This window comes from Thamnophis sirtalis, unplaced genomic scaffold (assembly GCF_051295495.1).
Source record: "Thamnophis sirtalis isolate CommonGarterSnake01/CBP01778 unplaced genomic scaffold, rThaSir2_p1.2 scaffold_15, whole genome shotgun sequence".
Lineage (NCBI taxonomy): Eukaryota > Metazoa > Chordata > Lepidosauria > Squamata > Natricidae > Thamnophis > Thamnophis sirtalis.
The window spans coordinates 23,023,975-23,096,063 of NW_028261395.1; the positions used below are offsets into that span (position 1 = coordinate 23,023,975).

The 72,089-nt window shown below is 42.5% G+C and overlaps 1 protein-coding gene across 1 annotated transcript; it reads left to right on the plus strand.

Annotated features, from left to right (window-relative positions):
* Window positions 1-35,748: 35,748 nt before the first annotated feature.
* PLAU (plasminogen activator, urokinase) lies at window positions 35,749-56,197 on the plus strand. Its single transcript, XM_014064060.2, has 11 exons — window positions 35,749-35,842; window positions 43,403-43,522; window positions 44,802-44,841; window positions 45,811-45,915; window positions 46,165-46,339; window positions 47,110-47,201; window positions 48,698-48,881; window positions 49,499-49,641; window positions 51,232-51,372; window positions 52,308-52,453; window positions 53,821-56,197. Exons 2-11 carry the CDS (start codon window positions 43,460-43,462, stop codon window positions 54,007-54,009), a joined length of 1,278 nt encoding a protein of 425 aa, XP_013919535.2. The 5' UTR covers window positions 35,749-35,842; window positions 43,403-43,459; the 3' UTR covers window positions 54,010-56,197.
* Window positions 56,198-72,089: the final 15,892 nt, after the last annotated feature.

The window sequence follows — 72,089 nt, forward strand, 5'->3', positions numbered from 1 at the left end:
AGGTCACGTGCTTTTGTTGCTTTTGCATAATCAAGAGCATCCTGTTACTTGGTCAAACTGCTTAGATCATGAATGTCATCATTTCTTATTTTAGAGATCTTTATTTGGTAAACGTTCAGTAGGTTCAGAATCCAAAAATGTTGAGATTGACTCTTCCTTGTTTGCATGAGTTCATAGTGAGCTAAATCTTGGTGTGATTCAAGAACTAACTGAAAGAGGATTAATAATGGTTAATTACCGAGAATATTGCCCTTAGCGGATTGAGGTCTTTGAAAGATTGCAATTTCCAGCAAGCATAGTAAGAACTTCCTGAGAGGAGAATGAGTAAATCACATTTGAACTGAACCAGCCATGGAATTGAAGTTCACACATCTTCAAGTGGCCAAGAAACACTAGTCTAATAGTTAAGGCATTGGGCTAGAAACCAGGAGACTGTGAGTTCTAGTCCCACTTTAGGCATGAAAGCCAACTGGGTGAATTTGGGCCAGTCATTCTCACTCAATCCACAATGTCAGGCTCCGGCAGTCGGTCAATTAGTCAATTCCTGTTGCAAGTAATGGATTAACACTTGGTTGAAAAAGGGGAAAAAACGGACCTTACAATGGTGGGGAAATGCTTGGAAGGAAGAAAGATCAGTTGGTTTGAATGAACTTCAAGGATTGGAAGATTATCCGGTTGAAGGATGCAAAGAATCTGTTCTCACTAAGAATCTGTTCTACTTTTATGATTATAAATGAGCAACATGTGCACTTTAACTGAAAGTCTTCAATCTTCCTTCTCTTCATCAAAAGAATTAGTTTCTTGCTGTTTGAGTTAAAGTGAAGGAGGAGGTGATGTTTGCTTCACTCATGTCAAAATAAATTTTCTGTTTTGTTTTTCATATTTTTGAGGTTCCTGTTGCATATTAATCAGCTGACCTGTAACACTTTCCTTCTCTTTCCTGTTCATAGCATTGCTTGAAGTCTTCCTTCCCATTTCTGGGATCACAAAACATTATTATAGTCATATTGAGATGCTCCAAGGAGTGGATACCCAGAAACGGAATACTTGTATGCAACGTAATTTCATTTTAATGTATGCCAATTAGTGTGTGTTCAGTGTGTACAGTTCTGTTCTGCTCTACTCTATTCTGTATTCTATTCTATTCTATTCTATTCTATTCTATTCTCTATTTCTATATTCTATGTTCTGTTCTGTTCCGCTCTGTTCCGTCCTGTCCTGTCCCGTTCCGTTCCATTCCATTCTGATCTAATTGTTCTAAGGTTAATTGACCAGCACTGACCTCTTTTTCCATTGTTTCTCTTCTACTTATGTCATAGGAAAAGTAATTCCTGTGCAACCTATGGTAAGCAGTATTGTTTTCAGAAAGAGACAAAAGAATCTGCAAAAGCTAGAAAACTTCTTTATAGTGCCTGTTCTTTTTTCTCCAGTTTATTGGAATGGTTTCCTTCTTTATCGCAATGAAAGTGATTTTTACATCTGAAGAGAGCAAAGACCTCGATGCTACTGACTAGCGCTCCAGAGGATTGTAGCCCTAGAAGAATCTGGCACCCCTTCCCCTCTGTCAATTGATACCCAAATCCAGAAAGCGTTCTGGAAAACTCAAGAGCTTGGCTAGAATACAACCAAATGAACACATGTGATTATGCAAGAAAGAAATGGCTTTTATTTGGCCTTCCATGGCCCTTACTGAAGACATCTCTCTCTCTCTCTCTCTCTCTCTCTCTCTCTCTCTCTCTCTCTCTCTCTCTCTCTCTCTCTCCCTCCCTCCCTCCCTCCCTCTCTCCCTCCCTCCCTCTTTCCCCCTCTCTATGTTTCTGTCTGTGTGTGTCTGTCTTTGTCTCTGATTGCAGGAAAATAAGCCTGATCAGTAATTGTCTGATTAAGCCAACAACCATGAGGTCAGCCTCTTGAGATAGGCTAAGCACTTCTGGAGAACTGGTTACAAGAGACTGCTGGGATTTCTTCTCTTTCCAGTTCATAGTATTGCCGGAAATCTTCCTTCCCATTTCTTGGATCACAAAGCATTATTATAGCCATATTGAGATGCTCCAGGGAGTGGCTGCTAGGAAAGAGTTTTTGGGGGTTCCAATTTGCAGGCAGTTCTAAGGCTGCACATGGCATCCCAGCAATGGTGGATTTGACAAGCACGTGGCCTTGATCAGGAGAAATAAGGGCACCCCAACCTCGGGAAATTTTGCAGGATTATCCTGCTGTTTCTCTCTGGCATTCCCCCCCCCTTTAAAAAAAATTAAAGCCTTCATATAAAGGAAGAAGTGGGGAAAGTATGAATGAAACTACCTGTCAGACCTGTAAGCCATCTTTTCTTTTTTTAGGTTTCAGGCCTGCCACACTTTCTTTTCTTTTTTAATTTTATTTTAATTGAACAAAAACACACAAAAAAGAATCATCCTTTATTACATCTTGTAGAAAGAATGTCGATTGGTTACAGATAACTTTCATTTCTTCCACAGTCATTACTTATAGTTCAGATTAGATTATACACTTTAAGTAAAAAAATCTTTGTATATCTTACTATCAATGTACCACAATTCTCATTTGACTACAATTATTTGAACATGCTTTTACCTCAAATCATTCATACTTAAAAACACAACCACACAGGCATTCATTAGCTATTTCAAAAAATCCTCCAATAACATTATACCTTTATAACATCTTTTAAGTAAAAGTCAATTAATAAAGTTTCTAAACCTCCCTCCCTTTTTCCAACTCACTAACATTTATTTCTAAGTTACTTTAGCCAATACCATAGCATGTATATATTGTTAAACAATAACCGTTAACATTTCCTTGTTGTTATTATAATTGGCTAAAAATCATTTACTATTTATGCCCAATTTCCTCTCAGCAGGCCCCCCACGCAAAAAAAAATCCTTACACCTTTATAACAAGATCTAAATGAAAATTTGTTAATAAAATTTATAGGTCTTTTTCCCAAGTTACAATTTATATCCAAATTTCTTTTACTAAATTGTCAATACATGTATATATCATTACGCTGTATCCATTATCATTTCATTATTATTATTTATGGTTAATTAATTGTTAGTGAGTAAATATTTAATAACAATCTAAAACAATCTAGGAGTTACAAAGTTCCTACTTATTAATCACCAATAATAAAAAAAACTAATTTTTTATTACCAACTTTCATTGTCAACCAGTAACAAAACAGTCTTATCACTCTTGCCAATTGTGGAGTCAGTCTTCTTTTTATCTCCTTTATAAGGTTTTTATAGGCGTCTCTCCACACATTGTTGCTTAAAGGGTCTCTCAGATAATCTCCTTGCCCACCAGTTGCTACTAAAGTTATCTTGCCTTTGTTTGTCAATCTTGCTTCTGAAAAAAAAAATCTTCTTTTTTTTAAAATATACTTTTTTATTTTCATTTTCATAACATACAATCACATGTATACTATTACATAGCTAGTAAAAAAATATCGTCTTATGTCTATCATCATTACTATATATATCTCTTCTGTGTCCTGGAATCTGGGGTAGAGCTCCAGTTTGTCAATTTCCCTTTTCCACATTCCCTTTCCATTTTCACCCACATTTGCTCCATTATTAAATTCATCCATTGTCTTATCTTTATCTTCTATATCTTCATTCTCCCCATTAATTTTGGGGGCTCCAACCCCATCATCTTTTGCTGTGAGGAAGACTAATCTTTCCAGCTTCTTCTCAATTCTCTCATATCCTTCCAATAGATTTTGAATTCCAGCCAAGATATTTTGGAATTTTAAGGTTTCCTCATTTAAGTATTGACCCATGTTTCCAAAACAGAAGAGAGAAAGAAAAAAAACCCAATAATGACTGCCAGGCTAGTCTTCCAGGCCTCTCTTAGCTTTTATTTTAAGTTGACTTAAACACAAGTTCTTTTATGCTCTTCAAAGAGGAAGGGTTCTGTTCCTCTTTCTTTCTTTCTTTCTTTCTTTCTTTCTTTCTTTCTTTCTTTCTTTCTTTCTTTCTTTCTCTTTTTCTTTTTTTCTTTCTTTCTCTGCCGAAATAGTTCTCAGAGGCACCTGTGATAACAGTTCGTGCCCTTGGTTTTTTATCAGTTTTTTGTAAACAAGTTGCAAACCCTTCAGCTGCAAATTTAGTGAAGTCAAATAAAGAAAGAGATACGTTGTTTCCAAAAAAACTCCGACTGCCAGTTAATTTTCACCTTCTGTAGGAAACAAAGTTCTTTAGATTGCTTTTAGTGTGATTTAATAACAAGTAGTAGGAAGAATTGTTAAAATAAAAAGGAAGGTTTTAATCCAGAAGTCAAAAAATAAAGCAACAAGCAGAAGAAAAAAAAATCAATCTGTTCACTTTAAGAGGAGAAATGAGAATGTGACAAGCATTTCAATCCATAAAAAATAGTTACAATGACAAAGGGAAAAAAACTTTCCACAGCGATCCCATTAGGATTATATTTGCCGCTCAGTTCTTTTTGTTTAAGGATCAATTTGGCTTCAAGGAAACATTTCTTTGGGCAGTTTTTAGAAAAATACAAAAAATACCTCACCAGATGGACTCACTTTCTCTTTTCACTTCCTTCCTTCATCAGCTGACTTCATTAGCCTAGGGGCTGCCTGTTCGCTGTGGGCTTGAAGCACTTCCCTTGGATCTATCAGGGATTTTGCAATATCCCTGAGAACAACAAGGCTTTGTTTTCCTATTCACCATCTCTACGGGACGGTTTAGGTCTCAATGGACCCCCCCCAACGGTAAAAGTGTCAACGGCAGAGTATCGAGACCACATGTTGTAACGTCGCAACGTGGCCTCTTCTTCCTGCCACACGGATTATACGGAGTTGAGTGATATGTAGCCATAATAACATCCTTCTTAGAAAGCCAAGGTCATCTTTGTCTCTGCACCTTGGCTGGAACTGGATGGGTGGATTCTGTTTTCGTGTCAGTGGAAGATTGGACCATGTGATGGACTTGTGGGTGTGGGGGGAAGATCTTGAACTTTCAATTGGGTGGGGAAAACCAGGAAGCTTTCAGATTCGGGTTTTCCCAGATGTGCCAGTATGGCTCTCTAAATAAATTGGAACTTTGAGGAATCCTTTGCCTCGGACTCTGATTTAATTTTGGATGCTATTTTGAATCCTGACAAGAAGAAGGGAGGAAAGTATAAATGAAACTACCGGTAAATAATCAAAATGATTCACAAAATGCACTGGCACACATTTTTAACTTGACTGCTGAATGATAGCAACAACTAAAAAGCTGCATTTCTTTCCAAATTTAAATTATGAAGAAAAAAGGTGTGCGGGGTGGGGCGGGAAACGGATCAGTGTGGAAACATTACAAACTTATTTCAGACCACAGATTAGTGACTAAAACAAATAATTGCTGAGACATCTCCATGTTTGCACCATTCTAACTTCCTATCCTCCAAGTGAAATGTCTTAAAACCTTTAGCTATGAAATAAAATAAGTGGGCCATGCTCCCTCAGCATCCTTCATATTGCATTTACATTTACTAACATTTACATATAACATTTCCCGTGTGTGGTTGTTGTTGTTTTAAAAATCCAATGGTCCCTATAAGAGGTAAGTGAAGAGTCATCCATCCAACTTTTTAGTTCAAGCAGTTCAGTTCATCCAACAGTTTCACTTCTTCAAGCCAAGAACGAAGAACAGAAGAAACAGCTGCCAAAAAACCCATTAGTGTTCAAGCATTAAAGAGAAATAACAAACTAATCTTAGATTTACTGTGTTTCCAAAGAGCCCCAGAAATCAACTCAACTTGGCAAAGGTCACTGATACTGTGAGGTTTAGAAATGCTTTCAGGTTGGAAGATAATTTTTATGTGAAAATGGCGAAGTGAATATAAAACTGTTTGAGATAAGGTCCTGGCTTTTATTCTTGCATCTCAGGGTTTTTATCAAAATATGGAACAGATTCTGCATTCCACAATCAGCCTTCCCCTTAAATAATGTTTCCTTATTAATACGGCATCATGGATGGTGGTTGCAAATGATGATATGGAGCAAAATCCTGCACTCTTTGTGTATGAATTTCAATGTAGCCCAAATGAACAAAAGGAATGGAGTTTGGGTTATAATCAGTGGTTTGGACTGGTTGGGGCGAACTGGTAGTTGCGACTTGCAGGGGGAGGGGCCGCCCACTGACCCAGGTGCAATCCTCTCCTATATTGCTGTGTATTTGATGCCCCATGCATGTGCAGAAGGCACGCACGAGCAAATTGCCATGTTTATTGACGCTGCACCAGTGGTGAAATTCATTTTTTTTTACTACCAGTTCTGGGCATAGCTTGGTGGGCATGGCAGGGGAAGGATACTACAAAATCTCCATTCCCTCCCCACTCTGGGGCCAGCCAATCAGAACCTGCTGGATTTCACCCCTGTGCTGCATGCATGTGTGGATGGCACACACTAGCGAATTGCTGGGTTTTTTGACGCTGTGAGCATTGATGAGCGTGCTCACATTTCCTGTGCTGGGTGAACCAGTTGTTACAGTATTTGATGCCCACCTCTGGTTTTGATGACACAAAACAAGTTTTATTGTCTTGATGAAATCTCAGTGTACTGCAAGTCTGCACGGGAAGGAAGGGAGGGAGGAAGGGAGGGAGGAAGGGGGAAGGAAGGGACGGGGGAATGGAGGGAGGGAGGAAGGGAGGAAGGGAAGAAGGAAGGAAGGAAGGGGGAAGGGAGGATGGGAGGAAGGAAGGGACGGAGGACTTTTTGACTTTACACCTTCACAAGCATGCTGCAACTCACAATTATTGAAAAAGATAAATTTTACCGCAGCTTTCAAATAAAGCAAGTGCCTACAAAAAGCATGCGTCTATTTTTAAAGTGTGTTTTTGTGCATGTTCATATTCAATTGCTGCCCCCACGCACACGGCACTCAGAGAGTGGCAAAATGTGTGACAGAAATAGCCTCTGATCTAAAACCTGCATGGACCTGGGGTACAAATCATCTTCTCCTTTAGGAAAACTGGAGTTCAATCATCATCCCTGACTTGACGAAGAGATGTCTGAGCGTATCAGCTATTACTTCCTCCGCTTCCTTTGAGTCACTGACCGAGCCCTTCCTCCAATTTCCTTCAGGCTGAGTTGCTTGTACTTCCCCCACCCTTCCTTTGTGAATCTCTGAGAGATTTTGAGCACCACAGCTGGCCAAAAGCATGAGGGAAAATATAACACCTCATGCGGAAGCTGCCCTTTAGTAGCCAGGCTTTCTGGGCCCAGAATAACTGATTTCTGTGTTGGCAAGGCTTTGACCATGTTGACAAATACAGATCATACTTTGTTCTCTCTTTAAATTACATGTAAAGGTAAAGTTTCCCCTGCACTCGCATGCTAGTCATTCCCAACTCTAAGGGCCAGTGCTCATCTCCATTTCAAAGCCGAACAGCCAGCGCTGTCTGAAGACGGCTCCGTGGTCATGTGGCTGGCATGACTAAATGCCAGAAGCGCACAGAACGCTGTTACCTTCCCACCAAAGATGGTCCCTATTTTTCTACTTGCATTTTTACGTGCTTTCGAACTGCTACACACACACACACACACACACACACACACACACACACACACACACACACAGAGATGCATGTTTGTGTGCATAAAGTAAAATGCAAGTAAAGATGGATATAAAATGTCATGGAGGTTACACTTTTTCAATATGTGTCCTTAATTACTTCTGAAGTTATTACATAAGTTCCTCATTAAAGCTTTAAACTGAAAAATGAGTTAATACAGAATGCCATCCCTTAGTAAGGGTTGAGTATTTGTCTTTTTTTTATAGTATATAGGTTTTGCAATATTTTATCTTTCCAATATTATAAATTATCCAGAGTTACCTTTGTGGTATGATGGGCGGTCAATAATTTTAATAAAATAAATGAATAAACCACTAAGAATGATCAGCTGTAAAAAAAAAAGCAGGTCAATGGGTTATAAACACTAACTAGATCACTGAAAGAGACAAACATATAAATTTAGGATGTGGTAGCAATGAGAGTCTAAGAAAAGTTCCTCGGGTTCTAACTTTATACCTACAAAGATCAGAAGTGCAAACTCTGGTATTCCCTATGACACTCTACAGAATCAAAAGTTGGGTTCTAAAGAAGCAGGCTAGAAAAACTGTTTTAGAATAGAATAGAATAGAATAGAATAGAATAGAATAGAATAGAATAGAATAGAATAGAATAGAATAGAATAGAATAGAATAGAATAGAATAGAATAGAATAGAATAGAATAGAATAACAGAGTTGGAAGGGACCTTGGAGATCTGCTAGTCTAACTCCCTGCTTGGTCAGGAAACCCTACACCACTTCAGACAAATGGTTATCCAACATCTTTAAAACTTCCAGTGTTGGAACATTTACAACTTCTGGAGGCAAATCATTTCATTGATTAATTGTTCTAACTGTTAGGAAGTTTCTCCTTAGTTCTAAGTTGCTTCTCTCCTTGATTAGTTTCACTCACTGCTTCTTTTCTACCCTCAGCTACTTTGGAGAATAGTTTGACTCCCTCTTCTTTGTTGCAGCCCCTGAGATATTGGAACACTGCTATCATGTCTCCCCTAGTCCTTCTTTTCATCACACTAGACATACCCAGTTCCTGCAACCGTTCTTCATATGTTTTAGCCTCCAGTCCCCTAATCATCTTTGTTGCTCTTCTCTGCACTCTTTCTAGAGTCTCCACATCTTTTTTACATTGTGGCGACCAAAACTGAATGCCTTATTCAAAGTGTGGCCTTAATAAGGCCTTATAAAGTGGCATTAATACTTCACATGATCTTGATTCTCTCCTTGATTACTTTGCTTCTTGTTCTGCCTTCAGGTTCTTTGGAGACTGGGTTGACTCCGTCTTCTTTGTGGCAATCCCCGAGATATAGGAACACTGCTATCATGTCTCTCCTAGTCCTTCTTTTCATTAAACTAGACATACCCAGTTCTACAACTGTTCTTTATATGTTTATTCTATTATATGTCTCATATTCTTCCAGTTGAGGGGAAATCTTTCATGAAATGGCTTCACAAACCGTGAGGTTTACGGCTAAGGTCAAAAATGTGGTGGTTAATCTTATATTCAAAAGAGCTAAAACTGTGTAAATATTGGATAAACAGATGTCGACACTGCCTCTGATGTATTTTCTCCCTCTTAATACTTTCACATAATGTACATTAGTTATCAATAATCTGCAAATGATAAGATATCCATAAAAGAGAAGGTTGTAAGAAGGCTTACCAAACTCCTCATTCTTCATAATTAAATAGGCATAAATCAGACAAGAAAGAAGGAGGAAGAAGAAGAGGAAGAATTATTCACAATATGGGAGGCACAGTTTTGGAGTAAGTTTCCCCATCCAACTTTAGACCTTATATGGAGAGAGAAAGCTTCAAGGATGATCTCATCTTCCTCTTTAACTGGTAAGATTTGCACTGATAACAAGGGAGAGCAATTAAAATGGCCAAAAACTAATTAAGGGAGACAAATCTACATAAAATGAGGTGTAACACCCTAAAGGAAGTTTTTTTTTCCTTAGCATTTGGAGAGAGAGAGATAAAGGGAGGGAGAGAGAGGGAGAGAGGGAGAGAGACAGGGGAATGGCAGGGGGCGGGGGAGAGAGGGAGAGAGAATAGTCTTAACTACATTTGAGGTTATTGTAATAGAAGAATATTCAATAATTGTGTCAATAATTTAATAATAAATTGTTCTTTATTATCAAATTATTTTAATCAAATTAATTATATTGTATTGCACTACATTGTATTGTACTGTTTATTATATTATATATTTTAAATGTGTATTATTATTATTATTATTATTGTTATTATTATTATTATTATTATTATTATTATTATTATTATTATTATTATTATTATTATTATTATTATTATTATTATACAATTGTATCACAGCGGCCAGTTGTTTCGCCGGATTTGGCATTGGTTACTAGTCGGGCCCCACCCAGGGGCCTAGGACGTCGTAACGTATTTTCGTAATATGCGTGCAGATCCAAGCAGTGCGGCTTTTTGCATTTGACTGATGGTGATTTTGTCAATTTTTAACTGTTTTAAATGTAATTCCAGTGCTTTTGGTATAGAACCCAGTGTGCCAATTACCACTGGAATTATCACTGCTGGTTTGTGCCATAGTCGTTGAATTTCGATTTTTAAATCCTGGTATCTTGCAATTTTTTCATGTTCCTTCTCGGCGACCCTGCTATCACCTGGTATTGCGATGTCTATGATTGTGACCTTATTTTTCTCAACCAGTGTGATGTCTGGTGTATTATGCACCAGTATTTTGTCGGTTTGTATACAGAAATCCCACAAGATCTTGACCATCTGATTTTCGGTGACTTTTTCAGGCTGATGTTCCCACCAGTTTTTTGCTGTTTTGATATTATAATTTTTGCACAAATTCCAATGGATCATTTGTGCTACTGAATTGTGCCACAATTTATAATCAGTCTGCGCAATTTTTTTACAGCAGCTGAGTATGTGATCAACAGTTTCATCAGCTTCTTTGCAAAGTCTGCATTTGGCATCATCAGAGGATTTTTCGATTTTGGCCTTAATGGCATTTGTGCGGATAGCTTGTTCTTGCGCAGCGAGGATTAGTGACTCTGTTTCTTTCTTTAATGTACCTGTTGTTAACCATAACCAAGTTTGTTCACTGTCCACTTTATCTTTTATTTTTTTCAGAAATTGGCCATGCAGTGCTTTGTTCTGCCAACTCTCCATTCTTGATTTTATCTCATCTTTTCTGTATTCTTGTTTCGTCTGTTGGGCCTTCAGTAGATTTTTGTTCTTTACTTCGATTAATAGATATTCTTTTAAATAATCAGCCAGTGCATGTTTTTCTTCTTCAACTGTTTGCTTCACTTGTAATAATCCTCTGCCACCTGATTTTCGGGGCAGGTATAATCTATCAGTATCACCACGTGGATGTAAACTGTAGTGCATTGTCATTAGTTTCCTGGTTTTTCGGTCCAAAATGTCCAAATCAGCTTGTGTCCAGTTAACTATACCAGCTGTGTATCTTATAACTGGTATTGCCCAGGTATTTATGGCCTTGATTGTATTTCCACCATTCAATTTAGATTTCAAAATTTTCCTAACTCTGTTGGTGTACTCTTGCCTGACAGCAAGGGGCAGCAAAATCACTGCATGTGAGGGAATTGAAATGCCCAATGGCCAACTAATTAAATGCAATGAAAATGAAGCCTACAAATACTTAGGCATTCTGCAGTTGGATAACATCAAGCATGGAGAAGTAAAAACTATTGTCAGGCAAGAGTACACCAACAGTTAGGAAAATTTTGAAATCTAAATTGAATGGTGGAAATACAATCAAGGCCATAAATACCTGGGCAATACCAGTTATAAGATACACAGCTGGTATAGTTAACTGGACACAAGCTGATTTGGACATTTTGGACCGAAAAACCAGGAAACTAATGACAATGCACTACAGTTTACATCCACGTGGTGATACTGATAGATTATACCTGCCCCGAAAATCAGGTGGCAGAGGATTATTACAAGTGAAGCAAACGGTTGAAGAAGAAAAACATGCACTGGCTGATTATTTAAAAGAAAGTCAAGAACATCTATTAATCGAAGTAAAGAACAAAAAACTACTGAAGGCCCAACAGACGAAACAAGAATACAGAAAAGATGTGATAAAATCAAGAATGGAGAGTTGGCAGAACAAAGCACTGCATGGCCAATTTCTGGAAAAAATAAAAGATAAAGTGGACAGTGAACAAACTTGGTTATGGTTAACAACAGGTACATTAAAGAAAGAAACAGTCACTAATCCTCGCTGCGCAAGAACAAGCTATCTGCACAAATGCCATTAAGGCCAAAATCGAAAAATCCTCTGATGATGCCAAATGCAGACTTTGCAAAGAAGCTGATGAAACTGTTGATCACATACTCAGCTGCTGTAAAAAAATCATGCAGACTGATTATAAATTGCGGCACAATTCAGTAGCACAAATGATCCATTGGAATTTGTGCAAAAAAAAGCCTGAAAAAGTCACCGAAAATCAGATGGTCAAGATCTTGTGGGATTTCAGTATATAAACAGACAAAATACTGGCGCATAATACACCAGACATCACACTGGTTGAGAAAAATAAGGTCACAATCATAGACATCGCAATACCAGGTGACAGCAGGGTCGCTGAGAAGGAACATGAAAAAATCACAGGACTTAAAAATCGAAATTCAACGACTATGGCACAAACCAGCAGTGGTAATTCCAGTGGTAATTGGCACACTGGATGCTATTCCAAAAGCACTGGAATTACATTTAAAACAGTTAAAAATTGTCAAAATCATCATCAGTCAAATGCAAAAAGCCGCACTGCTTGAATCTGCATGCATATTACGAAAATACGTTATGACGTCCTAGGCCCCTGGGTGGGGCCCGACTAGTAACCAATGCCAAATCCAGCGAAACAACTGGCCGCTGTGATACAATTGTATAATAACAATTAATAACAATTAATAATAATAATAATTTGAGCTACCAACCAGCCCCAAAGGCTGTGAATCTCACCAAAGATTAACTACATATAATGATGATGATGATGATGATGATGATGATGATGATGATGATGATGATAATGATGATGATGTACCTAATTAATGGCTCCAGTTTTTCAGTGGGGTCCAATTTGTAAAAAAAAAACTATAATAAAACAATTAAAAGATAACAAAAAAACAATGAAAACTCTTTGAAAATTTAAAAACCTTATATAATTTCTAAAAACTCTGAAACAAAACGGGATTTTGAGTTATTATTTGTACAATCTCACCATTTTAGTGTTATTTTACTCTATTTTATGGTATCCTATCTAGGTTATGACCTGTGTTACAACAATAAATTTATTACCTTACTAACTAAATTTGCCACCTGGTTTTGTGTTTGCAAAAACTTCAATACTCTGTGTTTTTGGAATATTCACTAGAGACACTTTATAGGACATTTAATATTTGCCTAATAAAGTTCAAATCTAAAAATCTGAAATATTGATCACTTGCAGAACAAACCACCTATCTCTTGTAGTGTTTCTTGGTGTAATTTATGCAAAAACAATACAGGAAAAGCTTCAATTGGAAGCCCTTAACAAATGAAGTTAGAAGTGAAAACTTACATAATGCATATATTATTTTCATAGATAAATCTGTATCACAGGATTTCTGGATATGTTACAAAAATCAACTATCTATTTATGAGATGTCCAAATGCAAAGAATTGGCACTTTCAGATTATGAAGGCAGGGATGTACACTTGCAGATAAAAAGGTTAAAGGAGACTGAAAGCACCTGATTAAAGATTAGAGCCAGTCTGGTGTAGCACTTAAGGTGCAGGCCTAGAAACCAGGAGACTATGAGTTCTAGTTCCACCTTGGACATCAAAGCCGGCTGAATGAATTTGCGCCAGTCTGTCTCTCTCAGCCTTGCTCACCTCACAGGGTTGTTGTTGCTATGAGGAAAATAGGAGGAGGGAAGAGTATTGTGTGTGTGCTGCTAAAGTTAGGGTACAAATCAAATCAAGTCAAATAAAAAAATATTCCAAAGTGCCACGGGAGCAAGACTATACAATTGCAGTGACTGTTTAGCTTGGCATTTGGGGAGGACACAGGGACCCAAACAGCCATAGGACTGCCTGGACCACTGAGAACCATCCTTCCCCCCACCATCTGTATTAACAACTCGGATTTGCCACATCTTGAATCGATCTCTCTCTTTCTTTCTCTCTCTCTCTCTCGCTCCCCCTCCCCTCCCCACTCCCTCCCTCCCTCCCTCCCTCCTTGCATCTCTCTCCCTCCCTCCGTCCTTCCCCCTCTCTCCCCCTCCATCTCCCTCCCTCCTTCCCTCCCTCTCTCCCCCTCCCTCTCCCTCTCCCTCCCTCCTTCTCTCCCTCCCTCCCTCTCTTTCCCCATCTTTCCCTCTCCCTCCCTCCTCACTCCCTCTCTCCCCCTCTTATCTGACACACAGACACACGCATAATGCCGTTGCTTAAAGAACTGAACACATTACACAGGTTTTCTGCTACAGGCCAATGCAAATACCTGAATAGAAACCAGCAGGTGAACAGGAGGAAATAGGGCAGGATGATGTCATCAACCCTTTGATGCTGGAAGCAGTTCGAAGTCCATAAATCATCAGGTAGTTTCCAGGGGACAGGTCCACACTTTTACTCAACGTTTTTATTCTGCTTCAAAAGTGAATCACCGGGTAAATTCCTGATTAATCGCGAGTGCTGCCTTCTTTTAGTCAGCCATTGTGGAGATTCTTGGGCCAATGGGCTACTTTCCAAATCCAATATCTTGACTCCAGCCATTTGGGATTACGATTCCAGATTAAATATATAACTTTCTTTCTAAAACATCAAACCAATTAATTAAAGAAACCTTTGTGAACAAGATAGGAAAATTGTGAAATGGCTTAGAGTTCAACATGGTTTAAGGGTTTAGAAAGCTGCAGTCTCATTTTGAAAAAGATGCAACATTGACCAATATTTTTGATCACATTGTCAGCATTCATTATTGGGGAAGATCAATCATGGCAGCTACAGTCCAGTTGTATGCTAAAGTTTAGGCACCCTCTGATCAAATTATATGTTTTCATAAATGCCTACCTGAACAGAAGCTGAGACAGACTCTATAATAGTATATTGTATAATTAAACACAATAGCTTCACATTGGGTGAATTCCTATTATTTATCTTCAGCTGTTTGCAGATTCCAAATTAGAAAGCAAGGAAAATATGGCAGATGAAAAAATTTGGATCTCTTTCTAGACAGAACTTAATCTTTTGGAAGAAGTAACAGGGATGTGGTGGCTCAGTGGCTAAGACGCTGAGCTTGTTGATCAGAAAGGTCAGCATTTCAGCGGGTCGAATGCCTGGTGCTGCATAATGGAGTGAGCTACCATTATTTGTCTCAGCTTCTGCCAGTCTAGCAGTTCAAAAGTATGTAAAAAATTCAAGTAGAAAAATAGGAACCACCTTTGGTGGGAAGGTAACAGCACTCCATGCACCTTCGCCGTTTAGTCATGCCAGCCACATGACTATGGAGACGTCTTTGGACAGCACTGGCTCTTTGGCTTTGAAACAGAGATGAGCACCGTCCCCTAGAGTCAGGTAGCACATATGTGTGAGGGGAACCTTTACCTTTACCTAACAGCTTTCAAACATTTCCTGTAGCCAGATAAGAGTCCTTCTATTCTTGTTTTGGAATTTCCCCCTATTTTAATTTGCTAGAGAATACCAGTTCAGATAAACCCATGGTCTCCTCACATGCACTGCATATGTTAAATCTGCTTTCCCCCACAAATTTTCAATAATATTGCAATCTGGGAAGTGTAATAGCCATTCCAAACCCTCCTCTTTCTTTCCTGCAAATATATCATGGTTGATCTGAGGACACATTTGCTGAAAGCTTGCTGAAATATCCCACTTGGATCACTAAAATCACAAATCTTAATTACCGTATTTTTCAGAATATAGGATGCACTCCTCCGCCCTAAAAGTGAGGGAAAATTTAGGTGTGTCTTATAGACCGAATACAGGCCTGTTTTTGGGCTCCCAAACCCTCCTCATGTCACATTTTCGCCCTCCCCGGCCCCCAGAAGCACTCTGCAGTGCTCCACAGGCCTGTTTTCTCCAAAAATGGGCACATTTTTGGTGAAAACTGGACACATGGAGGGTTTGGGAGGCCAAAAATGGACCTGTTTTTGGCCTGCGAAGTGCTTCTGGGGGCTGGGGAGGGCGAAAACGGACACCTGAAGGCCAAAAACATTTTTCTTGTTTTCTTCCTCTAAATCTAGGTGCATCTTATAGTCCAGGCCAGTGCATCTTATAGTCTGAAAAATACAGTAATTCTTAATTCTGTCAATTGATTTCATTAATTCCATGAATTAAACATATTTTTTTTATTACTGTAAGCCATCTTGAATGAATGAGCAGAAAGATGAGGTAGGTCTTACCACTTAGATGTGTGGACTGGACTTACTGAACATTGTAATTACCGTGGCACAACAAAACCGCGGTCCACTAAAGCGCGCCCGATTAAAGCGCGTTGCTGACGTCATCAGCAGCGCGACAACAACGACCGCGGAGAAAAAAGGGCGCTTTAAAAAGCGCTTTTAAAGCAAGCCGATTCACGTAAAGGTAAGGGTTAGGTTAAGGGTTAGGGTTAGGTTTAGGGTTAGGTTAAGCGTTAGGGTTAGGTTTAGGGTTAGGTTAAGGGTTAGCGTTAGGTTTAGCGTTAGGTTAAGGGTTAGGTTTAGGGTTAGGTTTAGGGTTAGGATTAGGATTAGGTTTAGAGTTAGGTTTAGGGTTAGGTTTAGGGTTAGGTTTAGGGTTAGGTTTGGGGGGGTTAGGTTTAGGTTTACGCGTTAATTTTAGCTTTACAGCTCACAGCGTGCTTTTTTCGTCGCGCTGTGATGACGTCAGGTACGCGGTTTCGTCGAGCGCGCTTTAGTCGACCACGGTTTTGTGGTGGAACCGTAATTACTTGGAACGATTTCCAGGTAGAACTGCGCCCCCTCCTGCCAGATTTATTTACTTGTGATCAGATATCAATCATCACACACTCGTTGTCTGGGTGAAGAAGAGGACACCACAGCTTCTTCCAACAGTTCCTGGAAGTTCGGCTTACCGATTCATCTAGTTAAGTTGGAAATAAGAGTGTTTTTAGCCTCAGGGTCAGGAAGGGCCTTTGTAAAGCAAAACCCGCTCATTTAGTAAACGGTACCTGCAGTTCAGGAAGCTCCTTCGTAAAGTTCAAATAATAGCATCCTCAAATGGTCCATTTTGGCCTCCCTTCTTTTCATGATGGATGCTCTCAATTGTGGGGCTTTGATGTGAAGAGTAAAGAGAAGGACCAGCGGAGACATGATAGCAGTCTTCCAATATTTGAGGAGCTGCCACAGAGACGAGGGGGTCAAGCTATTTTCCAAGGCTCCCGAAGTCCAGTCAAGGAATAATGGATGGAAGCTGATCAAGGAGAGATTCAACCTAGAAATAAGGAGGAACTTTCTGACAGTGAGAGCAATCAACCAATGGAGCAGTTTTGCCTTCAGAAGTTGTGGGAGCTTCATCATTGGAAGCTTTCAAGAAGAGACTGGGCTGCCATCTGTCAGAAATGGTGTAGGGTCTCCTGCTTCAGTAGGCGGTTGGACTAGATGACTTACAAGATCCCTTCTATATTAATTTATATCTATCTGATGGCCAGAGCATGCTTTAGAGATAGCTGTTTCAAATCATCAGTAAGCCCTTGATTTACAACCGGTTGCTTAGCGACTGTTTGACATTACAACAGACTCTTCAGAAGGTACTTACAACCCAGTTCAGAACTCCCCCTTCCCCTCAGTCATGTGATTGCATTTGGGTTGCTTTGGTATTCAAACTTTCAAACTTTAATGGTATTTGTATGCTGCCCACTCCTGCGCGGCTCACAGCAAATAAAACAGCAAATAAAAACAATTAAACATTTAAAATTACAAAATTAAAATCAACAAAGCATCCATTTCATCAAATGGGGCTGGAATACTCAACAGCCCCAGGCCTGCCGGAACAGCCAGGTCTTAGTCGCTTTACAGAAGGCCGGGAGAGTGGTAAGGGTCCGGATCTCAGCAAGAAGCTCGTTCCACAAGGCCGGTGCAGCTACAGAGAAGGGCCTCCCCCGGGGAGCCGCCAGCCGGCATTGTCCGGTTGACGGCACCCGGAGGACGCCCAACCTGTGTGATCTAATTGGTCATTGGGAGGTAAATGGCAGGAGGCGGTCTCTCAGGTAGCCAGGTCCGATACCATGTAGGGCTTTAAAAGTAACGACTAGCACCTTGAAGTGAGTCTGGAGACCGATAAGAAGCCAGTGCAGCTCACGGAGGATAGGTGTAACATGGGTGTACCTCGGTATACCCATTATCGCTCGTGCTGCTGCATTCTGGACCAGCTGTAGTCTTCGGACACTCTTCAGGGGCAGCCCCTATTCAAGTGATGCTCTTGGTCTCAATGAATCCAGGGAGCTTCACACCTATGGAAAGGAAGAGGCCCCATGACCAGGTCCTCCTCTACTTCTCTTTCCTTCCACCATTTCCAGCATCAGAGGCTTCTCCAGAGGGATGGATACATAAAGTAGCCAAATATAGGATCATTTGAGCCTCAAATCAGAATTCTGGGTAAAAGATAGAAATCAGAACTAGAAACCTTAAAACAAATCAGATGTCTAACTTAGCATCTAACTCTTAAATGAGACTTCAATTCCTTAAGAGTCCTGCAGAAAAATCAGGTGAAAAAATGGCTGATGACTTCTTTCTAACAGTCCATGATAGAAAATGTCCTCACATACTGTATAACACTATGGAACACTGGTTTAACAGCTGCAGACAGGAAAGCACTACAAAGAGTGATCAATTCAGCACAAGAAACCATTGGTTGCCCTCTAACACCACTGGATGACATCCCCAGGGCTAGCTGTTTCAGCAGAGTGAGGTAGATGCTTAGGGATGATTCATGCCCTGGCCAGTGTCTCTTTTCACTTTTATCATCGGGCAGAAGACACCGAAGTATAGCCAGCTGGACAAACAGGTTTTCTGGTATCTTTCAGCAAGGTTCAAGTTTTATTCAAACAAGAATGACATCCATTTACATCGTGCAGCAAAGACAAATAGAAACAGAGAGCACAGAATCCTAGGACTGGAAGGTACCTTGGCGGTCTTCTAGTCCAACCAGTGGTGAGTTCCGGGTGGTACGGCCCAGTACAGGCGTACTGGTGGTAGCTGGGAGCAGTAGTAAGCAGTATGGGCTGTTCAGGGAGCCCCAAGGCTTCACAACACTGCCTCCTAAGTGGGATCGAGCCTCCCCGCCTGCTTGATGCACGGAGGCAGGAGACAGCATTTTCGTTTGCTGCCTGCGAGCTCCGGGTGGGGGGAGGGAGTGCGAGCAGCCAAGTGAGCATGCCAGAATCTGCCTGCTGCCCCTAACCTGCAGTTTACTCATGAGCAAATTTACTCATGAGCAGGGTGCTCAGCAGATTGCTGGGTTGCTTGCTTGGCTGCTTCCCCCACCCCCTGGAGCTCACAGGCAGCAAACAAAACCACACACTCTTCAGACCCTCCAGCTCTCCTGCTTCAGCGTGGCGCTTTCTTTGGCCTTTTTGACCCTATACCATTTCAGACATGCTGATGTCCAATCTCTTCTTAAAAATCTCCAGTGATGGAGCACCCACAACTTCTGGAGGCAAGTCGTTTCACTGATTAATTGTTCTAATTGTCAGGAAATTTCTCCTTAATTCCATGTTGCTTCTCTCCTTGATGAGTTTCCACCCATTGCTTCTTGTCCTGCCTTCAGGTGCTTTGGAGAATAGGTTGACCTCCTCTTCTTTGTGGCAGCCCTTGCGATATTAGAATTCCAATCTCTTCCTAAAATCCTCCAGGGTTTTGGAGGTTCTCCTGGAGGCAAGTCCTGAGAGCCGAGGTGGCGCAGTGGTTAGGGTGCAGTACTGCAGGCCACTTCAGATGACTGTTATCTGCAGTTCGGCGGTTCAAATCTCACCGGCTCAAGGTTGACTCAGCCTTCCATCCTTCCGAGGTGGGTGAAATGAGGACCCAGATTGTTGGAGGTGATATGCTGACTCTGTAAACCGCTTAGAGAGGGCTGAAAGCCCTATGATGCGGTATATAAGTCTAACTGCTATTGCTATTGCTATTGCTATTCCACTGATTGTTTTCATGGTCAGGAAATTTCTTCAGATTTAGTTAATAACTCTGTTACTAACAACTCAGTGATTCACTTCACAGCCATGTCCAGAAATGTTGTACAATGGGCCAACATTCTCTTAATAACTGCTTTACTTGGCAGCAGATATTTGGGGTCAAGCTGAGGACTACTTGCAACATAAACAATGCATAAAGTAAATGCTTAGAGAGGGACTTCCATCATTTGCTGACCATTGCTGTAAACAGCCTTTCTTTGGTTGACCATTCACAAGGTGCAATAGCCAGAGAAGACTGTCCAGGCAATGTCAATCAAGAACTAGGAAAAGGTCCTGCTGGTACTTAGAGCATAACTGCCGAGTCTCTTATTATTTTGTCTTTAATCATAGTTTATATTTCAGTACAAAAAGGGGATGTATGTATCTTTGCCATTTGCAGAGCTTTAGAGCAAAGGAAGAATCAATTGGAAACTAGCATGCAAAAAGCTTGCAGCAACTTGGATCATGTGACTATAGTATCTTGACTCAAGTCCATGTCCTGCTCCACAGTGGATGAAAAAGGTTGCCCATTGTTTGGATTGTTGTACTTGAATGAGAGAAGCACAATGTTGACGTGATGTTGATTAATCAGTAAATGTATTATTCAGTCGATTGAGGAATGTGAGGTGGGGAAGGGACAACTCAACATACACATAAAACTCACACACTGAGTCATCAAGGTTCACTTCCTTCGGCAGCCAGACTTCTCTGCTGAGCTGGGTTTTTCCTGCTTCCTACCGGTGAAATCTGAGAAGATGGGACTTCAGGTGAGATAAGCCGACTGGCACCGCAGAATTGTATTACTCTCACAGAGGAAGTGAAAAGTTTCTCGTGCTTAAGAGAAAAGTTGTCCTTCCTTGTTCCCAAACTTGTGAAAACTACATGGGATACCCAACCTATTTCTCTTCTAGTCTACATCCCAGATCCTTTTCTGGAGAGCTGTAGCTTCCTTTGTGCAAAAGCATGCCCTGCAGTTTAATGAAACAACTGCAGGTCAACTTGGGAACTAAGAAGAAATCCAGAAAGAGGCCTGAATTCAATAGTGAAAAACACTGATCTAGGAAGGGGTCTTAACTCTCCCTGATAGGGCTCCAGTTAGATGCCAAATTTGATGTTTATTGGAAACTAGCCAATAACCCAGCAATGCCTGGGTATTTATTTATTTATTTATAGGGGGAAAAGGTGTGGACCAAACGTAATTTCTAATGTTGGATTTCCCCCTTATCAGAGGGAGACCCATTGTGGTGTACTGTGAAACTGTTACCATGGCAACTCCACTGTAGTACAGTAGAAGCCATTTTATAGCAGTAGAGTAGAAGCTATTTAAGGCACAACAGCCTGTATCTTAACAGAACACACACTCTGAGGATTTTTAGGAGTGTCTTACCCCCACAATATTTTTCTCCCAAGAATAAGTCATCTGTGTACAAAGTTTGGTTGAAATTTCTTGAGGCATTCCAGAGTTATGCTGGAACACACACACACACACACACACACACAAACATCCATTTTTATATAGATAGATAATACATTCTTGGCATTTGCTATCTATCCTCTAGGATCAACTCAGTTGATATAGAGTGGTTTGAAAGCCACCAAGCAGATATTTCGGGAATTTACTTAAGCCTCTTTCAAAGATCTCCTTTCCAAAACAGGAAATTGGCAGTGGCTCAGCTTTTTTCCAGAGGCCAAAAATGAACTTTCAGAAATGCTGATGTTGGCTTTATCAGTTCCCTCTAGAAAATGGTTGATGCGATAAGAAAGGCAACAATACTGTTTTGTATTTTGTGACTTTCAACAGGAAGCTTCATGTGGCACCTTTTCCATGGTTTGCAAAGCCCTCTTCACTTTCCTCCATCCATATTAAGATAAATGTTGTGATTAGGCCACCTGGAGGTTTACAAAAAAAAATAGGCGCAAATCTTGGGAGTTTCTAAGAATGCATCTTCATACAAGATATTTAAACATCCAGAAAAGGGGGAAGTGGAGATGTAAATGCTGTTGAAGGCATTTCTATTTTGCACAAGGATCTTTTTATCGCTCCAATTTCAGGGTCCGTCTGCACACTCCTGGTCCCCTTCCTGGATCAGCTACCCACTTGCTTCTTCCTGTGATATTGTTATCTTTTATGAGCTGGGATTGTATTTTCCTGACTGTTGATTTACCATATTTTTTGGAGTATAAGACGCACCTTTTTCCCTCAAAAAAGAGGGTGAATATCTGGGTACATCTTACACACTGAATACAGCATTTTTGGCCTCCTGAAACCCCACCCCCATTGCAAAAATGGATGTGCAGAGGGTTTGGGAGGTTTGCAAAGTGCTCCTGAGGGCTGGGGAGAGCAAAAAAAAGCAAAAGAATGGGCTGGTTTTCCCCCCCCCCAGCCCTCAGGAGCATTCTATAAGAGTCCCAAGGCCTCTGCATGCCCCCCCTTCTTTTGAAAAAACAGGCAATGTTTGCAAAAACAAGCAATTTTTTGCTCATTTTTGCCCCCCCCCCCCAGCCCCCAGGAGCACTCTAAGAGCCTCCCAGAGCTCTGCATGTTTTGTTTGTTTTTTGCAAAAAACAATGACATGCAGAGGGTTTCGGAGACCTGCAGAGTGCAAAAACTTTTTTTTAATTTACCTCTTCAAAACTATGGTCGTCTTATACTCTGGTGCATTTTATGGTCTGAAAAATGTGGTAATCTGATGTTGCAGTGAAGCTGGATTTCCCCTCTTTTTTTTCTTTGCAACACTGAGGGTGGCAGGCATCTGTTCCGATTTTATCACGCTGTTGGAAGAAATTTCCCTGGTTCATTCCCAGCTGGGACACGCCACAAAAGCTGAGAAGAAATGGATTCAGAAGCCAGCTGCCAGAAAGTGGAATTCTTTTAATATAGAAAGGCAAGAAGTAAAGGTGACATAGCATTCCTGACTTGCAACCAGATTGGAGAGGCAAATCCATGTCTTCTTATATTTGATTTTCCTTTGAAGCTCTTACAGTTCGATGGGTTTTTGATATGTGCCTTTGGTTGAAGCAATTGCCCTGGATCCTGTCTTCCTGCCTTAATGGGTTAATCCTGTCCCAGGAGCCGAGGTGGCGCAGTGGTTAGGGTGCAGTACTGCAGGCCACTTCAGCTGACTGTTATCTGCAGTTCAGCGGTACTAATTTCACCGGCTCAAGGTTGACTCAACCTTCCATCCTTCTGAGGTGGGTGAAATGAGGACCAGACTGTGGGGGCGATATGCTGACTCTGTAAACCGCTTAGAGAGGGCTGAAAGCCCTATGAAGCGGTATATAAGTCTAACTGCTTTGTCTTTCCTATCCTGGGGGTTAATCCTGTCAGAGGGCAGGAAAAGGGGAGTTCTGGTTTTCCCTTGGTGAGTTATTTTTAGCCTGATTCCCCTTTTCTTAATGGCTCTACTTAAGTGTTTCTGTTGTCACCTCTGTTACTTTTGTAACAGCAGGGCTTCTCTGAATTTTCATTTCAGCTGGTGCTTCTTGGTTTTCTTAAAGGGGAAATGGCTGGGTTGAGTTTCTTGGCACTGTTTTCTGAGGTTTCTGTTGCTGTGAGGTTTCTGGCACTGTCCTTTTGGGGTGTACGTCCCATAACACCTCCCATTCTTGAGTGGAAGCAAGGCCTTACTCAGCCTTGGCTGCAACCTAAAGATGCTCAGAGGGATATGGGCAACCTTGCCAGCCAACCTGATCTTAACTTCCAGTTAGTTTCTCTTCAGCTTCACAATCTCTGCAGAAGACATTTCCAAGGATCCTGCCTGGATCTTTTCTTTCTTCTTCCATCCTGTGCTTCAAGGATTCGTTCCTCTCTCCTCTTATCACTATACAGTATTTACACGCATTCAGAGTCCCCACACTGCAATGGTGGCTAGGTCTGTTGCAATGTGCACCTGGCTTGGAGCAAAGACACTTCCCAGCACCAGAGGCTGAAGCAGCAGAAGGGACAGCTTCATTAGCAAAGCAGCTTCCCTCTGGTAGAAAGTTAGTACCCACCCATCTCCTAGAAGAATGAAATGTTTTAGGAAATATTATTCTAAAACAATTATCTCCAAGACAAAAGACCTTCAGCTCCAGGAGGATGGGATTATTTATGTATTATTTATTAATTTATGCCCAATCCCAGAGTTAAATTAAAATTAAAATAAATTAAATTAAAAAGGCAGAATATTATATTTCCCTGGATGAGAAATTGAGAAACATGCTGTTGGAGTAAGAAACTCAGCTCCCAGCTCCCTGCCCCAGCAGATATTTTGGTGCTAGTTTATCTCCAAGACAAAAGACCTTCAGCTCCAGGAGGATGGGATTATCCTTCAGGGAAAAGCCATTCAGCCACAATAGGAATTGCCCTTCATTGCATCACCTAGCAAGATTCAAACAAGCCTGAGACACAGACAGCCTACAAATTAGCTAAGACCCCCCCCCCACCTAGCTTCCTGCGAGTCTGACACCCAATAGAATACATTTCTTGCACAGGAACAGGAAGCTCAAGGGCAAGACCCAAGAGTGGGTATACATCTCTCTCTCTCCTCTATGTGTTCAGCTACCCAGAATCACATGTGCTTGGTGGTTCTGCTTCACCATTAAGCCTCTTTCCAATCAGCCTCCATGTTTCCAGTGTCTTTCTCCCCACTTAGAACTGAACCCAGATGGACACTTTTTCCAACACTTTGTAAAAGTGCTGATATTGCAGAGAAATTCATGCAACATGTACTAGAAGGGGTTGAGGATAGCAATGCCCTTCCTTTGCGTACCCTCCACTCAGCTGGAGGGAGATGGGAATCTGAACTCACCATTTCAGGTCCCACACACTAGAATACAGGAGGAACGTCTTGACACGTACTTTTCTATCTGAAGGAGGCTTTCCATCCCATTGGCCTCTTTTCTTCCCAAAGCCACCCATTCATCCCCAGGTCCTTCTTTCTGTCCTGATCATTCACATTGGTCTTTTCAGGAGACTGTTCCAATTGCTCTGAATTCTTAAAACATCTTCTCCAAAGCTGGGACCTGCATTTGAAGTGGTACCTCACCTATGTAAAAATAATTTCTTCAGCTTTAAAAACTCTTTTAATGGATGCAGCCTAAAACAGCAGCTTCGTTTTTTGGAGCCCAATTGCGCTGCTGGTTTGGATGCAGTTTGCAATCAACTATATTCCCAGGTAGTTACTCAAAAATATTTTCAAGGCAGATATCCCCACTGGCCTTTACCCATCGGCCACTTATGCATTGGCTTTTGTTCCTCAATTGAAGCACATAGTACATAATTTGTCTGTGGAATGTCATAATATCCTTTTCAGCCTTTGCTTTAATGTTCCAAGATAATCCTAATTTTGTTTCCTTTTTTAGGACATTACAATTTGTATCATACGCCAATTTGATCATCATTCCACCATTTAATCCTGTATTATTAATAAAATTGTTGATTATTAATTTAGAGAACTATTGAGGGGCATAGCTTCCAGGGGTGGTTTCACTTACTTTCCCTACCAGTTTGCAAATGTGAGTGTGCGTGCATCCACATATGCGCTCGGCCTTCTGCACATGCACTTTGGCTTGAAAATGTGTCTGAATAGGACGTCATAGAGCTGGGGTGGGTGGGGAGGCCCACCCGCGATTTCCACTACCGGTTCAGGCAAACTCGTCCAAACTTCTGATTGCTTCATCAAGTTTCCAACTCAAGTTTCTAGAAAGTGTCTAGCATTGTCCTTCTCATTGACTGACCTTCCTTCCATCTGGGCTCCATACAAAAGCAAGACACAGCATTAAATCCAATAAAGACTCATCTGCAGTGTCAACTAATCTAATACACTCCAAATAGTAGCTAAAGTGTTGATGAGCTGTCTTAACAGGAGGATGGAATACATCATTTCCTTAAACTAAGATAAATGTTGAATCTTGCCCACGTTTAGTGACAACTGTCTGTAAGACAATAATTATACTTTGCTCATCAAAGTGAGAGTTGCACATTTTGGAGATCAAAAATAAATCAGATTTCTCCAAATAGGCAGTCATCCCACTCCAGCTGCATGACAGGAAAACTTTTTCTTTTTAAGGAACCCTGGAATATCTCCAGATTAATTACTCATAGTAGACTGAGATCTCAGAGCCCTTTAAATTTTGCCAGGAAAATTTAAATCAACTGTCCAATGGTTCCATTAAAAAAAAATTTGAAAATGACCTCTCAATTCATCTGAATCTGCCATTTCTTACTACAAAGTGGAACATCATTTACAGTGTGGGAAGCTACCTAGTTGGTGATTGGATACAAATCTCCAGCTTTGTAAGAAGTTTTTTAAAAATCCTCTAGATTACCAGCTTTGTAAGAAGTTTTTAAAAATCCTAAAGTAAGGTAATGGCAATCAGCCTGCCTGTTGCATGGAAAATTATACAGGATCATAATGTTCTCAATAGGTCAAACACAACTCAAAAAATAGTTGATCAAAAGAGAATGTGCTTTTGGAGAATTGCCTTTCAGTCAGTGTTGACTCCTGGCAACTTCCTAGAGAAAACTGTCCAGTTTTCTTGGCAAGATTTCAGAAGTCGGTTTCCCTTGTTTGCTTCCTAGGGCTGGGAGAGTGATAAGCCCAAGGTCACCCAGTTGGCTTTGTGCATAATACGGGATTAGAATTCACAGTCTTCGCCTGATGCTTAACCACTGTACTGTTGGAAGAAATGTCCATCTGGGTTCAATTCCAAGTGGGGAGAAAGACCCTGGAAACACGGAGGCTAATTAGAAATATGGTTTAATGGTGAAGCAGAACCACCAAGCACGCGTGATTCTGGGTAGCTGACCACACGGAGTGGAGAGTGAGTGTTATTGATACCCTCTCTTGGGCCTTGCCCTTGAACTTCCTGTTCCTACAGCAAGGGCATGTATCCTATTGGTTGCTGTCAGACTCCCATGTGGAGTCATGTTTGTTTGAATCAAGTTTGGTGGAATTTTGGGCTGGTGTAATGTTCCCCAAGTGATTTTGTAATGCAGTGAGCCCTGCTGTTAGATGAGTAGAGGGCTAATCCTATTATGTCCTGAGGGGTCATGTCTTAATCCCATCACCCTGGAGATGAAATTCTAATTGTCTTGAAGATAGGCTGGCTCAGTCTTAATGTGCACCAAATATCTGCTAGGGGCAGGGATTATTTCTCATCCAGGGAAATATCATGTTCTGCCTTTTTAATATTTCCTAGAATATTTCATTCTTCTAGGAGAGGGATGAGCTCTAACTTTCTACAACACCAAAGACCTGCCTAAGGAAGCAGTGCCTGCTCCAGTGTGTTGAGATTTTGAGATTTTTTTGAGATTTTATTAATATTTGTAGGCCGCCCTTTTCCCTGAGGGGACTCAGGGCGGCTCACATAAAATCGGGGAGGGGGAATACAGACGTTAAGATAGAGACATATAATAAAATAGTAAACAACATACATTCATCATTCGGGAGGGGTAACTATCATTGTCCCCAGGCCTGACGGGCGAGCCAGTTCTTAAGGGCTATGCGGAAGGCCTGGACGGTGGAGAGGGTGCGAATCTCCACGGGGAGCTCGTTCCAAAGGGTCGGGGCTACTACTGAGAAGGCCCTCCTCCTTGAAGCATAATCCTGATCCTACATAGGAGTCTCATAGACAGTTAACATCCAAAGCAGCTTCATTCACATCCAAGTCATCACATTTTCCAACCCACCCACCCCCGTTCCTTCATACTGGAATTGTTCTAACCGTCTTGGCTTCTGTTGAATCCTTTGGAAGAGTTTTTAGGTTGCTGGATCAGGAAAAAAAGTGTATGATCTTAACATCATTATGTTTTTTAAGTTTCAACACACTGCAACCCCATTCTCTTTCTGAATCAACTTAATTGGCAGACTTTATCCAGAAGGGGGGAATGCAATGTGATGGTCAGCAACCTGCGGTTCTGGAGCCACATGTGGCTCTTTCATCCCTCTGCTGTGGCTCCCTGTTGTTGGCCGGCTTCACAATTGATAGGGCTTTCGGTTAGGACAGGTAGAGGAAATAGGAAGCCATGCTGGGATGAAACTCTATGGTGGGAGAACTGGACTTCCGGTTGGCAGAGGAAAAAGGACGCCACACTTGGAGGAGACTCTATGGTGGGGGAACTGGATTTCCAGTCAGCAGAGGAAAAAGGACGCCAGGCTTGGAGGAGACTATGGATGGGGGGTTCCAGCTAGGACCTTTGTGGCTCTTTAAGTGTTTAAGGTTGCCGACCTCTGTTCTAGCAGCTGGTGACATGCCGGCCCTTGATCAAAATGGAAAACTGACCCTCTTCAATAGTTGGGGAAGCCAGCTTTTATCTCACGTCTGAATTTTGACTGAATATCTACCTTCCGGTCACATATATGCTTGAACTGCTACTGGTGATTCACAGGACTGGATGAAACCCTACATTTTCTCGTTTCAACTCAAGGAAGAAATACTTTCTTTGTTCTCCGGAGCCATGACTAAGCAGGATTGTTCTCGGTTGTTTAAAGATGAAATATTGCTTCTTTTAATTGCTTCTGCGAGAAAGCAGAATTAATGACTTCACTTTCCTGGTGGGTAACCCAGAACCCATGGGAAAGTAGCAGGCTGGTGTCATTATACTCCCTGCAGTTCAGATTAAGACCTTCTCTTTTTAATTTGGGTGGAAAATAACCCATAAAGGAAAAGATGGATATGTTGGCTTTGGGGCATGTTTGATTATGAAGAAGGGAGAGTGTGGTTAAATGCTCAGGGACAGGAGAACATTTGATAACTATGGCAGCATTCAAACATGAAGATTTTTTCCTTCTTATTATGATTACACTACATTTAAGTTTTGATGCTAGCTGTATTTGTTTTCACCATGCAATTTTGCAGAACCTTATTGTCCAGTGGTGGGATTCAATTTTTTTTTACTACCAGTTCTGTGGACATGGCTTGGTGGGTGTGGCCTGGCTTGGTGGGCGTGGCAGGGAAAGGATACTGTAAAATCTCCATTCCCGCCCCACTCCAGGGGAAGGTTACTGCAAAATCCCCATTTCCTCCTGATCAGCTGTGACTCGGGAGTCAGAGAATAGATGCGGGCAGGGCCACCCAGAGGTGGTACACTATATTGCCAAAAGTATTTGCTCACCCATCCACATAATCAGACTCAGTTGTGAGCGAATACTTTTGGCAATATAGTGTATTTACTGGTTCTCCAAACTACTCAAAATTTCCAGTACTGGTTCTCCAGAACTGGTCAGAACCTGCTGAATACCACCTCTGTTACCGTCATGAATTTCTTAATTTTCTCTTGCTACTTCTCCTGGATCCAGTAGCTCCTATCCTTCATTTTATACACACTCTCTGATCTGTTTCTCCTTGAGTATAGCTGTGTGCAATTGACCTTTCTTCTAAAAAAGAAGCAAACATTGGATTCCACTGCTTTTGTTTGGTCTCTCGAGGTGGCACAAGATAGTGCCAGGCTAAATCAGTACACTGCCCAGAAAAAAATGAAACAAAATTAATTGGTCAAGGACATGCACATCCAACAAAGGATATTTAATAACAAATTGGCTTACTCTTCCTGTTTGGAAGCAACAACAGGCCTCTGTGATTTCATCAGGGATCTCCACACAGCATGGTGCAAAAAAGCCAAGATGATGGCCATGACACAAGATGATCCTTGATTGCACTGATATGACCAGCATCATGAGGTTCCCTCCCTTTTCCTGTGTACATCCATGGATTCATGATCTTGGCTATATTCTGCAGCCTCTTTCTTACTATAGTGTTTTGAAAGCATGCTAAAATTTGGGTTTTACCCGAAATGCTGCAGCTCTGAGAGCTGTTTTTGATCTGCATGAATGCTTGCCTCAATACATATTGTAACTCCTGGATCTCAGGCATCCTAGCAAGGCTTTGAAAAGAAAGAGGGCATGATGGCTTTGCAGCTCCCTCTCTTAGGAATGGTGAAGAATGCTGTGGTTGACTTCAGGCGGGCAAGCGGGCGTGGCCGACTGAGAGGGCATGGGCAGCTTGACACCACTCTCCAAACTGCTGGCATGTTTCCTCTTCGCATTGGGTAGGCCAAAGTGATGCAGGCTGGCTCCTTACATTTTCCAGGACAGCCCCATTGGCTGGACCTGACCACATATGCAGGCCGGATCTGGCCCGCTGGCCTTGAGTTTGACATCCCTGTTCTACAGGTTATCTCTGAGGTTTGGGGCATAAAACCCGTGATGATATGTAGGCTTAGGCCTGACTTTTAGCAGAGTTCACTGTTTCGTATCTTGCCCTGCAGTCAGAAAAAAATAAAGATTATGCCAAAAAGTCATAGCGTGCCTTGTTTCTTCCTGCCTGTCCTTTGCAGGAAGCTTTGGAACAAACAAAATATAAGAAACCATGTTTATTTTTCAGAATGAATTTGTGGAAGTAGACAAAAATAGGCTTGGGTGTCCGGGAGTGTGGCATCTTACTTTAGGACTACTACCGTGTTTTCCCCAGGCGCTTGGCCTTATTTTCAGGGAAGTTTTATTATTTTGAGGTGCAGGGGGCGACGAGCATCGTCACCTCGTGGCTGCTGCTGTATTGCAATATTTTCGGGGAGGGTTTATTTGGGGGGGAGGGCTTATTTTAACGCATGCACTCAAAACCCCGATTGGTCTTATTATTCAGGGAAACAGGTTATGTGCAGGGAGAAAAAGTTTATTGCTTTCCCCCAGCTATCATGTTGAGGAAAATTCCACCCTCCCCTGCTTGCTCGGCCATAAACACATCACAATCCCCACAATTTTGCAACTGAGGAAGAATCTATCGTAGCCCCCCCTCCCCCCCCCAGTGCAAACCAAGAACATGGAGATATGAGTTATACTTTGGAGTCAAGCTGGGAAGCTCTGGGGCAAACCTTTACACATCGCCTCATGCTACAGTTTCAATGAAAACCCACCATCCAATCATTGTATTAATTAAAAACAACAATAAAGCCAGTTTTTAATGATTGCTTGTTCACATCTAGCGCCTTTCCTCATAGTAATCTGTAAGTATAGTTCAGCCAATGCTGACACAATAGAAAGGGTGCGTTTGTTGACACACTCCCATCCCTATCCTACAGGTTTTGCAGATGAATGGTGCTTGGTGAACAGGAAAGGGTACCCAAAGAGTAAAAATGGCAGCTACAACATAAGCAATAGTAATACATGAAACACAGATTAAAAAAAAGGAACCGGACTTCAAATATGTAGTGGCAAATGCCACTTTGACTGTTTGACCTCCCTGCAGATATCTTGGGAAAACAGGGAAGATCCATGTATTTCCCTTACAATATGAGGATGGGACAAGGCTGGTGGCACACCATCTGGTGGCAAACTTGGACGATGAGGAGGTTGGGGAGGTACTTGGGCCAGTTCTGGGCCTGGGGAAGGCTCTGATGGATATTCTGCGCTGGACGCGGAGATAGAGCCAGGGCCATCCGACATTTCCCAACCACCGGAGAGGCAGCTGCCTTCAGAGCAGTGGTGAAATTCAAATTTTTCTACTACCAGTTCTGTGGGCGGGGCTTGGTGGGCAGGGCAGGGGAAGGATACTGCAAAATCTCCATTCCCGCCTCACTTTAGGACCAGCCAGAGGTGGCATTTGCTGGTTCTCTGAACTATACAAAATTTCGGCTACCAGTTCTCCAAACTACTCAAAATTTCTGCTACTGAACCTGCTGGATTTCGCCTCTGCTACAGAGGCTGAGTTAAGAGATAAGTGAAGAGGAAGAACAGCTAAACCCTGTTCCAGATGTGCGTATGTGCAGAGCTGTGAGGAGAGGCGAACAACTGAGGACCAGGGGTCAACTCAGACAGCAAGGCACACGTGGATCCTGAATGGTCCCTCCCTGGCCGGGGAATAAATAGAAGGAAAGGGGAGTGGTTGTCGTAGGAGACAACAGTTTGCAGTTCTGAAGTTTTTGCTCATTGTGTTTCCTGCCACAAAGACTACAGGGCGGGGCATAACCTTTTCCTAGGGGGTCACAGCAACACTTGTAATAACAACACAAATAATTCATACACCATTCGAAAGCCCATCAAAAACTGAGTTTATTGACACGATTTAATAGTCAGTATGACCACCATTAGCCCTTCGAACAGCATTCAAATGAGGTGGATAAGAACACAACAAATCTTCAAACAGTTCCGTTCGATTTTCCAGATTTTTCAACACAGTTTCCAAATTCATTCTCAAAGTTTCAACCGAAACAAATTTAACATTTAATAGCTCATTCAATTCAGTTTTTTATGGGCTTTAAAATGAGGTGTCGCGGAAGTTGTAAACTGCTGTCGATCTTGCTGTGACCTCCTAGGAAAAGGTTATGCCCCGCCCTGTACTTGCCAGGATTTAATTTACAGCTTTGGGTTGGAAGCTCCTGGCCTGGCAATTATCTCAAGGAACTGATAAGGACTACAGTCAACTCTTTGAAAGACTATTGCCTGGACTTTTCGATGTGTGAATGCCCCTAATTCAGAGGAGATAAATAAAGAGGGGATTTTCGGGACAAGGAGTCTCTTTCTTGCTTGTGTTAAAGTTGGCTCAGAACAGCTGGTTCCATGAGAATAACGGATGCCAAAGGAGAATTATGCATTCTATTCAGGGAGTGCTCAGTATGAATGAGGAAAAGTACCATGTTTAAGGAAGTATTTTTTCCTACGGAAAAAAGGTTCAAAGATTTGGTTATTACGTCTCATGTTTATTGGGAACAATGGCTTTGCCACATTCTGCAATTGATGACATTTATCAAATCAAGGACACAAAGACTGAGATACATGAACTCCGTCATAACATGGAAGCACCCGCACAGCCACTTCTTAACACCCCTCAAACTGAAGATGCTGTTTGGCATATTTAAAAGAGAGAGAGAGAAGAACTAAAAAAAATGGACATACTACATGGTTTGGCAACCTATCAATAATAATCTTTCATGTTTTACTTTATAATTTATTTATACAATTTATTTGCCACCCATCTTGTATCCAACAGATTCTGGGTGGCTTACAACATAATTTAACATGAAACTTTGCAGGTTGGATGAAAGCAAATTTAAGCAATCTTATTAAGAATGCTGTTTGGATCTGTCCCAGACCTGTGGGCACAGCCAGTGGTGGGATTCAACCAGTTTGCACCTATTCGAGAGAATCGGTTGTTAATTTCCTAAGCAGTTTGGAGAACCAGTTGTTGGAAGAAATCTCCTTTTGCTTTTTTCCACTTTACAGGGCTAATCTGATAGGAAGGAAACATTCTGGTGTTGTTTCTAGCCTAATCTTTACTGCCCTGCTTACAGAAACTGCATCCAGTTAACCCTTATTACGTTGTAACAGCTAAGGCGAAGCGCCCATCGATGTGAGTGACATTGAGTTGGCCATACCCACCTGGTCACATGACCACCGAGCCCCACCTATTCAGCTGGTCATTAGGGCAGAGAACTAGTTGTTAAATTATTTGAATCCCAACACTGGGCATAGCTTACATGTATCTCAAATGGGAGAGGGTGGTGACCACGTTTTGTGTCTAATGAGCATGTTAGTACAAGATGCAACAACACTGAGTAGTAGAATAAGAACAATAGTATGTTGGTTTGCAAGACAGAAATCCTAGTTTAGAGCCCTCGTTTTCAACTGAACAGTGTTAGGCAGAGGTGGGTTCCTACCGGTTCGGCCCGGTACGGCCGAGTAGGTAGCAACTCAGCCTGCCACACCCCCAAACCGGTTCTATCGTTGTCGGCGCCATCTTGATTTTCATTTCTGCACATGTGCAGAACAATCTTCATTCCAAAAATGTATTTTTTCCCTTTTCTAACGTTGTGCACATGCGCAGACCTTTTTATAATGTGCGCGTAGCTCAAAACGTGTTGCGCACCAAATTGGCAGTAATGCTGGCAGAAACCCACCCCTGGTGTTAAGCACACACTTTTCATAAATTTGGGCTTTGATGGTGCTTGTGGCACAGCCAAAATTGACAGCTATTCCCATACTGTTAGCAGGAAATGCTGGACGAGCAACAGGTGTAATTATCTTACTAAGAAGCATCAGGCAAAAGCTTCAATTCATCAAAGTTGTGATGGGTCAGAGCTCTATAACTATGGACCTATCTGGAGATGACCACGGCATATAGAATATGGCGACTTGGGATGGAGGAGTAGGTGGTGAGGAACATGAATTAACAAATAAAAAGGAAGAGAAATAGTTATGTCATGTGTCTATGAAACTAAAAGTAGGGGAAAGGTGCCAATGATCCAAAAGTGGTCAGATCTTATCAATATCATATTCATGAAAATCTTCAGAGAAAGTTTATAGGTTTCATTATGAAAGGACTGAAATATGTATTGCAACATACGAATTGGTGTCATCAAGGTTGGTCAGGGTGTGTATGAACCCACAGGTTGGTGGTAGTTTCATGTTTATGCTTCAGTGAACATGATAATGAAAGAATCAGTGACACGTTTTGATACAAATTGCGCAACCTTATGAATGTGATCCAAAGGGGGGGGGGACATATTTCTAGAGGACAAAAATGCAACGAGGGAAACATGATAAATGTGAAGAGAAAAAAAAATATTGGACTGTTTGGAGACGGAAGAATTAATGAGAATGCTGACTGCTTAGGGAAAAAAAAATCTGCTTGCTTTGAATTAATGGGGTAAGCATTAATCTATTTGCAAATAGATGTGGAAAAGGAATGAATGAAGGTGGGAAATATGGAGATTGCTATGGATGTACATAGTTAATTACACTGTTTATGAATGTATAAACTATTTAGTCATGTTAAGCAATATGCAAAAGCAACATAACCAAATGAAAGTACTAGTCATTATATCAGTTGTGACATTATTCATGCGACTTTATAAGGGAGTAGAGTGCAGATATATGATAACACAAATATGCTAGAGACCTCCAAATTCCATAGGGAGGGAAAATCTGTTTCTGCCAACCCACCCGTGGGGAACATCATGGATCTATTCCAGGGGTCTTGGAGGGAATGGGACACCTTGCCACAGCCAACCTGCTGCGGCTACTCGCCATGGCCATATTGCAACAGCCAACTCATCACAGCCAACTGGCCATAGGACAATTTACCAATTATATTTAATGCTTTAAAACACATTAAAATTATTTTAATTTTTGCCATTCCCATTCCATTCTGCCCCTCAAGCTGTTCTCCAAGGCACCTGAAGGCCAGACAAGGAATGGAAACTGACCAAGGAGAGATTCAACCTAGAAATAAGGAGGAACTTTCTGACAGTGAGAACAATCAAGCCATGGAACAGAAGTTGCCTTCAGAGGTGTTGGGACTTTCAAGAAGAGATTAGACATTTGTCAGAAATAGGGTCTCCTGCTTGGGTGGGGGAGAGGGGAGGAGTTGGTCCAGATGACCTATAAGGTCCCTTCCAACTCTGTTAATCTGTTATAACACCCCACACATTCTCCAAAAAGTTTCCAAGCTATCTGGGAATTCTGGGCATTGAAGTCCACAAGTCTTAAAAGTTGCCAGGTTTGAAGATCTCTATAGGGTCTCTGACTTGAGTGGAGTTGGACTAGTTTAGGCCCCTTCCAAAGTTCCAACCCTGTTAATCTATTATAACACCCCTCAAATTCTCCAAACAGTTTCCAAGCTGGCTGGGGAATTCTGGGAGTTGAAGTCCACAAGTCTTAAAAGTTGCCATGTTTGAAGACCTCTGTAGGGTCTCCAGCTTGAGCGGGGGTTGGACTAGAAGACCTAAAAGGTCCCTTCCAACTCTGTTAATGTGCCCCCCAGCATCTCCCTTGGCGCGGCTGGCAAAAGAAGCGGGACCAACGCCGCCCGGCAGAATTCCCCACTGAGTCACCCTCGCCGCTCTTCGAAAGCAGCAGCCCCCCCTCCCCACACCCCCGGGGAGGCGGGGCCTCGCTCTCGTCACCCAGTTGGAATGCGTGACCGGCGGTAGCGGGCCAATCAGCGCCCAGGCCGGGGCTGATATATGGGCTCTGCGGCGCTGGCAAGCGGGCAGGTAGCGATCCGATTGGTGAAGCGGCGGCGGCTGGACAGCGCCTGAAGTCCCGCTGCAAGTTTAGCCTTGTGCGAACTCCGCGGAGCACCGGGGAGGCTGGTAAGTGCCGGGACGGGTGCGAGGCTCGACCGTGGGAAGGAAGGAAGGGCTCGGGGCGGCTTCCCGACGAACGCCCCGGACAGCCCCGAAGCCTCTCGCGGTTTGGCGTTAAGAGAGAGGTCGCTTGGCTCGCCTTCCCGGCGCGATCTCCCGCCTGCAAAGCTGCAGGATGGAGGGGAAGGCGCGCCCGTGCCTGCATGCAGAAGGAGACCCGGCCGGGGCTCTTCGGTTCTGCAGTTTTGTGCTTCTCTCGCCGCCCAAGTGATAGGGAAACCTATTGCATTGGCAGAGCCCTTTTGCATCGGGATGCCCCTCACCCCGCACCATTAGAACTCGCGACTCTGCTGGGGGGGTGGGTGGCAGGAAGAATAGCAATAGTCCTTAGACCAGGGGTCTTCAAACTCGGCCAATTTAAAACTTTTTGGAAGATTTGAGGGGTGTTAGAACAGATTAACAGAGTTGGAAGGGACCTTGTAGGTTATCTAGTCCAACCCCCGCCCAACGGAGACCCTATAGAGGCTTTCAAACTTGGCGGCTTTAAGACTTGTGGACCTCAATTCCCAGAATCTCCCAGCCAGCTTGGAAATTTTTTTTGGTAGGATTTGAGGGGTGTTAGAACAGATTGACAGAGTTGGAAGGGACCTTGTAGGTCATCTAGCCCAACCGCCCCTCAAGCAGGAGACCTTACAGAGGTCTTCAAACTTGGCAACTTTAAGACTTGTGAAGAATTCTGGGAATTGAAGTCCATAAGTCTTAAAGCTGCCAAGTTTGCAGATTCCTGAGTTAGACTGATATACCACTTCACAGTGCTTTCCAGCCCTCTCCAAGCGGTTTACAATGTCAACCTATTGCCCCCAACAAACCGGGTCCTCATTTTACTGACCTCGGAAGGACGGAAGGCTGAGTCAACTTTGAGCCAGTTAGAATTGAACTCCAGAAAGTGGGCAGAATCAGCCTGCAGTATTGTATTCTAAGCACTGTGCCACCAAGGAAGGAAGGAAGGAAGGGTAATAGCAATAATACTTAGATTTATATACCACTTCACAGTGCTTTACAGCACTCTCTAAACAGTTTAGAGAGTCAGCCTATTGCCCCCAGCAATCCCCACACTTCAGAATCCCTTCAGAGTTTGGTGAAGCTACCACTCCATTTCTCCTAATGTCAGTCAAATTTCATTTCCTCCCCCCACCCCAGCCATGTGCTCTTGCATGCCGCTTTCTCTCCAGGCAGGGCCATCGTGGTTGTTTGCACTTGTGCTCCCCCACCCCACCCCATCGTGGGCATCCTTCTCTGCATCTCTGCCGATGCTTGAATGTTCATCTGTGCAGGGAAGTCGCAGGATTTGCATGCTTGCTTGCTCCCTTCCTGGGGCTGGGGCTGTCCTCGCGACAAGGAGGAAACCCCCCCCCCCCATTCTTGCCTTGGATCTTATTAGTTTGCAGCCCCTCCTGGCTGATGCAGCCCTTCATTCAGTCGCCTCTTTGTGGCTGGACAAATACCTTAAGTGTTCTTTTGTCACCCATCCAACTTGCAGCTGTTTGCACCAGGAAACCAAGAAAACACCTCAGGGGGAGAGAAACTCCCTGGCTGCAGAGAATCCCAGCCTGCCTGGGAAGTCAGCAGACACGGCTTCCCAAAATTGCCTCAGGGACAAACCGCCTCCCAAGCGCCTGAGATATTTTTTAAAAAGGGCGACCTGGGAGTTAGGGACTTGCTAATACAAGCTTTCTCTGAGCTGGCTGAGCTTCCTGCCTGAAGCACCCTTTTAATCTATATATTAATCTATAATTCCATCTGATTGTATGCACAAAGCAATAGAGATACAGCTATATAGATTAGCAAAGGTAAGGGAATAAGAAATGATACTAAATTATATTTGGGTTTGCAGAAATACTATCCCAAGAAAACTTAAACTGAGATTTGAAAGAGACACCTATAACAACAGAAAAAGAAAGGGAGAGAGGTGGAGAGAACAAGAGGAGGGTGGAAGGGAGAGAAAGAGAAGGAGAGAGAGAAGGAAGGGGAAGAGGAAGAGTAGGAGTCGGGGAGAGGTAAGGGAGGAAGGAAGGGGAAGGAGAGGAGGAAGGAAGAAAGTAGAGGAGGGAGGAGGGAGAAAAGAAAGGGAAAATAAGGTGGTGTTACGACAGGTGGAATGAATGGTAAATAAAGCAACTCAAATTGTATATTATAATCTATTAAATGGAATAACAAATGTATAAGAATGACAAATGTAAAGAAGGATAACAATTATGCGAATGTATACTTACAATGGTATGTAAGAGAATAAAAAAAACTTTTTATATAAAAAATAGAAATAGAGCTATTGGCCAACTGGTCCTTTTTAGCCAAGGGCAAGTCCTCGGTGGATCAGAATTGGAGACCACCGCACCACGCAAAGTCTTGCAAAGGGCTGAAAGGGGACACTTAGGAATTGCACTGATTTAATATGCAATATGCTGTAAGTTAAAGAGTTTGACTGAAGAAGGTCAAAAATATGTGGTCTGATTAGGAACTTGATGTCATTTAGAAAGACTGTAGAACAGGGGTGTTAAGCTCAAGGCCTGGGGGCCGGATGCGGCCCACGAGGTGCTTAGATCTGGTCCGCAGGGCCACCCTAGAAACAGCAAAGGATTGGCCCGTGATGCTTCTGCCAGTGAAAATGTGCTCCAGAGCTCCGTTTTCTCCTGCCACAGCCTCCTGCAACTCTCTGCCAGTGAAAACGGAGCTTGAGAGAGCTGCGTACAACTCTTCCAGGCTCCATTTTCAGCTGCGACGGCCTCCTGCCTCCCTCTGCCGTTTTCACAGAGCTCTGGAGCTCATTTTCACTGGCAGAGCGCTCGGGCCACCGCAGCACCCCTGCCACGAGTGACCTCAAGCTGGCCATGTCCACCCTGCCCCTGAGGTCAAACACAACCCTGATGCAGCCCTCAATGAAATGGAGTTTGACACCCTGCTGCAAATCTCAGATTTGCAGAATCGATTAGATCCCCCAATAGAACAGGGACAGGCTACCCAAGGCTGGTATACTAAGACTCCCAGCCACCTCGATTGTGAGAGGCAGGGAGCTGCAGTTGAGCATGTCCTTGGCAGGTGAAAGTAACTTAGGCAGGTACACATCCTCTAAGGATGAAGAGCCAGGTACCTTGAAGCCAAATTCTCCTGGCTTCCTCTTTCAGCAGCTTAAAAAGGTATTACTAATTGTTACTACTACAGAGGTTGAAACCTCTCATTAACCTCTTGGAAATCATTCAGGGATCTGCAAACAGATTATATTCTTCCTGATAATCCTGAGTCAGAATGGATGAAACAAGCAGGCACATCTGTTCTTGCCAGAACAGCACAATTTGATCTGATGTGTCTTTGAATTCTCATTTTCTTAAAAACTCATTGCTGCAGTAAGGTTGAAGTAAGGCTTCAATATTGCTATGCAATCAGTTCCACGTTTGCTTACTCAGAGGTAAAGTTCTGTGGGCTTTATTTTCAAGGGAATACACAGAAAATTGTGCCTTAAACTGCAGCTTTATACAACTAAAGGTAAAGGTTCCCCTCACACATATGTGCTAGTTGTTCCCAACTCTAGGGGGCAGTGCTTATCTCCATTTCAAAGCCGAAGAGGCAGCGCTGTCCGAAGATGTCTCCATGGTCATGTGGCTGGCATGACTAAACACCGAAGGCGCACAGAATGCTGTTCCCTTCCCACCAAAGGTGGACCCTATTTTTCTACTTTTTACGTACTTTCGAACTGCTCTGTTGGCAGAAGCTGGGACAAGTAACGGGAGCTCACTCTGGTACACAGTGCTAGGGATTCAAACTGCCAAACTGCCGACCTTCCTGATTGACAAGCTCAGCGTCTTAGTCACTGAGCCACCGTGTCCCTGGGGTTTACTTTTGAGTAAATAGGCTTAAGATTCTGCCAAAGGCATTTTCTTTAACATCTGGATGGTTAAAACCTCTGTGAGAATGAAACAGCAAGAGCTTCCATTGACACAATGTGGGAATAAGCTAGCAAAAACAACCGCAAACAGGCTTATGAGAGTCAGCAGTTTCTTCCCATGCAGTTTGTTCCCTATTTTCTTGTTGAAGTTTTTTTGCAAATTTAGGAAAAAACCTGAAGTGAGTGGCTTGAAACGGGTAGTTAAGTTCAACAATCTCTTATCCAGTTTCCTTTTCACTTTTCCACAAAAGTTTAGTTTACTTTATTATCGTTGCACATTGTACAACAAAATTAAATGCCATATTCAGTGTCTATTATAACTATAAAAATAAACACACACACACCCTTTGCATTCTATACAATTAAAATTGAAAACCTGATACTGCATTAATATTGCACTATATACCGTAGAATTCAATATAGTTACTACCCTGGGATAGAAGCTGTTTTTCAGCCTATTTGTCCTTTTTTTTATTATCCTGTACCGTCTGCCAGATGGTAATAGTTAAAAAAAAAAGGGGGTGTCTAGGATAAGATGGATCTTTAAGAATGTTTTGAACTTTCTTAAGGCAGCGAGAGCTATAAAGACAGAACTTCCCAAATCAGGAAAGTGGTGATTTCTCACTTAATTTAGCAACAAAACAGGTGATATGCTTGCTGGTTTCCTAACAACTAATGGAAATGGTACTTTGGTCTCTAAATGGTGGGAGGAGAAATAGCCACAGGAGTTGTAAAGATCAGGTCATCACTTGGGGGAATTAAGGTCTTACTATCAATGGAGCAGGGATCTGTAATTCAATTCCGGCACACATTCTTACTTCAAAGGGTTTGCATTGCAAAAGTTTTATAAAGATATTGTCCAATTTCTTAAAAAAACCAGTCTTTAATATACAGGAAAAATATGGATTTCAAGATTTATGGGAAAGAAAAAATATTGACCCTCAAACCTGTTATTTTTATTACTTATAAATATCCAATTAACACATTGTAGTATTTTGTGATTGTAGATATTGTTAACTTTGATAATACGCAGATCTTCCCCCCATTGTCATCTCGGTATAAACAGATTTTGCAGACTTTTAAAAACCTTCAGAAATTTGCACACAAAAAAATGTGGATCAGGAGCACCTAGTGAATTGATTAGAGGGTTGTTTTACTATTGCTGCACAATGATTTTGCTACATTTTGCATTGCAGAGAGATCAAAATCTGAAAAAAAAATTAAATCATGCAAAAATATTAAATCAAGCAAAAATGTTCTCCCAGGATATTGATGAAGCAAGAGTAAGATTTATATGTTATGAATATCCCTAGGGGGGGGGGAACCATGTGTATAATTGTTTCTAGTTGAACAAACAGGTATCTTACATGGATCTTAGAATTTCTTCCTTACAGTATAATAATGCTGAGAGTAAAATATATCTAGCCCAAACATTCCCTAACTTTAGGAATGTAAGTAGGGATAGCTGGCACCTTCTCAAATCCCTTTTGCCACCTAACCCTGCTTCCAGGATGTGGAGCTGTTTATTTCGGTTGGGAACTTGATTTTATTTAATATTTGCAGAACTGCTGTGATTGGCACAACCATTCAGGGGCAAGGACCATCTCAGCCTTGCTGATAGTCCACATGTTAGTTATTGTACTATGCCCTTATTTCATCTTAATAGGAAATTGTTATCCATTAAAGCCTTTGTAAGACACACCTAGAATCCTGCATTTAGTTTTGGTCACACTATAAAAAAGATGTTGAGACTCTAGAAAGATTGCAGAGAAGAACAACCAGGATGATCACGGGCCTGGAGGCTAAAACACATAAAGAACAGTTGCAGGACCTGGGCATGGCTAAGTCTAGTGAAGAGAAGGACCAGTCTTCCAATATTTGAGGGGCTGCCACAGAGAGGAAGGGGGTCGACCTATTTTCCAAAGCACTTGAAGGCCAGACAAGGAATAATGGATGGAAACTGACCAAGGAGAGATTCAACCTAGAAATAAGAAGGAACTTTCTGACAGTGAGAACAATCAACTCATGGAAAAGAAGTTGCCTTCGGAAGTTGTGGGAGCTTCATCATTGGAGGCTTTCAAGAAGAGACTGGACTTCCATCTGTCAGAAATGGTGTAGGGTCTCCTGCTTGGATGGGGGTTGGACTAGATGATCTACAAGGTCTCTTCCGTCTCTGTTAATCTGTAAATTATTTACTGGAAGTAAATAATCTTAGGGGATAAAACCGGGGCTTTAGTAGTAGTTGGGAATCTGCTTCCTTGCCCTAACATAGAGAGTGGACAAGGTATGTTTTAAAAAGTCAGGCTGGTTATCACAATAGGGTGATTGAGGCTCGGAAGGGACTATCATCTGGGTTTTTTTAGCCACACCTTGTCTATTTCTAGGCATCCCTCATTGTAAGTTTAGGCCATTATCTGCACCTCTTGGCTTAGCAGGAAATATGATTGGAACCACCTGTTCCAAATACAGAGACCTACTTGAGAACCATACAATATTTGGGGCAATATTTGGAGGTTAGGAGAGTTTTAAAGAAATTGATAGCAACGGTACAAAATCTTCCATGTTGTAACTTACTTGCTGTCCACCTTGGGAGCCAATATTGTGTTTTATTTTGCTGTTTTAAGCAGGATTTTTTAAAAAACTTTGGGGCCTTTGGTTATGTAGTTTGTGTGTTTGGCTATTAGATTTATATCTTGGGGAATGAGGCATGGTGGCGCAGTGGTTAGAATGCAGTACTGCAGGCTATTTCTGTGACTGCTGGCTGCCTGCAATTTGGCAGATCGAATCCACCAGGCTCAAGGTTGACTCAACTTTCCATCCCTCTGAGGCGGGTAAAATGAGAACCAAAATTGTTGGGGGCAAGAGGCTGACTCTGTAAACTGCTTAGAGAAGGCTGTAAAGCAGTATATAAGCCTAAGTGCTATTGCTAGCTTGCTTTTTGTCCAGTGAAAGAGAAGTGAAAAGACAAGATTCAGTTGGTATCAGTGAGAAAATTCATAAAGAATATGTTTTTTAAAGGTTTTTATTAGGTAAACATTAAAACATTTGACATAGGTCAACATTTCTGGCATAGTCATTTCCGTAGTGTGCTTAGATCTTACAACAGTAAGTTTATATCTATTACATAAGTAAGTGTAATCTTGCCAAATTGCCTACCCATTATCCCTATCCCTTTCGTTATATAGCTACTATTAGTACATATACATATCCAGTTCCTACCAATCATACAATATTAATACCATATTTCAAATTCTTAACTTATCTGTGTTTTTCTGTCCCGATCTTTTCCCCTCATTTCTAACCATCAGTACCATTTCTCCCAGATTTCGTGATATTCTGTCTCACTCTTGTCCTTGAGCTGTCTGTCTGTCCATCTCTGCACATGTTAGTATCTTATTTATTATTTCTTGTTCCAAGGGAGTCTCATAAAGAATATCTTGGCGTGCTTCCCTTAATAACACTAATTCCTATCCACTCTCTAATTTGCATTGAAGTTCAAAAGAATGGGTAAAGAGAAAAGCCATTGTGAGTCAACCACTCCATCGGTCTCCAAAACTGGGAATGGAGACAGAAGGCTTTAATTAAAGGTTGCCCCAAATTACAAGTTTATTCTTTTCTTTTTTCAGAGTCCAGCAAAAAGAAGAAGCAAAGTCACTGAAAATAGGAACCTGTTGCCTAACGAGATGAATCCGCTAGCCGTCCTCTTTGTCATGCTGAGCGCATTCATCGCCGAGATGGCAGCTTCGGTATGTTGTGTAACCCTTCAATAGTACAACTGACAACGGCTAGGACTTACTTCCATTTTTGAACATAAATATGAAGCTTCCGCTCCTTCCTATGATCCAAATTTATTTTTAGTCCTTTTTTTTCTTCCCTTCCTTGTGGCTTTTCACTTGTAAGCGTAGACAACGTTTTGTTTAGATGATGTGTTAATGAGTTGGCACTTGTAACTAAGCTAACCCGGTGATAGGTTCATTCTAAAGCAGTAAGTGACTTCAACATTGTGGTCCCTGCCCCCCCCCCCAGTCCTGTGTTACTCGTTCTCTTTATGTAGTCTGCATTCCCCCCCCCCCCAAATATTGGACTGCTTTCTAGGCTTTTGATTCTTCTGGCCTTTTCTTAGGCCTTTAACCTGCTAAAATGAAATTCAATGTAGAGAAAAGTAAAATCTTACACTTAGGCAAGAAAAACCAAAATTACACAAATAAAGTGAGTGAAACCAGACTTCTTAATAGCAGTGACTGTGAGAGGGATCTTGGAGTCTTAGTGGACAACCTGCTAAATATGAGCTAGCAGTGTGCAGCGGCAGCCAAAAAAAGCCAATTCAATCCAAAGTTGCATTAAAAGAGGGATACAATCAAGATCAAGTCAGGTCTGCTCTACATGTGTTTTTTCAGTAATTGGACATCATTGTAGATGCATTTGTGAATGCTGCCTACAGTTTTCTGCTGTGTCTTTTTTTTAAATCATCTAAATCATGAAGTGTTGTATCTTATGATTCTTCATGAATGTATGCTACTTTATTTTTCTTTATGTACATTGAGACCATGCATATTCCTTGTGCATCCATTCACACTTGGCCAATAGAGAATTCTATTCTGTTTTGTTCTATTCTATTCGTTATTCTATTCTATTCCATTCTATTCCTTATTCTATTCTATTCCTTATTCTATTTTCGAGCAGAGAACTGTACCAACTTTTTGTGAGAAGCTACATTTAATGAAATAAATTTTAATGTACTACATGTCTTAAATGCAGCTTAATTTGATTTCTCCATCAGTAGCAGTCTTTTTTTCCCCTTTTACATTAATAATGCAGTTGGGGAAATCAATGTTTGGAGGGGCACAAATGCTAACATCTAGCAATGATTCTTCCTGAATTATTCTCACTGGAGAAAATAAATGGGATTCAGAGTTTTCATGAGGAAACACCAAAATCCTTTTTTGTAGCTGGATCAAATAATAAAAAAAATGTTAATATGTTAATCCATGCGTGTGTGTATTTATAGATGTTCTTCTGTTTTAGACTTACCTTTGGCAGAAACAGCAGAAATATGACTACAAAGGTAATAATAAACTTTTTTCCTTTTTATTAATATTTAGGGATTGCTACAGTTTGGTCAAGTAGCAAATTACAAATTGCTGCCACATTTTGGTCCTTAACAGGGGTGCATTTCAAAAATTTCAGCAACGGGTTCTCTGCCCGGTTGCTGGATGGGCGTGGCATGGTGGTCATGGCCTAGTCGGCCTCCTGCACATTTCCTCAAGTCTTTGGGAGGGCGAGAACTGCCTCCCCCGGGCTCCGGAGGCCGGAAATGAGCCTGTTTCCGGCCCTCCAGAACTTCCGGGAGGCCTGTTTTTCCCCCTCCCCAAGCCTCCATGTGGGGTCTGCACTTACCTCGCATCCAAAACAGGCTGCGGAGACTCCTAGGAGGGGCGGGGAGGGTTGGGCGGGGTCAGCTAGGGGTGAGATTTGGTGGTTCTCTGAACTGCCCATAAAGTTCGCTACGGGTTCTCCCGAACCTGTGAGAACCCATAGCAGCCCAACCCTGGTCCTTAACCTCTAAGGAGCAGCAACTTTCACGGGTAGGTGGGAGGGGGAAACAGTTTGGCTCCACTAAATCAGGGGTGTCAAACTCGATTTCATTGAGGGCCACATCAGGGTTGTGTTTGACCTTGGGGTGGATGCAGGGGGGCATGGCTGGGGTGGCATGGCCAGCTTGATGTCCTGCAACCCCAAGCTCTGTTTTCACTGGCAGAGGGCTGCAGGAGGCCATTGCAGCTGAAAATAGAGCTCGGGAGGGCCTTGTGCAGCCCTTTCAAGCTCCATTATTGCTGGCAGAGGCACCATAGACCAGTTCTTTGTTGCTTCCAGTGGGGCCCCATGGGCCAGATCTAAGCACCCCAAGGGGCCAGTTCTGGCCCCCGGGCCCCGAGTTTAACACCCCTGCACTAAATCCATAGTGTACATAAGACATGCTACATATTTATGGTTTTAATAAAACATACTTTTTTTCCAAATATCTGATTAACAGGTTGTGACTGTTTGAATGGCGGAAGTTGCTTGATCTATGGCTTGTTTTCTCAAATTAAGACCTGCTTGTGTCCTGAAGGGTATGAGGGAGATCACTGTGAGATAGGTACTTCACTTTTTTTTTCATTTCTTCTGTTGGGGAACTGGTTGGATAAGATAATCTGGCATTCGGATGAAGGAGGGCTGTGTACATCGTTGTACACAGCCCTCCTTCATTGTTGCAAAAGCCTCTTGTGGCCGGAGGAAGCTGTTACAATGACCTAAAGGGAGGAAATGGAAGCTTCTCTGTGCGGTTTCCGAAATCAGCACTCCTCTCTCAGGCATGACTCAGCGTTGACTCTTTCCTTTCCTTCAGATGTTGAAACCAGATGTTACACTGGGGATGGCATCAACTACCGAGGGACTGAGTCAGAGAATGAGAATGGGGAAAGCTGTCTGCCCTGGAACTCCCACTATCTCAGGAGGTGGCCCTACAATGCGCACATGGAAAATTCGCTGGAGCTTGGCTTAGGCAGACACAACTATTGCAGGTAATAATGTTAGTCTATATAATCGAACGCCTTTTGCAAGCAGAGCTGTGTTTCCCGCCTTCCACATGCCCATCTATACATTTGGATTATGGCCAGTTCAGAGAACCTCCAAATCCCACCTCTGGCTGGCCTCGCCCACCCCACTTCTCCCACCCCATCCCTCCCCTCCCAGGAGTCTCCACACAGCCCATTTTGGATGTGAGGTAAGTGCAGGGCCTGTGCGGAGGCTCTGGAGGAAGTTTCTGCCCTCTCAGAGGCTCGAGGAAAGCTTCTGGAGCCTGGGGAAGGTGAAAACTCCCACCCACCCCCAGTCGTGGGGCAGGAGGTGGATTAGGCCACACTCACCATGGCCACAGCCGCGCAGCAGCTGGGCAGAGAACCCGTTGCTGAAATTTTTGAAGCCCACCCCTGCTTCTGATGTTTTGCAAGAATGAAAGCAACAATGCAGATTCTGCAGCTCAGCTGCCAGACGACATATTCTTCTCAAACTTTTGAAGAACTGATTTTCCCCTCCTCTTCTTTGACATAGTCTCTTAAGGTGACCATGCACAAGGCTAACTTTTTTTCTATCAACTAAATAAAAGAACTTTTGGCTGTGGCCACATGCCATCAATCAAAAGTTATTTTTCAGAAAGTTCATCTTCTTTTGTCAAATAATTATATGGTTCTTGCAGGGTTAATGTGATAAGGAACCTTTAATATGAATCTTAGAGATCAGTTTTGATCTTTCGGAGTGTTAATCCTTACGAATATGCTTTATGGTTTTCTAGGAATCCTGGTGGCAATTCTAAGCCATGGTGTTATGTTCGGAAGGGATACCGCACAACTGTGACATCTTGCAGCATACCCTCATGTCAAAGCGGTAAGTTATATAGATAATGATGAGACCCACAATGGGAGATTGAAGAGATGTTAACATGACACATGGTCAGCTTGTCATATCTTTTTTTCACCATTATATTTAAGAACTTTTATTTGTATATTATATGTGGTGGGCAAAAATGTAAGAAAAATGTATACACACAAAACACACACCAAAAAAGCCATAGGTTATAATGTAAACTTTTAAGTATTATTGAATTTGATAATCCAACTTGACATAGTCATGAAAATGGCTGAGTATGTGAAAAGCAAAAAAAAAGAGATAAACGTGTCCCACTTAAAATCAAAGTATGTTATATTGCAGAGGATCCAAATTTTATTGCGAGAACTAGAAAGTCCTGTTTGGCAATTGCTTTTTAAAAATGTTTGTAAGATGTTCTGTTGTGATGAAGAGGTGATGGATGTCTCAGGATGGTCCATTTTTAAATGGTTTAACAGGAGCTTAAGGTGTCCCCAGAGTGAGAGGGAGATTTTCTCCGTAGCTTATCCATTGTCCAGAGAGTCTCTCTTTGCCAAGCTTCTTTTAGCCCATTTTTAGCCCTTTTTAATTCAATTTGCATAGGATTGTTGATCAGAAAGGTTAGCAGCTTGGCGGTTCGAATCCCTAGTACCGTGTAACGGAGTGAGCTCCTGTTACTTGTCCCAGTTTCTGCTAGCAGTTCGAAAGCATATAAAAATGCAAGTAGAAAAATAGGAACCATCTTTAGTGGGAAGGTAACAGCGTTCCGTACGCCTTTGGCATTTAGTCATGATGGCCACATGACCACGGAGACATTTTTGGACAATGCTGGCTCTTCGACTTTGAATGTTGAGCACCACCCCCTAGAGTCGGGAACGACTAAGCACATATGTGCAAGGGGAACCTTTACCTAATTTGCAAGTCTGGGCAACAGGAGCTACCTAGATTTATCTAGAAGAGAGGTTGCGAAGAATGGACCTTCAGGTGATCATCTCCTGCAACCTCAACAGGGGGAGCTGGGAGAATTTCAGTTGTGAAGCAACTGGAGGGGCACAGATGTCCCCATAACTGAGCTCTTAGGTGCGATCAGTGAAGGAGAGTGGAAGTGGTACCAAGGAAGGGGAATCGTACTGCTCCCAGGTGTTTTCAGGTTCAAACATCTTTGCTCCCTATTGTGTCTTCTCAATTTCTGAAAAGCGTTTGCAAAAGGTGCAAAGACATTTGTAAAAACACACCCCTATTTCAACCTGCCCCCTATCTAACCTGCTAGGTTCCTTCCCTAATATGCAAGGTTGTTGTTGTTTTGGGGTAAAGGCAGTATGAAAGTCCCTTCTCGTTTTGTAGTCATTTTGCTAAAGTTTAGTTGGCTGAGAATCTGCTTTAGTAAAATGAGCCATTTTAGAGGCAATTTCCCAGAGATTCTCGTGTTTTGTGTGTAATGTGATGAGGGCAGAAGACTTGCCGGTTGTCATTGGAGCAAAGCTTTGAGGGTTGTGTTGTTTTCTTTTGTTTCATAGGCAGGACGTGTGGCCAGAGGACCTTAACCATGAACTACAAGGTTGCGGGTGGGGAGAAGGCCTCTATTGAGTCCCAGCCTTGGATAGCCACCATCTTCCGTTCCAGAGGGAATCAATTTTTCTGTGGTGGCACCCTCATTGACCCCTGCTGGGTCCTTACAGCAGCACATTGCTTCCCAAAAAGGTATGTACCCCACCCAAACATCCTTTGCCTCGTCTTCATTGCTAAGTCAATTGTCTGAATAGGATCAGCCTCTACAGCAGGGGTGTCAAACTCAATGCCCCGGGCCGTGTCTGGCCCACCGGGTGCTTAGATCTGGCCCATGGGCCTGCATCTGGAAACAGTTAAGAACTGGCCCACGGTGCCTCTGTGAGCAAAAACAAACCTCAGGAGGGCCACACACAGCCCTCCCAGGCTCCATTTTCAACCACGACGCTTCCTGCAGTCCTCTTCCAGTGAAAATGGAGCCCAGGAGGGTCCCGTGCTCTGCCTGTGTTCCCAATTAATGCCAGTGCTCCAGGTTAAAAAAAAATCAGGAAAACCAAACAGCTTTTGTGCCCCGTTTTTGGACTCCCCCCCCCAACAGATCTCATTTTTGCCCTCCCCAGCTCCCAGGAGCACTCTGCAGGCCTCCCAAACCCTCTGTGCATCCCTGAATTTTATGAAGCGCTTTGTGTGTCTGTGCAAAGAATACAATGAGTCAAATAATTGTAAGGGTTTGACAACAGAATGAAATGGATTGGTGGAAATTCTCTCTGAAATTTACAGCTGTGCCTTATTTGCCTTTTTTGTTTTTGTAGCTCTGATACCTCCAAGTTCATAGTTAGGCTGGGAAGATCTGCAACAAATGCCAGCAATGCAAATGATCAAGAGTTTAGAGTCGAGAGGCTTATCATTCACGAGCAGTATTTACAAGAAAATGAAGATTATAACAATGATATTGGTAAGTGACCTTTTGCATTATCCTCCTGTCCAGCACAAAACTTTCTGATTTGATTCTTATGCTGAAATACAATAAGAGTGTGTGTGTGTGTGTGTGTGTGTGTGTGTGCATGACCACAAATAACAGTTTAGAAAAAGTGTGAATGCAAATGAATTCTTCTCTCCTTTTCTCCAAACTAGTGAGGTGTTCATTCATTAGCAATATTTTTGAGAATATTAACATGAATATCAGTATAGTCAAACATTTTGAGAACCAGAAATGTCATCATTTCTTTTTCTGGAAAGACTGCATGTGTAGAAAGTTAAAGAGATCAGATTAATATTTAAAGAGACTAGAGAAGACCAATCATTCAGAGTTAATTTGACTGCTATTTTAGCTTTGTGTGTGATCCATGTTGCAGGAACTTTTGATTTCACAGTTCAGTTAGATATAAACGAGGGAAGAATGTTGTTGCACATGTATTTAATTCTAAATCTGCCTACACTTAGCATAGGGCTACTGAAGTAAGTGAGATTTAATGGAAGTCCCATTGGTTTCATTGGAATAGATTAGATTAGATTAGATTAGATTAGATTAGATTAGATTAGATTAGAGTAGAGTAGAGTAGAGTAGAGTAGAGTAGAGTAGAGTAGAGTAGAGTAGAGTAGAATTCTTTATTGGCCAAGGGTGATTGGACACAAGGAATTTGTCTTTGGTGCACATGCTCTGAGTGTACATTAAAGAAAAGATACATTCGTCAAGAATCATAAAGTAAAACAGTTAATGATAGTGATAGGGTACAATTAAGCAATCAAATCATATTAGGAAACAATATAAATCGTAAGGATACAAGCAACAAAGTTACAGTCATACAGTCGTAAATGGGAGGAGATGGGTGACAGGAACGTTGATAAGATTAATAGTAATAGTAATGCAGACTTAGTGAATTATTCGTTTAGCAGAGTGATGGCATTTGGGAAAAAACTGTCTTCAAGTCTAGTTGTTCTGGTGTGCAGTGTTCTATAGTGTCATTTTGAGGGTAGGAGTTGAAACAATTTATGTCCAGGATGTGAGGGGCCTGCAGATATTTTCACAGCCCTCTTTTTGACCTGTGCAGTGTACAGGTCTTCAATGGAAGGCAGGTTGTGTTTTCTGCAGTTCTAATTATCCTCTGAAGTCTGTGTCTGTCTTGTTGGGTTGCAGAACCAAACCAGACAGTTATTAAGTATGAATCCAGCTAATTTGAGTTCAGTGTGACTGATATCCGATGGGGATCAGTATTAATTGATTAATATTTATGTTTTAGACTGAGTAAAGAAAATAGCTACTTGAAAGCTGTAGTATATTTTCTAGCTGTGATTTCAATCCAAATGTGGCTGGGGAAGACCAAAGATTTCGATTTTGTAATTTAACTTTAGAAATAAATTTATCAACAGTTAAATGAGAGTTAATGCACGTGCAGACTAAAGCATATTATTAAATTATTTGGAAAAGCGATGGATTGGGTGATTTTTTTCCCCCATCAGAATAAATACCGGTAACTTGAAGGATTTTTTTTTTTTACAGTTTTGAGATATTCTTTTTTTTTTCTTTCCTTCTCTCTTATTTTAGCCCTAATAAAGATCAGGTCCTCCTCTGGCCAATGTGCAGAAGAGTCGGCCATTGTCAAAACCATCTGTTTGCCCTCAGAGGATTTAATGCTGAGAGACAATTCCCTCTGTGAAGTTTCTGGTTATGGAAAAGAAAACAAATGTAAGTGCATGTTTTTTCCCTTCAGGCATCTCAGAGTATGGGGAAAAACAGACAGGATGGTAGCCACTAGAGTATGGTTGAAGCCAGGGGAGGGTTCCGTCAGGCACTACTGCCAGTTCACTTGTGTGCGCACTTCGTGTGCGCGCTTGATGTGCACGCATAGGCAGTGCAATAAAAATTGTTCTGCACAGAAGCAAAAAACAGACAAGATGGTGGCGCCTATGGCACCGCACGGAGAACCGGTTTGGAGGCGTGGCAGCCTTGGTTGCTGCCAGTTCCAGCGACCCAGGCCACCAAACCACTACCGGTTTGGCCGAATCGGTCCTAACTGGTAGGAACCCAGCATTGGTTGAAGCTCTATCTATTTTTATATGTGATACATGAAAAATAGGTGGAGCTTTGATTGAATGATTATGACCCCTATTTTGACTGCCTGGACCATATCTGCAGTTCAGTGGTGGGATTCAAATTTTTTGAATCCCACCAATTTTTTACTACTGGTTCTGTGGGCATGGCTTGGTGGGAATGGGTTGGTGGGCATGGCTTGGTGGGTGTGGCAGGGGAAAGATACTGCAAAATCACCATTCCCTCCCCACTCCAGGGGAAGATTACTCCAAAATCCTCATTTCCTCCTGATTAGTTGGGACTCGGGAGGCAGAGAATAGATGGGGCGGAGCTAGTCAGGTGGTATTTACCGGTTCTCCGAACTACTCAAAATTTCCGCTACCGGTTCTCTAGAACTGGTCAGAATACACATCTCTGCTGCAGTTCCACCCTTGCAAAGCCTCAAATTTGTGACTCTGCACATGTGGTTGGACCATGGGCTACAAGCAAGGTTTGGGCATGTGGGAATCCTCATTCCCTTCTGTTTTCTTAGAAGTTAAAACGTTCACATCAACTTTGTCCCACACCAGTTTTATCTGTTTTGTCTACAGCGGCCATTTTCTACTCGCGAGTACTGAAATCAGCTACTGTACAGTTGATACCCCAGTCCACGTGTAAAAGATACTACATGGGTCGCAACGTGAATGAGAACATGCTGTGCGCTTCACACCCGGAGTGGAAGTCAGACGCATGCAGCGTAAGTTTGTTTAGGAGACATTTACGTATTTGGTAATTACAGAATACTGTGGTGAGGAAGAGGGCTATGCAGAGTAGATTTGTAATACGCTAAGCTTGCCTAATCTGGGATGGGTGGAACATAATGTCGCAATATAGCATCAGAACTCAACAATTGCTTAGCACATTAGGTAGATCTGAAACGGTATAGGGTTTTCTGCCTAGGCAGGGGGTTGGACTAGAGGACCTCCCAGGTCCCTTCCAACTCTGCTATTGTATTGTATCCAGGCCAGTGGTGGGATTCAATTTTTTTTACTACCAGCTCTGTGGGCATGACTTGGTTGGCGTGGTGTGGCTTGGTGGGCATGGTTTGTGGGCATGGCTTGGTTGGCATGACAGGGGAAGGATACTGTAGAATCCCCATTTACTCCTGATTAGCTGGGACTCGGGAGGCAGAGAATAGATGGGGCGGGGCCAGTCAGAGGTGATATTTGTCAGTTCTCTGAACTATTCAAAATTTCCACTACCAGTTCCCCAGAACTGGTCAGAACCTGCTGAATACCACCTCTGACTCAGGAAACACATTAAGCCACAATATGGTTTATTTGTCTGGATAATTCAGGTAGTTCTCGACTTTCAACTGTTAGTGAGTATTTGAAGTTAGAGTGGCACCAGTGGTGGGTTTCAAAAATTTTTAGAACCTCTTCTGTAGATGTGGCCTGCGTTCCGGGTCCACTGGTGGAACCTCTTCTAACCGGTTCGGTAGATTCGACGAACCGGTTCTACCGAACTGGTGCGAACCGGTAGGAACCCACCTCTGAGTGGCACTGAAGAAAGTGACATGGCCATTTTTCACACAACTGTTGCAGCATCTCCATGGTTCATGCGTTCAGAATTGGGATGCTTTGCAACTGGCATGTATTTATGAGGGTTCCAGCATTCTAGGTACATGTGGGGAAGCCAGATTCACCTAGCAACCGTGATACTAACTTCCTTCCCAAGGACCGGCCCATAGATTTCCACTGCTCTCCTCTCCTCTGCCTTCTGCGTATCCGCACTTCAGGCACTGGACCCAGCTGTTCCCCCTCTTCCACATCAGCCACCTCCAAACCTCTATCTGAGGGCTGATGGATAGCCCAGGTTCCACCTCTGTCTTTTTCTCTCTGATAGCTCCATTCCCTCTTCCCCCTCAGCACTCTCAGGCTGCCTTGATGCCGGCCCAGACTCCCATGTTGCCTCCTCATCTGATTTGGCTGCCAGAGTGGCTGGCCGCCAACAGGCCACAAAAAAGTCACTGCTGTGAACACAAGAGATCACAACTGAAATTGTACTTTCAGACTATGCGACCTTCCCTTGCTGATAACCTTCCGTCTTGCTTGGTTCTTCCAGGGAGATTCAGGTGGTCCCCTCACCTGCACGTCCAACGGCAGGATGGTGCTGTATGGGATCGTCAGCTGGGGAGATGGCTGTGCAAAGCAAGAGAAGCCCGGCGTGTACACCAGAGTCACCAGATACATCCCTTGGATTGAATCCCACATGAACAGAATCCATTTCAAAAGTTTCTACCCTCCGAAATGAAAGGGGAAGGGGGGCGTTTCCCTTTGCTTGGTGTCAGCCATGATGTCAGAAACATGGAATTTGAGCCAAGTCTTCGCAGGTGTTTGACATGCCGAGCCCTGAGTTGGAGTTGATGGTTCTTTCCAAGGTCTTGTGGGATTCATTTGTTAAAGTGAACATTCAATCTTTCTCCGGAGGAAGAGATGCTCAACCCATTGCTGGGAACAATACAAAAACTATCCCATGCCAAATCACCCTACTTAACTCTTAAATAAGACATTTGAGTGGGATTTTAAATCATGTCCCAGAGAAGAGTTGGTGTTATGCAATCTTAGTGGGGGTTTTTTTAAAAAAGATTTTCGTAAGGTTTTAAAATTGATAATTAACTTACCAACAGCTAGCGCTGCTGTACAGAAATGTACAATTTGATATTATTTTAAAATATTGCAGTATTAATTTGAATGAAATTTGAAAGACTTTTAACTGGATTTGCACTGTCAGATTGATATTTGCTATATTTAGCTGACTTTTTAACTGACTTTTTAAAAATGCAATCTGACACAATATTGAGGTAAAAAAAAAACCCCATCATTCCTCAGTACTTATTGACATTCCAGTTTCTATGAAAACAGTGGTGTAGATACAACAATACATTAAAAATTACTGATAGGTTTTACTGATAGTTGTGTTTCACATGTGAACCAGTCCTGGCACTTGTTCGTTAGCATCTTCCCAACTGTGTTGGAGATAAAATAAGGTTTTAAGCAAATGATCCATTTTGGGGCCCACCCAAGAATATTTTTTCATCCTCAAGTTTTTGTGCCATATACAATTTGAAATAATTGCAATGTGGTAAAAAATGTTGGGAATACCTACGTGCTGCTGATGGCATTATTAAAACTCCAAGATTAGCGTCTTCATTATTTCTCTAAGCAAGCAGGCCCTTCTTTTCTAAAATAGTAGAAAGTTTTTAGGTCCATAGAGAACTTGGCTAGGCCAGTCCTGCTAAGTAAGGCAGAAAGCAGAAGGTCTCAAGAATTTAAGAAAAAATGGAGGCAGGAACATAATCCATAAGAAAGAGCTTCAGTTGAAATTAATTGGAGCTATGGTTGATCAATGTTTTGAACTTAACTCAAACTATTTCTGGTATTACTTTTGTTTTAAAAGGTCAGAAATGCATTAGATCAGTGTTTCTCAACCTTGGCAACTTGAAGATGTCTGGACTTCAACTCCCAGAAGTCCCCAGCCAGCGAATGCTGGCTGGGGAATTCTGAGAGTTGAAGTCCGGACATCTTCAAGTTGCCAAGGTTGAGAAACCCTGCATTGGATATTTTGTTTGAAAGCCTTAGGAAGCAAGTGTTAGAAAAATTGTTTAAATTATAATGTTCAGAGTTGCATTTCCCTGCTATAAATTCACGAGATAAAAGAGTGTTGCATTCAACGTGGCTAAATCATCACTGTACTTCAGCATCCTCCATCTCAGTCTTCTAGAAACTTCTGTGGACCCTTGGTCCCTCTCTTAATGACAGATCCGGCTAATTGTTTAGCAGTAAAGTGGCTGCATTTTATTATGTGTCAAATTCCACCAGTGTTCAATGGCACAAGGCACAAGAAAGAACATTCAACACAGCTGAGCCAAAGAGTGAAATGGTCCTTGAAGATGGGATGAGATGGAATGTTGGAAAGTTAATGGGATGCTCAGAAGTCTTTGATAAAATTATGAGCAACAGCAAAATGATCTAAGTGGGTAATGCAGATATGTCTACAGATTTTAAGGTCAAATGCATTCTCGGGGATAATCCCATAAATGTCCCAATTTCCAGATGCATCTACCATCTCTTCTGAGTCTGAATACAACCTGAACAAGGCTGGAATTTGATCAACATGAGTAGTCCCATATAATGTTGTTTCAACTGTAACTCCCAGAATTCCTCAGCCAGCAAAGCTGGCTGAGGAATTCAAGAAGTTGAAGTCCACCAGTCTTAAAGTTGCCAAGGTTGGAGACTCCTGGTTTAATGTATAGTTTGGCGATTTGCTTGTTTTCTGTGATTCATAAATAGTATTAGCTTTTTATATTATTCTTTTATTCAAATAATTTGTATGGGGGCTGGCACCCTCTCTTGTTATTTAATATTTTTACTTTATTTAACTTATTGTTTATATATATATTACGGGTTTGAACAACCAATAAAATTCCCTGTTAATGAGACAGATGTTTGTGTCTTCTTTGAGGTGTCTTTCTGGTAAGATCAAGCTATCCCCCCCCCCCCAGAGATCAATGAAAGGGTGGGGTGGTTATACAATTTCTCCATCTCAGGCAATCATCTCCATGTTCATTGTGCTAGAAAAGTGGCCACCAATCTTTTGCGGACCAGGGAACAGTTCAACGGAGTGAGGGTTTTCCATAGATCAGAGGAGGCGTGGTTATGCATGCTGCCTGAATCCTGTGGCGGGTGCTCCACTTGTTTGAACGGCCCAGTTTCTGGCATGTCACGGATCAGTGCTGCTCCACAAACTGGGGATTGGGGATCCCTGTGCTACAAAGCAATTCCCATGCACTCCATTATAATACCGTCTGCTATCCAAACAAGACAGATACAGACTTCAGTGGATAATTAGAACTGCAGAAAAAACAATTGCCTTCCATTGAGAACCTGTATATTGCACAAGTCAAAAAGAGGGCTGTGAAAATATCTACAGACCCCTCACATCCTGGACATAAATTGTTTCAACTTCTACCCTCTGGACACCAGAACAACTAGACACAATGACAACTATTTCTCAAATGCCATCACTCTGCTAAACAACTAATTCCCACAACACACTCAAATTATTTACTAAAACTGTATTACTACTATTCTCATCCTTCCTAGTACCCATTTCTTCCCACTTATGACTATAACCATGTTGCTTGTATCTTTACAATTTATATTTTTTTATTTGTTTCCTAGTACGATTTGATTGCTTATTAGTAAGCTATGACTATCACTAATTTTTGTATCTTATGATACTTGATAAATGTATTTTATTTTTCTTTATGTATACTGAGAGCAGTGGTGAGTTCCCAACAGGGGTGGGTTCCTGCCAGTTCTAACCTCTTCTATAGAAGAGGTTCCACAAACCCACCATACCATTTAGAACCGCTTCCCCCACCCTGCCCATCCGCACCATGCTTGCCCCACCTGCCGCTCACTGATTGGCTGGTTCACCAATTGCCCCATCCGCCTCTAAGAGTCCTATCTAAACCTTAAAGTCTTAAAGCTATCAAGTTTGAACATCCCTGGGGGTTTTTTTCTAAAGGGTTAGGGGTGCGAAGGTCTTGTAACTTGACAGCTTTAAGACTTGCGTGCTTCAAATGCCAGAGTTTCTGAGTCAACATTTTGGTTGCTAAGCAAGAGCATTGTTAAGTGAGTTTCACCACATTTTACAAGTTGGCCACTCCCACCCAGTCACATGCCCGGCAAGTCACTCCCACAAAGCAGGCCACACCTACAGAAGAGGTCCTAAAAAAATTTGAAATCCATCACTGGTTCCTAGCTGCTTTACTACCAGTTCTCTGAGAGAGGGTGTTTTGTGCATGCGTTGCTGCACATGCACAGTTTACTGAAAACTATTCTGTGCATGCGCAGAAACATGCCAGCAACAGGAGAAAAGACCGGGGAACCAGTTCAGCGGCATGACAGGTCTGGGTCACTGCTGGTTCCAGCCGCCCAGGCCAGAAAACCACTACCAATTCGGCTAAACCAATCCTAACTGATAGGAACCTGCCTCTGACTGAGAGCATCTCTACCAAAGACAAATTCCTTGGGTGTCCAATCACACTTGGCCAATAAAGAATTGAACTGAATTCTATTCTATTCTCTACATTTGGAATTATTTAGGATCTAATCAAAACAGCCTAATATTCTCTGTACAGCACAGTTCAATTCAGTTCCCTTTTGGATTGATGAATGCTCCCACTTTATTGTCAAGCACAAAGACTACGTGTAGATTCAATTAAACTGACTTATTGCTAAAAAGCCTATGCACGGGGATCTTCTCAACTAATGGTTAGGACTTACTTGGAGTTAGATAAGGGTCCATGGAATTAGGGTTGAATTTAGCTGACTTGTGGCTATGTAGGGATTCTAGGCTGGTCCTTCTTTTAACTCTGTCCCCAGGTTCTGCTACTCCTTCTCCTACACTTATATTTGTAATCCATGCTGATTCAATTAGAATATCATTGCAGACATTCAACTGTGTAGCTAGGACTCTTATTACGCTAAATTGGATTACTGGCTGTGCTAACCAGTATTGTCTTTTCAGACAGCCAATAAGTCAAGAAGCATTTCTTAGCTATGGTCTCTGATAGCAGGAAGAAGGGCCAGAAAGAGAAATGGCAAGCAACGTTTATTCTTGCAGAATAACTGAAATAAATCATTTTATGGCAATGTTCCTTTTTCCGTCAGAAGAGGCAGTTTGGCCATTGTCTATCTGGGGGAGACAAAGTATAATTTGCACTAATAACTTGGGTGTTCACGTCCATCCCCCTTTGTGTGGGATGAAGTATAGCGACAGTTTTCAAACATGATTCTGGTTGGCCACATTCATGCAAAACATACTTGCAAGAATATTAAATGCAGCTACTTTAGACAAATTCCAATCTAAAGTATATGACGCACAAGCCCTGGTTTATTAGGCTGCAATATAAGACGCACAAGCCCTGGTTTATTAGGCTGCAGCATACGATGCACAAATCCTGGTTTATTAGACTAACAGAGAAAAACCTCTCATGGAAGGACATTTTCAGGGGAGGCACCCACGACAAGATTGAGGCGTTGATCGCACACTCTATGGATAAAGTATTTGCACTTGTCAGACTTTATTAGATGCTGCCTCAAGAAAAAGAAAGGGTGGTGGTGGTTCTTAAAGGGCTCTGCCAACATTTCCTAACATGTAATCCACAGCAGTGGTTTAGAAGGGAAAAACAAAGGATGGATGTGGAAATTATCAGATATAAAAGGAATTCCATTCCACCTTGAATTCCCATGACTCTTATCTGCCGCCAATTTGCTTTGACTCTCAGTAGTTCAGATTCTTGTAGAGAGCTTAAACTTGCAATACATCTTTATACCCATTTGAACTGCCTGGACATTTCCCTAGCCCTTGACACTTGCATGTCTTTATCATAAATGAACTCAAGGGTGTGACTATAACATTCAATTAAAACTGCTACCCTGACTTTTTAGACCATCCCCTGCAGACACCAATGGTTTAACTGAAGGGCCGGTGGCTCATTTCACACATAAGGCCAAAGTTCATCTGCTGTTCAGTTATCTTGTCTCACAACATTCCCTTTTCTCTCTTTCCCATCTTCTCTGAGTTTTCCATCTGCACTCTTTCAAGTCCAATCATCTGCCCATCAAAGCAGTTTTCCCACTTGGCAACGGAGAGTTAAACTGGTTGCTTGGAGCTTTTGAACAGTTTCTGACATAATTCTGTCTCTTCTTCCTCCTTCGTCACCCCCTAACAACTTTGCAACTTCATTTTGGAATAGTGAGTTTGGTCAAAGAGTTCCTACAAGAACAAAGAAAAGTCTACAAGGACAAAGATTTGTTTTATTTCCAAAAGCAGCAGGCAAGAAATTGGTATGTTGTCCGAATGTCATTTTCAGAGTTGGTATTCAGCTGCTTCAGACTGGTTCACCCAAACCAGTAATGCAAATCGCCCACCCTCCCCGGTTCTATGCCATCCTATTGCGGCACATTTTCAAGCCAAAGTGCATGCGCGGAAGGCCAAGCGCATGCATGGACATGCACGCACTCACATTTGCAAACTGGTAGGGAAAAATAAGTGAATGCCACTCCTGGTCATTTTGTATTTTTGTGTATGATTGTCAGGAAAGAAGGAACCTGCCCCCTTCCCTTTCTGGTCTAATTTGCAATAAGATTGTTGTTACTATAGCAACCTGGTTGATCTACTGCAGGCTGCGTTTTTTTTAAAATGAAGAAATCAACTTCCACAAGCACATGCTCACTGCTGATCCCACAGGAGGATCATAATTCCTCTTTCTGACTTGCTTCAATAGTCCCAGGAGAACACAGGAATGCAGCAGCCAGTTAAGAAAGTGTGAAATAAAAAAAACCAGTCAAAACTCCCAAGAGAAAACAATAGTAATTTTATTTAATACTTTGGAAAGAGGGTGAACCACACGCACGCAGGTTCAGTAGACACATCTTAAATCATCAATCTGTTTTCCTTATATTCCCTATTACTGTTGCAAATTTATCTACTACCTTTTCCTCATTGGCTTAGTACTCATGCCGGCACAACCTATCCAAAACATCTAAAGTGAATAAATTATTTCCATCCTCGATTATATCTCTCATTACTCTAATTCTATCGCCCCACTCCCCACCCTTATTTACAAATTACCTTTTATGGTTCTAGTCAAACTGGATTTCTTCAAGGGCCAAATCAGCATTATAGTTCTCCTCTGTGGGCTGGCCAGGGGGGGGGGGGGTGATGTGATGGTCCTTTGCTATTTCCAGGCTGATCCCATGGACCAAATTTAAGCAACCCGCAGGCTGGATGCGGTCCCCGGGCCTTGAGTTTGACACCCCTGCTCTATAGTAACTATCATATCAGCAAATTCTGGTTAAGGCTGGTTTCTAGCAAAGCAAAGGCCTCTATTCCTAGCTCCTACATACAGTTTCCAAGTTTCAGCCTAGCTCATGAGATTAGAAATACGTACAGTGTAGTTTCCTCACAGGCTAGCATGTCTTCTGTACTTTCTGTAAAGGCAATAGGCTCTTTTTCTCACAAAAGTGAGAGGTGCATCTAGAAATACCACCACTGTTACAAGTTCTCTTGCCTTGTAAATGGGTTGGTAACTCTATATTCTAACCAGGGGAATAGCTGTAGGAGTGGTGTTGACTTGCCTTCCCTACTGGTTCGCAAAAGTGAATAAGCGCATGAGCGCTCGTATCACTTGTGCGCTCCATGTCTGTGTATGCAAGAAATAAGAATCTGTTGCCAAACATCAAAAATTTGATCACATGACCATGAGGATGCTGCAACGGTTGCTAAGTGTGAAAATGGTCGCTAAGTGTAAAAAATGGTCATCGGTCACTTTTTTCAATGCCATTGTAACTTTGGTCACTATACCACCTTTCTTGCAACAGTTCTTAAGTGAATAACTGCAGCTGGTATTTTGTATTTTGGATAGAATCTTTTTTTAAATAGTCTAAGACAATTTTAAAAAAAAATCCACACAGAATAAATTGAAGTAAAACATTTCAAAGTATTGTGCATAGAATTTTTAAAAATGGTTTCACTTCAATTTATTTTGGATAGAATCTTTTTTTAAATAGTCTAAGACAATTTAAAAAAAGAATCCAAACAGAATAAAACTTTTTAAAAATCCTATGCACAATAAATAAAATATTATTTTAAAATACATTAAAAAAATAAAAGAAAAAAACCCAGCTCACTTACCAGCAGGCACAAGTGAGCACTCCAAGTCAATCCAGAATGATATCGATGTTAATACAAAGAACTGAGCAGATTAAAATGATGAAATTAGTCGAGGAAATATTTTTCAAAGAAACTTTGCCACCATTTTTTTCCACACGAGCCGACCTCCAACCTCCGTGCCCCTCCCCTCTGGAAAATCCAGGAAGTAACATTCACGGCTTCTCTAGCCAAGTATTTCCTGCAGCTCTATGGTACTTGGTCATTTTTTTCTTATAAAATGAGGTAAAAGGGGCGGGGGGGTCCGTTTTGTTGCTTTAACATTTTAATATCTTCAATGAAAGTACTGAGACAGAGAGAGAGGTTAGTTAGACAGAGTGTCTTTTGTCTTGCCCCGGTTAGGATTTCTTAAGCAAATCCACTGGGCTTTCAACATGAAGCCACAAAATTGGGACTTTTAAAAAATGCCCCGGGACATGGGACAAATAGTTATAAATCATGACTGTCCCGCTGAAATTGGGAGGTCTGGTCATCTTAGTTATAGAAATGAATATGGATAAAACAAACTCATTTTCAAGAATAGGACATGCTTTCAAAAATAGTTGGAGTCAGGAAGAACAACTTATTGTTGCCCAAGGAAATTGCTTGAGACTAGAACACAAAATGGCTGCTTTAAAATTTAAAAAAAAAGATATTTCAGACAAAGCTCTGTAAAACCTATTTTTGGGAGGAATAGCACAGTCTTCAAAGTTAATTAGTAATGTGGTGCCAATATACTCTAGGTCAGGGGTGTCCAAACTTGGGAACTTTTAAGACAGAATTCTAGGAGTTGAAGTCCACAAGTCTTAAAGTTCCAAGTTTGGACACCCCTGCTCTAGGCTCACTAAGAAGAATTCAGGAACCTCCAATTGGAAAAAAAATAAAGTTACTGTATTTTTCAGAGTATAAGACACCCTCTCCCCCCCCAAAAAAGTGGGTGGAAATGTCTGTGTGTTTTACACAGTGAATATTGCGACTGAGGGGAGAGGGCTTGGTGCGGCTCTGATCAGCTGTTCTAGAATGGTGGCTGCAGTGGCAAATGGGCAGTGGCGAAGCCGTGGTACTGAATGAGTTGCGGCAAACGGGTGACAATGAACAGGCCATCCTGAATGGGCAGCAGTGAATGGGTCATGGCAAATGGGTGACGGCAGTTAATATGCAGCGGCAAATGAGCCACGGCACAGAACCGGTGGTGACAGAAAACGGTGGCGGCAGCAAATGGGCAATGGCAGCAAATGGGTGGTGGTGAATGGGCCATGGTGAACGGAGGGGCAGCAAATGGGCCTGATGAATACTGGATGGATGCTGGGAGTCAGAGGCAGATATTTTTCTTGTTTTCCTCACCAAAAGCTAGGTGCATCTTATAGTCCGGAGCGTCTTATAGTTTAAAAAATTACAGTACTTCTTTTTTTAAAAATCACCAAAGTTTCACAAACTCTCATTTAAAAATTCAGGAGGATTGCAACATTTGCCTTGTCTTACAAAGACTTGGTGGCCAATGTCTCATTTTTCCCCGCAGAACATGGCAACTTCTGTAACATGGATAACAATGAAGGAAGATAAAAGAAGTGCCCTTAAATTTCTATCAAAGGACACATTTGAAAGACTGACTTCATCCTTAGATGAGTGCATAACTCATTCTCAAGTCATGTGGAAGTAGAAAACAGATGCTTCCCTCTTCATTTTAAACATCCTTCCCAACAGCTTTTCCATTTGCAAAATACCCTGATGAGTCTAAAGTCTTCTCTGCTCTGAAGGATAAAAAGTCTTTTTTAAAGCTTTTTTTACAAACATATCAATGCGTGAACAGTGTGGCACCTGGGTGTCATAGATTCTAATACAAATAAAACTAATAGCATTAGTCATAGTTATTACTTTCAACCAACTTATATATTTCCGATGGTAATACATATTTATATAAAGTTGCAATCTGTCATCATTCAATTATTCCATGTTTTCTCTTATTATTGCTCTTATTTTATTATATAACAGTGTATACACCAATATTGCCCTTTTCTCTTATTTCTATCTCTTATTCTAACTTTTAATCATGTCATCCATTGTTAAAAACAATCATTTCTATCCTACCTAACTTCTAGTCATATAACTGTTCTGTAGGGAGAACGAGGCAGACAGGAACTGAGGCAAGGCAGGTTGAAGCTAACACAACCATTATTAACAGTGTAACACAGCAAAATGTAAGGCAAACCTCGAACCGGCAAACAGCCATATTTGACAGCTGACAGCCCTTTTATACTAGAGCTGTCAGATGCTAAACCAATAGAATGGCTGCATTCTCCCGCCAGCTGGCTGCTCGCATCTCAACCAATCAGGGGCCGGCAATGATAGTCAATAGTGTTGTAGCCTCAAGGACTTAACACCCCTCTCCTCCAATTAGCACATGAGTAATCAGTCAAGTACGCCGGCCGGCGTCGGCTCCACCCAGATCGTCTTAGTTCAGGGGCCGTGGCCAAAGGAGGAGAAGCTGGTGGAACATCAGGAGACTGCTCAGCTGAGTCAGTGGGAAACTTGACCGCAGCGGGACTGACCAGATTCTCTAGTAAGCCTGGCGACAAGACCGCATTGGTGGGGGGGTGCTGCGTGCAGCTCTGTCTATGCTGGAGCAGCCTCTGTCAATATTAGTACCCCAGGGCAGGATTGGGCCTGCACCGGGTGCTGGTCTGCTGCGTTGGTGGCTCGCCATCTGAGCTGGTTGATGTGTCGGCGCTGCATTCGTCCGTCACTGAGCTGGACCCTATAAGAGTAGGATCCAGTTAGTTGCATGATTTGTCCAGGAAGCCACCTGGGTTTGGACCCATCGTTTTGGGCGTAGACTGGGTCTCCCACATTAAAGGCCTGTGTGGTGTCACTTGTGAGGGGGCTTTCCTCTGCTGCATAACCAGGGTGTAGCCGGTCCAGGATTGTCCAGAGCCAATGACCCATAAGCTGTTCTGCGGGACTTTGCTTGGTGGTTGGGCATGGGGTTGTATGCTGTGTCAGGAGGTATTGGGACAGTTTGTTGTGCCAATTTCCTGGCCCCAGGCGGCCCAATGCCTCCTTAACCAACCAGATGGTTCGTTCTGTCAGGCCATTCCTGGCCAGATGGAACGGGGCCGTCAGGGTGTGTCGTATGCCATGCTGGCCTAAAAACATCTGGAAGGGTGCCGACGTGAACTGGGGCCCATTGTCAGGCACCACTACGTCAGGTAACCCATGGGTCAAGAATAGCCTCCCCAAAACCTTAATTACGGCCTCTGAAGTGCTGGAGGGCATAAGAGTCAGCTCCACCCACTTCGAGTAGGCATCTACGAGGACCAAGAAGTTTTGCCCTAAAAACAGGCTGGTGAAATCCAAATGGACTCGTGCCCATGGAACCCAGGGCATGTCCCATTCCCTGATGGGCACAAAAGGGGGAGCCGGCCTAGATTGCTGGCACTGCTGGCAGGTGGCTACCCAGTTTTCTATTTCCTGGTCAATCTTGGGCCACCACACATAGCTTCGGCCCAAAGCCTTCATGCGCACAATGCTCAGGTGAGCAGTGTGCAACATAAAATTGGCGACCTAAGCTCTGGGGAAGCTACCACCCTATTGCCCCATAACAGGCACCCTTTAAGGATGGACAGGTCATGCTGCTGTATATAATAGAGGTGAAACTCAGGATCTACTGGCCCCTGTGACCACCCCCTGTGCACCCAGTCCAAAACTTGGGTCAATATGGGATCTGTGGCAGAGAGTCTGGCAATATCCCGGGCGGATACTGGCATGGGCAACTCTTCAATTAAGAGGACCGAAACTGTAGGAGCATGGTCCAAAACAGGTGCTGGCAGAGGGCAGCGACTGAGGGCATCAGCGTGCCCCAAGGTTTTTCCTGGCCTATATTGGAGCTGATAATTATATGCTGTGAGAAAGACTGTCCATCTGGACATTCTTGGAGACAAAATCTGAGGAGTCTGGCGATCCCCCGCCAGAAGACCCAAGAGGGGGTTATGGTCAGTCACTAAGTGAAAAAAACGACCATAAACGTAATCGTGAAACCGCTTTACCCCTACTACAGTAGCTAGGGCCTCCTTATCCACATGACTATAATTTCTCTCAGCTGCTGAGAGCGTGCACGAATAATAGGCAATTGGGGCTTCTGAGCCATTAGGTAGGATGTGATTCAGAACGGCCCCAATGCCGTAAGGTGATGCATCGCACGCCAAAGTTAATGGGAGGCGATCACTGTATTGCAATAATAAAGATTTGGATGTAAAGACATCCTTAACTGCTTTAAAGGCTTGGACTTCCTTAGACTCCCCAATGCCAGGGCGTCTTGGAGTCCAGGAGCCTGTGAAGAGGCTCCGCCAAAGACGCCTTAAAGGGTAAAAAAAATGGAGTAAAAATTAAGCAGCCCCAGAAAGGCTTGCAGTTCAGCCTTAGAGGATGGCTTGGGGGCTTTCTTAATTGCCTCTACCTTGGACGGAGTAGGGTGGATGCCTTTGGAATCAACTAAATACCCCCAAAATTCAACACTGGGAACCCCTAAACTTTTCTTGTTTGAGTTTCAGCCCCGCTTGGCGGAAACGGGTCTGGACTGCTCTCAATTTATCGACGAGCTCAGCCTGAGTTCGTTTTTTTCTGGTGGCCAATTTGAGGCGGCTAATCTCTTCTTCCTCATCCAAGAAGTCTTCTTTGTCATCTTCTTCATGGTGGACAGCATGGCCCCTGCTGGCATGGGTGGCCAGTGGCAGAAATCTCTGAATTTCTGCAGTGGATCTGTCTGACATTTCCTATGCCGTGGCTTCATCCACAGCTGCCTGAAGGCTCAGCTCTTTTCATGCCAGCAAGTGTCGCTGAAGTCTGAGGTCTTTGATACCACACACCAGCTGTTCTAACAGGGCATCATCCAGCACAATGTTTTTTTTCTTTTTGTCTCCCATAGTCCTCTTTAAGGTATTTATCTCTTTCTATACCTGCTTCTTGGCTGTTCAATCTGGGTATTTTTCCCACCTCTACCCTCCTCCACTGCCTATTTTCCAGGATTTCTGCCCATGCCCTATATCTCCCTTTCAAAGATATCTTCCTGTATCTCCAATTCTCTTTTCATCTCTCTTAATGTATTTCCCCCTTAGTTTAATTCATCAGTCACTATTATTTTCTTTGTTGTTTCCTCTTGTTTTCTTCTTTTATTCTCTGGTTCTTCGTCTCAGTCTTGTCCTTCATTGAAGGATGAAAAGTCTTATCAGCTGAAACAGGAGCATGAACTGAGCAACTTTCAAAATCTACCCAAGAGCTGTGGACGAGGGATAGAACTAGAGCCGGAAAACCACTTCTTGTTCTTAAGTGACAATGCAAAATAAACTTTGGGTGGGGAAAGTGATGGGAGGATCAACAAAATTCAGCCTCTTAGCTATTGAGCAAAGTGGCTGAAAAAAATCTGCAACCATTAAGAGCTGACAACCCACTTTTCCTGGAATCAAATGGTGTATCTTCAATGGGGCTTAGAGGAAACATCTCACACTGCTATATCAGGTTGCAAATAGTCACTCACTAATTTCAGTAGAGCTCATTTCAGAGAAATAGTCTTAGAGCTGAACATAAAATGGAGATACCTGTGGAGCTTGTTTCTTACGTCTATCAGCTCCTGCTTGGGGATCTTCTTCTAAAGCCCCATTTCAAGTGAAGGTATGGGTGAAAGAGGGTTTTTTTTCAAGGCGATGCTCTGAAGTGGGTTCAATCCAATGGCACTAAACTCTTCAGCACTTGTGACCTATTTTACCACAAGAGGGCAGTAGGGTGTAGATCAAGAGTTACGGATTTATTCCAACACTCTTTAATTAAGCAATGAATCAGCGGAACACCTGGAGGTAAACAAGGTCATAACCAAAAGCCAACATCGGTTTGTCCAAAACAGATCATGCCAGATAAATCTCATGGCATTCTTTGACAAAGTGACAAAATTAGTGGACCAGAGGAATGCTGTGGATATAATTTACTTGGGCCGCAGTAAGGCATTTGATAAAATAGACCAAAACCTACTACTTGATAAGATAGAAAAATGTGGGTTAGACAGCATCACCACCAGATGGATTGGTAACTGGATGATCAAGCACACTCAATGGAACTCAATCTATGTGGAGGGAAATAATCATTAGGGTATCCCAAGGCTCCGTCTTAGGCCCAGTACTCTTCAAAATCTTCATCAATGATTTGGGTGAGGGAATAGATGGAGAACTCATCAAATTTACAGATGACACTAGATGGCAGGAGTATCCACTCCAAAGATAGGTTTAAAATACAGAAGGAGCTTGACAGACTTCAACACTGGGCGCTATGTAACAAAATGAAAGTCAATGGTGAAAAAAGTAAGATTCTACATTTAGGCAAAATGCACAGAAAAACAAAACACACAGAATAGTATAGCTCAGGGGTCCCCAATTTTCAGATTGTGGACTGGCACTGATCTTTGGCATGCCACAAACCAGGCTGCGCAAATAAGCAAAACCCCATCTGCAGAATGCAGGCAGCACGTGAAACCATGCCCACTCTAGTTCACATAGAAACCTCCCTCCTTGGAACTAGTCCCTGGTGCCCAAAATGTTTGGGGCTGCTGGTATACCAGCTCAATAGTAGTAATTGTGAGAGGGATCTTGGAGTCCTAGTGGACAATCACCAAAATATGAACCAGCCGTGTGCATCAACTGCCAAAAAAGCCAACACAATTCTAGGCTGCATAAACAGAGAGATAGAATCAAGATCACGTGAAGTGTTAATACCACTTTATAATGCCTTGGTAAGGCCACACTTGGAATCCTGCATCCAGTTTTGGTCCCCACAATGTAAAAGAGATGTGGAGACTCTAGAAAGAGTGCAGAGAAGAGCAACCAAGATGATTAGGGGGCTGGAGGCTAAAACATATAAAGAATGGTTGCTGGAACTGGATATGTCTAGTTTAATGAAAAGAAGGACTAGTGGAGACATGATAGTAGTGTTCCAGTATCTCAGGGGTTGCCACAAAGAAGAGGCACCTGAAGACAATCAAGAAACAATGGTTAGAAATTAATCAAGGGGGGAAGCAACCTAGAAATAAGGATAAATTTCCTGACAATGAAAACAATTAGCCAATGGAACAACTTGCCTCCAGAAGTTGTGAATGTTCCAACAGGATTAATATTCCTTGCAGGCAGCTAGTCATTTGCATTCTTTTAGAGAGTCATTGAGGCAACTAGGAGTTTAACTTTGTCTGAGTAGTGCAAATGGGTGTGGAGCTTTCTGGGCTGCACCTCCAAGTGGCCTCAATGATCTTCTAAAAGGATGCAAATGACCAGCTGCATGCAAGGAATATCAGTCCTTCCATTTCTCACAATCCAGTCAGAGCCGAAGAAGCTTCTTGGATGAGGAGCAAAACATCTTCCAAGAAAAACAAGAAAATCCAATTGCCTCTTGAGAAAAACACCTTTGGGACAACCATGACCTGGATGATTGAGAATCCAAGGCTGTAATTGTATGGGCTGTGTGCGCGCACCTATGTTTTCCACAGTGCGGAGCCGCGGCGAGGCTCTGCACGGCTGGTGATGACTCTGGAACCCATCCGGAAAGACAAGAAATGCGAGGGGGACCCCACCCCCTGGGAATGGGCTCTGGAGTTATCGCTGGCTGAGCCGGTAGCAGAAATTTTAAGCAGTTCGGAGAACCGACAAATATGCTGGCCCCGTCCCCACTGCCTCCCAGATGATCTTCTTTTGTTGCCCTGAACAGCAGAACGGAACTGGAAAGCAGGTTAGTGGGGTGGGGAGGGAATGGGGATTTTGCAGTATCCTTCCCCTGCCATGCCCACAAAGCCACGCCCACAGAACCAGTTGTTAAAAAAAATTGAATTCCCACCACTGGTTGCGTCATGACCTGGACTTAAAAGACCCCAGAAGAAAACAAGGAGATAAAAAAAGGAGGCAAAGCCCATCATTGCAGCGTTTCTGCTGAGTTTTATGCGAAGGACGTTTTGCATGGAAAGGAGTTGTTTGCTGAAGCAATTCTGTAAGAAAACATCAAAAGGTTATCCCAAAGTGGTACGAACTGGCTGAATCCCACCACTGATGTTGATGCTGTAACTTTTCATGTACACTTTGTATGCATGCATACTATAAGGTGTGTGTGTGTGTGTGTGTGTGTGTGTGTGTGTGTGTTTCTCTGTGTGTGTGTGTGTCCATCTATGTGTCTGTGCAGTACAGGTAGCATTCGACTTACGACCACAATTGAGCCCAAAATTTTCATTGCTAAGCAAGTTAAGTGAGCTCTGCCCCATTTTATGACCTTACTTGCTACAGTTGTTAAGTGAATTGCTGCAGTTGTTAAGTCAGTGACCATGGTTAGTAAATAAACCTGGCTTCACTCTTGACTTTGTTTGTCAGAAGGTCGCAAAAGGGGATCACGTGACCCTGGGACACCGCGACCGTCATAACTATGAACCAATTACCAAGCATCTGAATTTTGATCCCACAACCATAGCGATGTAGCAATGGTCGTAAAGTGCGAAAAATAGCCATAATATGTCGCTTTTTCCGATGCCATTGTAACTTTGAGTGGTCACTAAATAAACAGTTGTAAGCCAAGGACTCTCTGTAAATACCATGACAATCCATTCCTATCTGGGAACCGAAAGATCTAAGAGCTAGCCAGCAACCTCATAGGGGGAGCAGAGGTGGGGTCCTACCAGTTCACCCTGGTTCGCCTGAATAGGTAGTAACTCATCCGGACACGTGACTGAACCGATTCTATCCTGGGCGGTGCTATTTTGGTTTTCCGTTCTGCACATAATATAGAAATATAAACTTTATTGTCATTGTACATATATACACAGTATACACGTACAACAAAATTCACATAACACCCAGAGACCAGGCCTAACACACATAATAATCCCCAAACACACACACACAAATACCAAAAAATTCCCTGCCCCTGAACCACCCAAGCATCCACACAACAGACCAAATAGTGCTGTCCAATAGCTCACTGATGGTGGCCCTTTAGTGCATCATTGAGTGCAATTATAGCTCTGGGATAAAAGCTATTCAGAAGACGGGTGGTCCTAGTTTTAATTGTTCTGTATCTTCTGGCAGAAGGCAACAATCTAAAAGATTGTAAGTAGGATGGGAAAAGTCTCTGAGAATGTTATGCAACGTCCTCAAACAGCGAGATGTGAAGATGTCATCCAGGACTGGTAGCTGGAGCCCGATGATATTCTGGGCAGTTTTAATGATTCTCTGTAGAGCTTTTTTTGGCCACTGCAGAACTGCTCCCATACCATGCAAGAATGCCGAATGTCAGGACACTCTCAATGGTGCTGCGATAGTAGGACAGTAGGATTTTATGAGAGAAGTAGGATGAAAATGGCGGTGCATGCATATGCAGCAGCTTGACACTCCAAAGACCGGTAGGTTTTTTTAAAACTATCACATGCGCAAAACAATCTTCATTGAAAAAATGAAATTCCCCCCCTTTTTAATGTTGTGCGCATGTGCAGACCTTTCTAAGTGCAAATGTGCATGCGCGTGCGTAAACTTTTTCAGGTGCCGAACCTGTAGTAATGCCGGCAGGAATTCACACCTAAGGGGGGGGGGCTCAGCACACCTCAGCCCAGACAGTTTCTTCTGAACATTTATGATTTAGACTTAAATTGTCATGAGAACCAGACGGAGTGGCTTAAAAACACAATGCCAATATGTCTTTAATCTTGCTTCCCCCAAGAAGGCGAAGCCTTAATATACTGTATGTCTGGGGGAAATGAATTATTTTTTAGAAGCATGCCAGTAAAAACATCCCTCCCAATTCATGGCTCAGATATGTTTTTGCAAGTATCATGATAACCTTCCAAACCTATTATGTCCACCGTTCTCAAACCCAGGTTTAGATCCAAGAAATTTTTATCTTTTTGTGATTCAAACAAATTTAAATTATAACCATGGTCATTCTACCTGGATGGCTTATAAAATCAGCTCAGTCTTGTTTTATGGCCTTTGTTCCTCGCTCATTGTTTGTAACCATTGGTGGGTTCCTACCGGTACAGTACAGTTCAGCCGAATAGATAGTAACTCCAGTGGACACGTACCATACCGGTTCTATCCTCAGCAGCGCCATCTTTATTTTCTATTCTGCACATGTGCAGAACAATCTTCATTGAAAAAATGTATTTTTCCCCTTTTTAAATGGTATGCCATGCCAGTTCCAGAGAGGTCCCAGAGATGGGGCGTTTTTAGCAAAAACTGAGGTGTTTTCCCTTCCCTCAACCTCCAGGAGCACTCTGCAGGCTTCAACAGTAATGGGGAAGGGAAAAATGCCACCATTTTTTGCAAAAAAAAATAATAGGTTGGTTTCTGCCCATTTTTTGCAAAAATGAACGCATTTCCTCCTTCCCCGGCCCTGCTGAAGTCTGCAGAGTGTTTCTTGGGGCTGGGGATGACAAAAACTTTTTTTCTTATTGGGTAGTTTAAAGGCGTCTCTTAGCTAAGGCGAGGCTGGAGCCCCACCCTCCCGTCAAAACTTTTCACCACTGTTTTGGTGGGCATGGGTTGGTGAGGGGGTCATGTGACTGAGTGTGTGTGAGTGACGTCAAATTTCCCATGCCCACTCAG

Bases quoted from the DNA above. Each gene is read 5' to 3' on its own strand.
- PLAU (XM_014064060.2), top strand. From the start codon at position 43,460: ATGAATCCGCTAGCCGTCCTCTTTGTCATGCTGAGCGCATTCATCGCC. The intron at 49,642-51,231 runs GTAAGTGACCTT...CTCTTATTTTAG, and splicing joins AGATTATAACAATGATATTG to CCCTAATAAAGATCAGGTCC. The intron at 51,373-52,307 runs GTAAGTGCATGT...TTTTGTCTACAG, and splicing joins TTATGGAAAAGAAAACAAAT to CGGCCATTTTCTACTCGCGA.